At 32.3% G+C, this 59,723-nt stretch overlaps 3 protein-coding genes across 3 annotated transcripts in view; 1 reads left to right on the top strand and 2 right to left on the bottom strand.

Annotated features, from left to right (window-relative positions):
- The first annotated feature begins 24,113 nt into the window (after positions 1–24,113).
- On the top strand, positions 24,114–38,892 carry LOC133189611 (uncharacterized). The gene is made up of 3 exons (XM_061325003.1): positions 24,114–24,286; positions 37,183–37,521; positions 37,688–38,892. Exons 1-3 carry the CDS (start codon positions 24,223–24,225, stop codon positions 37,888–37,890), a joined length of 606 nt encoding a protein of 201 aa, XP_061180987.1. The 5' UTR covers positions 24,114–24,222; the 3' UTR covers positions 37,891–38,892.
- Positions 38,893–40,178: 1,286 nt separating this feature from the next.
- On the bottom strand, positions 40,179–48,658 carry LOC133189610 (trypsin-1-like). Its single transcript, XM_061325002.1, has 7 exons — positions 48,579–48,658; positions 47,119–47,243; positions 44,226–44,326; positions 43,498–43,757; positions 42,295–42,437; positions 41,481–41,535; positions 40,179–40,332 (listed from the first exon to the last, which is right to left on the bottom strand). The coding sequence occupies exons 1-7, from the start codon at positions 48,619–48,621 to the stop codon at positions 40,229–40,231; spliced, it is 831 nt and encodes a 276-aa protein (XP_061180986.1). The 5' UTR covers positions 48,622–48,658; the 3' UTR covers positions 40,179–40,228.
- Positions 48,659–56,158: 7,500 nt separating this feature from the next.
- The window catches only part of LOC133189691 (transmembrane protease serine 9-like), a 9,814-nt gene continuing 6,249 nt past the window's right edge, over positions 56,159–59,723 (bottom strand). The window contains exons 9-15 of the mRNA XM_061325090.1: positions 59,586–59,631; positions 58,809–58,930; positions 57,855–57,955; positions 57,281–57,552; positions 56,716–56,858; positions 56,389–56,443; positions 56,159–56,280 (exon numbers count right to left, since the gene is read on the bottom strand). Coding sequence (XP_061181074.1) covers positions 56,171–56,280; positions 56,389–56,443; positions 56,716–56,858; positions 57,281–57,552; positions 57,855–57,955; positions 58,809–58,930; positions 59,586–59,631 — 849 coding nt within the window. The 3' untranslated portion in view covers positions 56,159–56,170. The remainder of the gene's footprint in view (positions 56,281–56,388; positions 56,444–56,715; positions 56,859–57,280; positions 57,553–57,854; positions 57,956–58,808; positions 58,931–59,585; positions 59,632–59,723) is intronic.

Raw genomic sequence — 59,723 nt, 5'->3', positions numbered from 1 at the left:
AAATTAAATTCTTTGCTAGTGTTGCACACATCTCAGTCATATTAGTCGTGACGAAATATTTCTGAATTCCATTTATAATCAAAATATTAAATTTCTTAAGTGTGATGAATTCAATAGTGATTTTTTTAATGCAGTTATTTTAAAACCCTGCTCTCTGACATTGCTAAGTTGCCCGAATAAAAGATATTTGAATGATTACACCGATTATCTCCACTGGTTAGGCGATTTTAAAAAAAAAATCTTTAGAGTGCAATTGATTTTTTAATTTAAAAATTGGGGAACATTTTTGAAATGTCATAATAGCTGATGAATTATTCACCTACCCTCTAAGCTATGCACTCATTGCTAGCGCACTAGAGTTAGCCTTTTTTATTTACTGGAATACTCATGCTTGAATTCACAAAAGGGTATTCTAGGAAAATATGCCATGTCAGTTTCGTATCATCATTTAAAAATACATTTTACCTGATATTTTGGGGTTTTGACATCTAGCCTAAACAAAAAGTACCAGTGACTTAGGCCTTATAATGCCAAGACCTCTAAGATCAGTTATTTCTAGAAAAAAATAAACATTCGTTTTAGTGAATATTTTTATCCATGGGATGCGACTCCATTATATACAAAACTTTAACACCTGATGATGTAAAGTTTTTTCAAAGTTGGCTGACAATGCCCAAAAAGATGCATTTGCTACAAAAATTATTTTTTACTAGGTCCTCATTAATGTGTTACTGATCTCTTTAAATTGTCGTGTTTTCCACCTCAATATTGAAATTACAGTACAGTGATGCCATTGCCGACGTGAAGCCCACTCAACTTTGAGACCCCCCCCCCCCCGTGCATTACTGTCTTCCAATTAATAATTAATCAATTAAAAAAAATAAATAAACCAATGGTTCAGAAATCTTTTGTGGTTTATTATGGCTAAGCATTAGCCCGCGTATCTTTTTAAAAGACGGTGGGAAATATTAGTATTTCCTGGGAAATACCGGGAAATAAGAAATAGCTACATATTTCATAATTTTAATTATATTTGTGGGGGTATAGACATGTAGTGCACCTTATTGCCTAAGATATCTACCTGGTATCACTGTCCCTGATTTAAAAATTTCTGGTGTCCAAGTAATTCATTTTTAGCCGGGCTCATTGCTCGAAGAGCAATGGCCGGCTTTTGTTACGGTGTTCAACCGGGAATGCTGCTTCCTCACCGCCAAATCAAATACGAGTAAGAATACAGTACGTATGTTCAACCACCTTTGAGGCAATACAAACACTAAATTAAACAAATTTAACTTAACTATAATAAAGAATTTCTCTAAACAAAACAAAACAAAACTTTAATGATAATATACTTTCTCCATTTTTCTTCGATTAATTATTTGTTAGAAATATGCGGAAGGTTTTCACTAGATCTCCTTGTCTGGGTCACATTCTATAAATAAAGGTTGTGTTACCAGTCTTAACACTAATGCGGGGAGCACGTGACCCGATGCACACCTTAATGCACAACTCCCCGCTGAGGACTCCTCTGTACATAAACGTTTGACCTTCTGCATCAAAGTTCATTTACTTATGTAAGTGGTATAAGACCCGAAACAATAAAAAACGTTAAATTCAAACTACGTTTTATTATTTTTTTTTAACATTTTATATTTATACTATATGCAATATATTTATTTGTGTTACATGTTCTTCCAGTATCTGAACTTGTTCTTATCTATTTGTTATTACAATGTACATGTATGTTTCATGTAAAACGGTCTTTGTTCACTACTCTGTAAGTGAGCCCGGCTCTCTGTACTTCTGAGTACTTTGATATATATATGTAATCATAACACAGTTCATTCATTTACCAGTTATGAGTGTCATTTGTTTCATGTTCGAGTCAGATGTCTATAAAGTTCCATGAAATGAACCCAAAGATCCCTATTGGGTTTTTATGTAACTAAAGAAGGATCTAAGAAAAATGTTAAATGTAGAGTGTGGTGTAAATATCAAACCTAAGAGGAGGTTTTTCAGTTCTACTCAAGGTAATTATATCTCAAAACAGGAGCACAAAACTGTCCAGAGCAATTTGTTAAAACAACATGATAATCATTGATTATAATAACAAGAGTGTTTATAAAAGGATTAATAAACTTAATAATTTTACAAAACTGAAAAGAAATTTGAATCGGAAAACTTCTGTTTTGTTTTTTAATAAACAGCCAAGGAAATGTGTACTGCCTCAGAATGCTTATTGGCGGGGGCCTGGAGTAATTATGTTAAATTTCAGTTTGAGACATATTCAATATTATTCATTTTCTGTTTTTATATTTGTAAATTTCTGAATTTTGTATAAGATTGAATGAATGAAAGAAATAAAAAAAAAAACTTGAACAACTTTGTACTTCCCAGTATTTCCCAATATTTCCCAGTTTAGAGAAAATTTAAAGTATTCCCCGGGACGGGAAATACCGGTATTTACCACTGGTAATTCCCACCTCTGGTACTTCCCGGCCAACCCTTTGTTCTTCAGACCCGTGTTTCCTCTGCTCCTAATTTGTGTTGTTTAAATGGACTTTTGAACTTGAATACTGTTCGTTATCTCTATATATTTCATTGATGGAATATGTTTGTTCAGAATATTTTTCTTTCTCAGAAAACTTCAAGGTACTGTACAACGATATAATTTTATCCGAGAAGTGGTGTTAAGCAGAAGTTGATGCGTAAAAAGATCAAGGATCTTTTAGAAAACTTGAAATAACAAAATTTTACCAAAATCAATAGAATCAAAACGTACGATTTTTCAAAACACTCAACAAAATATTTTTTAAAACATTTTGATTGAACAAACAAGTCCTCAGAAGTTAATATTAAAATGATGGGTTTCCGATTGACCATATCTATGTAGTTTTTGTAGATCAAGTCTTCCAACAATATATTTGAATTTCCATGGATACTAATTGCACCCCGTTATAAGCAGACCTATATTTATATTCATATGAAACAGAATTAATTCAAGAACTTTTACATGAAAAGAAATAAATCTCTTGCTGTGGCGTTCAATTTTACATTTAGATATATTGACGACGTTTTATCGATAACATTCATTTACAATTTCCTACACTGATGCGATTTATCCCTTTCAACTTAAAATATGATACACGTACAGCAGAGTCTGACATATCTGTTTCATGTTTGGATATTTTTCTGGATATTTTACCAGAAGAAGACATTAATGGCAAACTAAAGAGAAAACTTTATGATATACTGATGACTTCAACTTTTCTATTATCAACTCTAGAACATACTATACGTACGAACAAATTCTAAAATGAGGTGAACTATTGACAAATAAGTTGATGATACAATAATATCAATTTTCCCATTTAAAATCACATTTCGCAAAAGCTATGGTCGATACATGAAATTGTCAGTAAACAAAACCTATCGTTAAATTAAATGGTGACTTACTTTTTTCATACAAACTGTTAGGACATTATGTAAGCACTGAGTTTTTCAGGGATTTTTCAGTTTACCCGATCATGACAATGAGCACAAGGCGGATACGACCGGCCGACAGGGGATGCCTACTCCCCCCACAACACCTAATCCCATCTCTGATGTTTTTAGACGCTCTTGTTTGCTTCGCACCCAATATTATTCCAATGGTGTTTTGACCTTGATTACTGTTCTTTATCATCATATTTTACAAGACCCCAGTAAAAATGGAATAAATAACTATAGCCTAAAGAAAACTGTTATTTTTTTCGCGGTTTTATAATTTTTAATACAAAAAATTATGTGGATAATTCCTGTTAAAAGAATAAGTTGAATGTAAGTTGCACAAGGCGTTTTTCATCTATCATCGCCCTTCCTGGGATTAATATGTGAGCTTTAACGACATCAGAGGTTGTAAAAGGATGTCCGTTTATATTTTTGTTATGATGATCATTTATAGTCATCTTTCTTCCTAGTTGTTCTATCTTTGGTTATTATCAAGTCTGTTAGTTTGTTCGCGATCTGTGATGTACAAATTTCCCGTAGAAATATGAACACACACACATACAAACACACATTAATATTAAACATATTGTTAGGGTACTGGGTATTGAATTGATAACATTTGTAAGGTCTAGATATCAGTATAACTTTAGAATATTTTGAGATTGCAGTAGACTCTTCAGAATATTTTAATAATACTCGCTCTAAATTGTAGCAGCAATAATTTCAGAATATGTTCATAGTATTTATAGAGTATTTATTACATTGGTGAGCTGATTGATTTGTTTGTTTGTTGTTTAACATCCCAATCAAGAATTTTTCACTCATTTGGAGACGTTACCACTTACCGGTGGAGGGCTGCAAATTTAGGCCTATACTCGGCACCTAGGGCCATTGAGCATAGAGGGATCTTTTTCGTGCCAGCACCTACTGCGACATGGGACCTCTGTTTATACTGTCTCATCCAAAAGACCTGTAAACTGTAATTTGCACCAGTTAAATACTCTGATCACTCTCGTAATTTGCATTTAATAATGATGATCGAAGGATAGTTATTTGCTTTAAAAAAACTTAAAATTGTTTGAAAACATTTAAGCCGTAGTGCCTAGTAGTAACATACTGAAATCGAGGAAACAAGAAGAAATTTCTTCAGTATGGAAGCTTTCGATAGACTCGCTTTGGTCTTGAAATTTGCCTAAGAGAGTCTCTCCAGAAACTCAGCCTGCTGTCTTTTACCAAATTAAGATTTTTTGTTTCAATTTAAATTTGAATGAAAAATAATCTGAATTAGGTAGAGGACTGCCTCGGATTAGAAATTGATCGTACACAGAGCATGCTCTAGCGTACAGATTCAGTTGGGAGACATAAGCACAATATACAGGTGTTAATGGTATATTGTTAAAGAAGTAAGGGATGTTGACGATAGAAACGTTGAAGTCATCCTGATTATCAGAAATTTTAATGCCAGCGTTAAAGTTTTTTAACCTTGATCTTGCCCTACTTTGCAAAATTACTCCATATTATTAATTTAACCAATGTCTTTTGAGTTTTGAGGGTAAGAATTTTGATAATTAGCATTTATAGCATTTATAGCACATGCTCATGAGTTCATGACAATGGACTTTGATACTATATGATATACAAATACCACAGAAACTGAAATTAAAAATATTATGAAAATTCATTGGGATCATTGTAGACTTACAATTGCTGTTAACAGACTGGAATATCTTTTGGCGGATTGTTGGAAATAGATGATTCTATCGCAGTCTTATTATCTATGGATTTTTTTTCTTGCAGACAAACGCATGAGCAATTAATAGCTGACCACTTTTAGATTTATTTATATATCTAAAAATGCTACATGTATAAAGCAGGCGACACATGCATTCCCTGGAACACTCTAGTTATTGAAAAGCGTTTAGCTATATTAGTGTCTTTTTTTCAAATGGTTGTATAAAGTGAGAAGTTATGATTGACTTCGATGATTTCGGTAGAGTGTTGTTGTTTCTAGTTTGGTTACAGTTATTTAGAGTTTCAGTATCCACATTCAATTAACACCACTTCTTGAATATGTGGTAGCACAATACTTCTGAAGTTTCTCCTTCAGCTATTAATATTTTCGTCACTAGTAAATATAGAGGCTTGTTAAAACCCACCATGTAACTTCGTTTGTAGGGATTTATTTAAATGAATTCTAGGAATATTGTGTCAGTATGACAACTCAAGTTCAATTGGGTTATTTGGTACATTGAAGATATATTACAACTGTATTATGATTTGAGTAATCTCATCCTTTTAAAAGGGAACTTATACGTGGATTATTAGTTGTAAAATTTAAGCCAAGTTCCTCTAAAATACAATTGTAATAACCAGCCTTACAAACAAAGACTATGTTGTAAATGACGTTTCAGATGATCTTGTATTATTTTTCACTGAATTCCCATCTCTGTAATGACGCGTCCAGACAGACTAATAATTCAAAAGAGAAGAAACATATGAATACATAAGAGGATTTTGTTTTTGATATTCGATATCTAATACCTGTAGTTTTTCTGTGTGTTTGGAATTCAGTGGAAGAATATTTCTAATAAATCAGTACAGGATAAGGACTTCAACTTGAAATATGGCGGAGTGCAGGACTGGACTTTTAATTAAGAAAACTTTAGCTATGCTTCCAGTGTTAATTTTTTTTTGTTGGCAAGTTTTGGCTATAGGAAATAAAATGTTAATTAGAACTACTCTCTACCGAAACAGCTTGTGATGGGTGACATCCATAATTCACAGATTTTAAACTGTATTTATGTGTTGAAGAATCTAAGTTAAAAACTCTATGTTTTTTTTTTTTATTTCAATGAACTTTCTAAGCTTTATTTTCTATGGAAGCCGGTATGTGCCAGGTGAAAAAAATATTTGGCGGCCACCAAATAAATTTCATAAATATCTGGCGGTCGCAAGATAAGTTCTTAGTGTCCGTCACTGAAATATCTGGTGGTCACCAGATAAAATTTTGGTTATTCATAGACGTGCAGTCGATTAACTGCTACACATACCCTCAGTTTTTTGTACATTAACCAAATTACATGTTGTTAGGCATACATTTATCATTGTATACTGATTTTTTAAAAAAAAATAATTTTGAATTTTATGTCCTATCAGTATGAAAAATTGTTGCCCTTTTCCCTTTGAACATAACAGAAGGTGAATTTTAACTAAAACAGAGTAATTGTTGGCGGAGAAAATTGTTAATTCGCATCAGTGCAGCTGTTTGTAGTCAAATCTTGATGTTCATGAGATAAAATCATATCTACACTGTAAAAAATAAGTGTTTTAAAAATAAACACCAAATTGCCACAGATAATAAACACTTTAACACGTTTAAAATTTAAACACTTCGTGAAGTGTTTAAGAAATAAACACGTTAGAATGTTTAAATTCTAAACACATGAGGTTTAATATTTAAATACTTCTTTCTCATTCTGTTTAAATACTAAACACTTCAAAAACACAAAACGTTTAAAGATTAAACACTGAATAAACACAAAGAGTTTAATAAATAAACACCGTACGTGTTTAAAATTTAAACATTTCATGTTTTATTAATAAACACGTTCAACCTAAACACTTAAACACTTAAACATGTTTATTCGATGCAACAGATAATAATCACTTAAACATGTTTATACGCCATTTTTTAAACACTTCAACGTGTTTAATTTACAAAGTAAATAAACACTTAAAGGTGTTTATAAGTTTTCTACATTTTTATTTGAAACAAACATAAAACAGTACAAAACACACTGTTCTTGATGACGAACATGTACATAAAGCTTAATTAATAAATGATTTAATGTTGAATAGAGATTCAAACTTTATAAACATTTATAACATTTATCAAAACATTTGCTAACACACACTTGTAGATACATAATTCAATTCAAGTTGAAAGATATAACTATCAAAAAAAAAAAAAAAAAAAAAAAAAAAAAAAAAAAAAGCATGAACATGTAAAACCTGCATGTGAACTAAAATTCAATAAAATTGGTGGCCGGGGGGGGGGGGGGGGGGGGTGAAATAGGAAAATCGCTTAATAAAATGAAATATTATTTTTCAGGAATAAAATTTTGAAACTTTATTTTTAAAAAGGGACAGGGCGTCCATTACATCTTTTTTAATAAAACAAACAAATTCATAATTAAATATAATGCACAAAGACTGAAAATGTTATTTATTGCCTGGGTACGGGATATATACATTGTGTATGTATTGCAGTTAATAAATCCAGTTGTTGTACCTGTATAATTTTACTCTCACTGATATTCAGAGTTTTAACCAAATGAAGAAAATTTCCAGTTTTTACCTGTAAACGACTTATTCATTAAATATTCTTGCAACTTCACAAGAGCTGCCGGGGTATCACTCACTAAATTTCATATTCTAACCGAGTTAAACAGTCTCCTCTGCTTGTGTGTAAAATTCAGGTTCTTCTGCCACGAATGATGATCTCCAGTTTTCCATTCTCCAAAATTTTATTCAACCTTAGTATTTCTAATTCCTTCTTCTTATAAGAAATATCCTGAAAAATAGATAGATAAAAAATATTCACTATGCAAATTCATAAAATTATCTGTAAAAGAATACATTGAGATAAAAAAGATAATTTTTTATCCTTCATGCCAATTTTAATTATATAATACATACTGAGAAACAAGTTTGAAATAAAAATCTGCAATACAAATAAATCATATATTAAGCATACAAACAGTGTATACACTAAAAAATTAGATATTAATGTACCTGCAGGAGCAGCCCAACAGCAACAATTAAGAGAAGGGAGGGGGGGGGGGCTACCAAAGGCATTTTCTATCAGGTAAACAACACTCCCAAAAAATGTAAAGTCTCCTTAAAGAATACATGCGCGGGGAGGGGATGAAAAGTGTTGTTGTTAACGCTTATGTGTTAAGTTATGTATGGTCAGCAAATAATCATAACAAGCTTTATGAGAGTATTGCATTAGCAATACTAGTCCCCTACCGGCAAGTGTAATCTGGTTCCGTTCCCGTTAAGAATTGAAAATGCCATAATTCCGTCAAAAATTAATGAAGCGGCACGAAATGCAAACTTGATCTATAACTAATCAAGGTAAAGCCACATACCAAAAATCAGCTCAATATCTACAAGCGTTTAGAAGAAAATTGCGGAAAACCCGTAAAAATTGAAAAGGCCGTAATTCCGTCAAAAATCAATGAAGCAGAACGAAATGTTTCACCGGTAGGGGACTAATAATGCGTGATGAGGAGCATAAATTTTATCAAGGGCAGGTAATTGGATTACATTTACTTAAATTTCATGTTACTGGGAGACCCAAAACTAGTGTAGGCTAGGAAACAATGATGTTTGTGTGTGTGTGAGGGTGTGTGTATGTAAGGGGGGGGGGGTGACACTTCTTCTTTGAAATGCCCTTTAAACTCACCTCTCAAGGTTAAGTGTGATCTTCGTTTAAAATCACTTTCCTTTATCAAGTAATGTATTCTTCTCAGGATTCACAATAAGAGATGAACGTCCCTGCAAATTTATTAGATATCGCAATATACTTAAAGACTACAAATATTTTATGCCGATCGCTGCACTTGGCCGCATTTGCACTCAGACGATAGGCCTAACGATCCTGCATTTCATAAATGAAAAGCAGTATAAATCTCTAATGTATTAAGCATTCAATTTTTTTTTCAGATTTTATATAAAGAAATGTATAAATACCTCCTGTTTTCTTGTTAGATATGGTGTTTTTGCCAGTATATGCGTGATTCTGCATCTTCTGCGTTCAAATGGCATGTTATGACATAATCGATTGCGTCATTTTCTATCATAACGCATTAAACACAGGTGTTTAATTTGCAATTTCATTATATATACCATGTGTTTAATTTATAAATATATTATGGTTAAGAAATGAACACTCGTGTTAAACACCGGTGATTAAAATATTGATAAAATTATAAAAGTCATCATAATATATGTTTCTCTTTCTCCTTTTACAGTTTATGAAATTTATGAATTTTTGGCACAAAATTACCATAAATTAATGTAAATTGTAATTGCTTTTGGTATGATCTAAACTGAACGTATTGCCTGGCTATTCGTATTTTTTCTGTGTCGAAAAATATCTACTAGTATGTTCGGAATTACTTCATAAATTAAAGAAATTGTACAAATGGCAAATGCACACAGCAATATACTTAGAAGCAACACCTAATTTAATTTTTTGATTTGATGCATATGAACATTGCGTGTTTAAGATGGATGATTAAACACCATACTTATTGAACACCAATTTAAATAGTCGTGTTTATATGTTAAAGGCTAATGTTTTGTATTTAAACCCACCATGTTTAATTGTAAAACACGACTGTTTAAAAATTAAACACAAGTTAAACATCATTATTTACAGTGTATACAAATATACAATGACAATGACGATAGTTTATTCTCATAAAAAACTAAACTGTAAAAATAAACTGTAACTGCCTTTTAATTAGGATATGATACTCATCATTTTTGCTCCTTTAGATTACATAATATCTATACCGGAAACATAATTATTTGACGGTCGGGGCAAATTATGAGGTTTCATGCAGCCGCCAGTAATTTTGTGGCGGCCGTCAGAAATATTTATTTCGCGGCCGCCAAGTAAAATATTTTTCTCACCTGGCACTTACCATCTTCCGTAATTTTCAGAGTTTTCAAAGAAAATTATCTGATAAAAACATGATCTAAAGTTCGATTATTTCACCTACATCTCCCCTACCCTCCTTATAACAGAACAGTGTCGTAGATTATATCAATAAACCTCATATCGACCCCCAAAAAATCAAATTATTCTATTAAAGACCCTAAATAAATTTTCTTGAAAATTTGATTCCTGTAAATCCATGGATGATGAAATAAAAACATTTATCGGTGAAACAATAAATTTATGTACTGATGAAAAGAGAAATAAAATTTACCGTTTTTCTTGAGGTTTTTCAGATGTTTATTAATGAAATTAAGTTCTTCTAATATTAGTTGAGATTTTGTTGCCATGCATTCTTCTGTTTTTATGTACAGAATTTATCATAAATTTATTTACAATTAACTACTCTAGTAGTTTTTATATTAGTAGCCATTATCGGTTTTCAATAAAATTTTACGTTTTCATCATCATGTTTTTCATTTTGCATTTCAAATAATTATTTCATTTAATGTAGTACAAGGCTTTATCACCCCTAACCCCCCAAATACCCCCCCCCAAAAAAAAATCATCATAATCTGGCAAAAGTTTAGAATTCAGAGCTTACATACAGTTTCTGATCTCATATAAATTCAGTCCCGTCTATTGCAGAAATGCCCCAATTTAAAAGGAAGGTTCAGGAATTATTTTGCGTCGACCATGTTTTGACATGAACCTAAAAACTAAATGCTCAACTCAACAATAATGATGGGAATGAAGAACATGATGAATCAGGTTATTGAAATGAGTCACATAGGATCTCACTCGAAGCACCGGTCTTTTCATCCCACTATGGGATTCGAAGCCGACATGTAAAGATTAACTCCTCACTCCGAGATTTTAAAACGAAGAGGGGCATTATACCTGTTAACATTGCATCACACAGCGACGCTTCTTCTTCTTCTTATTTTTCCCAAAAGAAGTTTGATAATAAACCGGTATTGTTTTTACCCTGTTTCTTCTTCTCCTTCTTCCTGGGTACTTTTTTGTCCCCGTTGTTCTCGGAGCAATCCATCCGATTGTGAGGAAAACCTACTTAGGATTCTAAGACAAAATGTGTAGATGTGATATAAAAAAATTGTAAGTCTAAAATATGATAGTTTTCCCTAATTTAATGAAACTTGCAAGGAATGGAGCACAAGGGGGAGTTGGGGAACGTCTGGGGAATATCAGTATCGGTGTCTCCTCAATTAGATCTAGTTACCATTGTTATTATACACATTTGCATCTTGAATGAATTCAACATGTTAAAAAGTTAAAGACTGGGATTGTGAAAAAAATAATTTTAAAGCACTGTAATAAATGGAAAACTAGATTTATAACGTAATAACACCAACGCATGCTGAAATAAAATAAGTACAGATTAAACACAGTCATTTCCGACATCTGGACATTTTTACCCGTCGGCAATATTTCTTTCAGAAATAGAGATAAAAGAATTATTCAAATGATACGCTTAATTAGTGGTTTCCTCTAATATTACTTTATTGTTGAGGCTATATGCATTCCACAATAATAACAGAAAGCAAAGAATGTACTATAACTGATGTTTTCCTTTCCGCTACGGAAACGCTTAGAAAATTTCTAGGTGATACAATGACAAGGGCAATGTTTTCATAATAATAATTAATCTTCTATGCACTGCTACCCAGTTTATTGTATTGTTTAATCATGTATTCAATGTAGTTCTTAGCTGCTTTCTGTCACAGACAATTTTTCAGGGGCGTTTCAACTCTAGTAGTTAATCACATTAACCTAAATTGTCTCAAGGATAGAAAGGATGTAAAATTTAAAAAAATCCATGTAAGGTAAAACAAGAGGAAACCATTCAATAATCGTTTCATTTGAACATATCAACTTCGAGGGTCACAACTGGGAGAAATGACAGTAGTGGTTATTGACCATACGCCAACATGGACCAATGCTCAGAGAAAATGTAAAAAAAAAATTATGCACAGACTGATTACGTCAGTCCACCCGAATGGAATTAAATTAAATGGTTTCCCCTGGATGAACAGGAACTATACCTAATATCTTTTATTGTCAAACAAGACTATTCTCTCTAAGTACTGTTTACTATTTAAATAAGTCACCTTATTCCTTTTCCATAACACTATTTATAACTATCTTCATTTGTATTTGTATTTTTGTTTTTTCTTTTCTTCTTTTGAGGTTTCTTATTCTTTTATCCGACATTTTTATAACATTTAAAAATTTAAAGGAACTCATCATTATTATTTTTCTTCTTAATTCTGTGATAAATTTCTCTTCATTATTGTTTTATTTCATGATCCATATATATAGTGACACTATGTTTGAAAGAATACAACGTTGTACGATTTACTACTTTGAAGTAATAAATTAGCAGTAATTATTTCTGTTGTCAATGTAATTCACAATTCAAGGTAATTTGTGAACCATTTAGCCTTTCGTTTTCACTAAACCGGAGGTGATAAAAGAATTGGAAAGACTATATGAACAATACATGTATGTTATTGTTCTAGCAAACAAGGCTTGTAACAATACCATCTTTGTTCGTGAGGCTCATTATTATAACTATTTTAGAAGAACTTGGTTTGAATTCTACGTTTGGAAATCCAACTTATACTCAAAGTTCAGTTTCTAATAATGAAATTCTTCAAAATCACATTTCAGTTTTTAATACTTTTAACATTCCAGTCAACCAAGGTGAGTTCGATCTACACTACCTATACTGGATTTTTAAACTTCATAAAAACCCTTACATACAGAGATACATTGCTGGATTCAGCAAATGCTCTACCAAGCCCCTATCTTTACTCCTTACAAAAATATAAACTGCTGTGGATGAGAAACAGCAGACGTGCTGTGCTACAGCATATTCTAGAAGTGGTGTGAATCAGATGTGGATCCTCAAAAACTCCTAAGAACTTTTAAAAAAATAAAAATCACAAACTTTTTCTTAAGTCAATAAACGACTTGTAAATTTGAAGGTCGTTATAATGACCTTATTAACATATATAATTATCATTGGGTCGTATTTCGGCTGACGTGTTCTATACCAATTGTTAGGCCTTTGTTGTTATACTAAATTTCCGTCTTCCTGATCAATACATAGGTCTGAGGGCTGGTGTAACCGACCGACAGGGGATGCTTACTCCTCCTAGGTATCGGATCCGACCTCTATTGTAGATTTTCTTCAGATCGATCACTTTTTTTTATCCTAATCTTTTTCATTCACCAGAGTACTTCAGAGTGACCGAACGTCTATCAGAGTTCAAATTCGTTGGCTTTCAATATCCGAATTCAAAATGTAAACCTGTAAATAAATAGGGTAAAGAAGTTAAGTTGTCTTGCTATATCTTTTATTACATGTACCTGACTTTAACCAAATAGGAGTAAATCAATATATTTTGCGGGTTCCCTGAAAATCACCGTGAAAAGGCTGATTACCTGCAAAAAGGTGCATCCGTTTGATAAACTGATACACATCTATTCAGAACACCTCGCAATTTCATTTCATCATATGAAAAAATCCTATTTGTTCCAAAATAGACTTCCAGTTGAAATATGTGGAGATAACGTACAGTATTCGATCATGAATATTCATAACGCTGCTCAGTTAAAGTTACATATAAGGAGGCGGGGCCTATTAAAAAGAATATTGCTTGCAGCTTGATGTATTTTATAGACTATCACTTTAAATGCAATGTCTTTCTATTGAATTTATTCGTTTATTTTACCTATATTCTGAATAACCGATATTTTCATTGTGCACCTTACAAAAACACTGCGTATAAAATAGAACTGCAGAACTTAATGCGATAACTGGTATGATTTTTGTATCGGTATAATAAAACAGTTAAGGATTCAGCAAGCAGCTCCCTTCGAGCAAGCCTATTTCCTTCGGCATCGCCTTGGGAAATAGACTTGATCTTGGGAAACTGAAATTTTGCTGACTTTCTCAATAGTATATTTTAACTGTAAGTTGATTTTCATATCCTTTATTTCTGAATTTCTAACTTTTTCTTTATCCCGAGGAAGGGACAGGGTTTCCAAAAATTTGACAATATCTTTTGTTCGTGTCATTGGTCGTTATCACATGTAGTGCATTCGTGACTTTGTATCTGACACAATATACGAAGACTTTTTATTTTTAGTATACACAGTTATAAGACATCATACCATTCTGATATATTGGCACCGCTGATTGAAAGAAACTTGGACGTCTAAGATTTCTAGTTTTTTTTTTTTTTTCAAAACTTCAACACATGATTTGATTTTGATAAGAAGCACGAGGACAGATCAGGGCCGGGATCCATAAGACTTCTTGAATGGAATTGAACATATTTTATATATATTTTAAATTGCCAAAATACAAATACAATTAATTGGTCTGTAACAAATACATCAGTAGTGTCAAAAACTGAAAATTCTTAAAATGCAAAATATAAATCTTTATGATTTTCTTTTTTTAAGAAAGTCTACCTCATTCGTTTAAAATAGTTTGAATAACTTTGAAAAGTTATAGTTTATGTTGATCAGAGAATGAATCAACCCCTCTCAGCATCAAATGCACAGCTACAGTCTATATTGTACACATTATTGAATGATAATAACTTGCTCATTAGATAATGTCTTGAAGTTGCATATTTTAACAAACAAAAAACAAATGGTATGAATCTTCTAATAGATCACAGGAACAATTTGGACTGACTATTAAGTTGCAACGAAATAAGTCAGAGTTTAAAATACAATTATGTCTCAACCTTGTGTGAATTCTTTTCAGAAAACTATTTCCATATGAAAATTATTTTTGTAGATTTTGCAATATTGCTTGACAGCATTTTTTAAAAAGGTTTTAATGGATGTTGTCTCCCTTGTATTAAGATTAATGCATTCCTCCTTCTAACAGTATCAGAAATAAAGCATTTATTGAATAATTCTAATCTGTATTTTGGCAAGGAATAGTTGGACGAATTTCGAGTAGAATGTTGTGAAAATGCCTCTTATATCTGGTACTATATTTTTGTATGTGCGCAGGCACTAAATTATTGTGTATTTTATATACTGTTACTAGATTAATTTGATTTCTTCTTTTTTCAAGGTTCCCAAACAGTTTCCAAGTATAGTGAATTTTTGGTAGTAACTATTCTATCTGCAAATAATTGAACCTTCTCAAGCTTTTCAATGTCTGCCTTTGTGCATCTAGACCACACTTTATCAGCGTATTCTAATTAATTGTATAATAAAAAATATACATCTTGGACAAAATACTCCTTGACACAGTGAATTTTAGCTTTTAAAGTTTTGGAATCCTTTCTTTACAAAGTTATTAATGTGATCAGACCACCATCCCAAATTTGAAGACAGTAGTATTTCAAGATGAATTTTTAGAAAAATAAATTTGGAAATTGTTGAACACGTTTTAAATGAAAAAAAAAACAACTATGGTTTTCAGTGGGTTAATTTTCAGCAACATCAATTACATACAAAAAATATCAGAGGACCAAGTACTGAACACTGGGGGACTCCAACTTTTACATGTCCTACAGAAAAAAGCAAATTTTTTACATGACTTGTGTTCTGTTGCTTAAATAACTTTCATTTTATCATATAACCGTTAATTACATACATTTCAAGTTTATAATTTAAGACTTTATTCCAGACTCTATCAAATACTTTGTAGAAATGTCAAAACTATGAAAACACCATACAGCAGATTTTACTTTCATCAATACTTTTCACAATAGAGTGGTATATGAAAAGATGATACACTGTAGAATGGCCAGGTAAAAACTGATTGATATTTATAAAAAAAAAAAAAGATTACCTGAAAATAGGTAATAGTACACATAGTTAGAGATAATTCGTTCAAATAAATTACTTATACAACTCAGCCTAGAGACTGTTCTATAATTTGATTGATTGTATGTTGTTTTACGTCTCGTTCGAGAACTTTTCACTCATAGAGACGTCACCATATACCGGTGAAGGGCTTCAAATTTAGACCTTTACTCGGCACTCAGGGTGATTGAGCAATGAAGGATCTGGTGGTGGATATCTAAAACATGTGATATGCATAGAGGTATAAGACAGGGATGTCCTGTTTCTGCTAATTTATTCCTATTTGTAGTAGAAATATTAGCCATTGCTATTAGATCAAATCCTAACATAATGGGTTTTCAAAAACCTGGAATGACTGATATCATAAAGATAATACAACATGCAGATGACTGCACACTTCCTTTAAATGATGAGAAGTCCCTTAAACATTCTTTGGAGGTTATAAAAAAATTCAGTAATTTATCTGGCATGAAACTTAACATGACCAAAACAGAGTGTCTTTTAACAGGTCAGTGGAAAAATTTGTACCAGCAAATGGAAAATGTTTACGTCAATAATACCTGCATAAAAGCTCTAGGGATTTACATAGGACATAACAAAGAAATATGTTACAATAAAAACTGGACAAAAATTGTAGATGATTTAGAAAAACTTTTTGAGTCTTGGAAAAAAAGAAAATTAACAATTTTTGGCAAAGTCTGTGTAATTAATACTCTAGCAATATCAAAGATTATATATGTTGGGTCAATTTTAAGTTTTCCAAATGAATATATAGTTAAGAAATTACAAAGTCTATTTTTCAATTTTGTATGGAATAAAAAAGACAGAATTAAAAGGAACACGCAGATTGGAAGTGTCCAAGATGGAGGAATTGGTATTGTTGATGTACCTTTAAAACTAAAATCCATAAAAGTATCTTGGATTAAGAACATATTAAGTAAAAAAAATTCCTTATTCCTTTTTGTAGATAGTTTGTGTAAGGAAAGAAATTTTGATTTTGAATATCTATGTAAAACAAATATTATTGATACAAAAGATTATCGAATTATGGAAAACTTTCCTTTGTTTTACAAAGAAATGCTTGTATTTTTTTAATGAATGTAAAAGAAACAAAAGAGAACTGAGTCTGAACTCTTTATTAAAGGAACCATTGTGGTGTAATAATAAAATTAAGTACAAAAACAAGCCGCTGTTTTTTGTAAATTGGCTGAAAAGTGGATTTAAATATATTGGTGATATTGTAGACAAAAATGGTATGCAACCTATAGAATGGTTTTATGATAAACTTGTATGTAAGAGAAACTGGATTTGTGAATATGTGATAATGAAAAATGTAGTTTTTAAAGTTTTTGTAGATCATGAATTTACAAATATACAGTATGAAAACATCATGTATGAGAATACTTCATATGAATTACTTTATTAACATCAAGTTAAATTGTATGATATTACTTCAAAATTGATCTATAACATTCTATGTCATGATAAATTTAAACCTCCATTACATCAATATTATTATGAAAAAATGTTTGAAATTCCAAAAACTGCTTGGAAATCTATATATGAACAAAAAATATTAGCTATTGCAGATAGAGGAATATCAGACTTCAATTATAGATTATTAAATAACTTACTATGTAATAGAGAAATGTTGAAGAAATGGAAAATTGTTGAAAATGAAATGTGTGTTTTTTGTAAAGATGTAAAAGAAAACAATGAACATCTTATTCTAAAATGTCAGAATGTTTCTCATATATGGAATATTGTCCAGCAAGTTTTGAAATTTGATATATCATGGAAAAATATTGTTATTGGATTTTATAATGAAAAAAAATGAAAAGATATTATTTTTGAATAGCATAATATCCCTGATTGCTTGTAAAATTTACAAATACAAAATGTACTGTAGACTAGAAAACAAACAAGAAAAGCCTCAAGAAATATGTTATCATATTAAGAGTATATTGAATATTTTTTCTGAAATATATAAGAAAATTCACCACAAAAAATATTTTAATGTCATAAAATGTATTAAAGACAAATTATGAATCATTAACCCAGTGTAGAATAAGCCTGTTATTCTACAAATCTTATCTGGGAGACAATTAATAGACTGTATCTGTGCTGGAGGTGTGGTCTCCCAGATATAACATGGTACCTATATACAATATTATACATATAATATTTAGCTGGGTTTCTTTGTCTGTTTTTTTTTTCATTCTCATTTTGATAATTTGTGATAAATTTTTCTATATGACTCTATAAATGGTAATGTTTCAAAAAATCAAATCAATGCATTGTAACATGTATGTGATGTTTTGTTTTCAAATAAATGATTAAAATTAAAAAAAAAAAATGAAGGATCTTTATTGCGCAAATTCCTGCCGTGACACGGGGACTCGGTTTTTAAGGTCTCATCCGATGGACCTTCAACTTTCACTTCAACGTGCCGAGCGCTTGGCGAATAAGCAATTGCTACCTATATTTTATTGACTTAGGTCGGCTGAGATTCGAACTCACGACCTACTGATCACGGAGCGAGCTCTCTACCGACTGAGCTACCGTGACGGTTCTATAATTAGAAGTGATAGTGATAAATAGTGGAAGAACTTGTGCGAATTTCCAGCAGTAAGGAAATGTTTTGATGATAATGATTTGCTTAATAATATGCATAGTGGTTTTGATATAGTGTCCTTATAAGACTTTAGCATTTTTTTGACTAATGCAATCTAGCACAACTTTTTTTGACAGGAATTACAGAGATATAATGTCTTTCTTGTAATTTTTGTCTGGAAAATTATCATTACTTCTTAATTCTGTATTTGGATATTCCTGGTTACTATCATCTAGAAATGTGATGGATGTTTAAGAGTTTAACCTTGTCAGTGTTCTAGTATTGTAAAACTATCTTTGTTGTTGTCATTGGTATTCCAGGCCCGTAGGAAGCAATTTCAGATTGGGGGGGGGGGGGGGCACAGCCATACATTTTCAGTTGAGGGGACTACGAAAAATTCCTTGACAAGCAAAAAAAAAAGCATCAGACGTTTCTATTGAGGGGGCACAAGCATATAATAGCTATGTTTTCTATAGTAATCTATATATCGACAAAATTATTGGAGGGGCACCCCCCCGTGCCCCCCCCCCCCCAGGTTCCTACGGCCATGTATACTGAATAGGTGAAATTTCACTAGTCGGATCAGTGTGAAAAAAGTCTCTCAATAATTTCCAGAATAGTTTTTGATTATTCTTGCTAGCATCCTTTAGATGAGAATCAATATCATCATGGTAATTAGTGATGGCATGTTCATTCATATTGCATTGTACATGTATTATCCTTGTTCCTTATTTTGCGAAAAAAGTCCAATCAGATTCTCTTTTAGTTTTTTGTGCTTTTTTCCCTTAGCCTATTGCGAATATGCAAGTTTTTTTTTAAGAAGAGAATCCATCTATGGTTTATCTTTTGGCCTTATAGTTTTTTTTTTTCTGGTATCCATTGGTGAATGATAGATTAAAACTTTTCTTTGAATTTTTTTGTAGCAGTTTCTATGATTCACCAAAAATTCTATCCCAGTCACTTTGTAGGATGAGTTTATTTGGGAGTTTGAATTCTGTATCCTTGCAGTCCCTTTTTTTGCGTTTGTATGCCATATTAACGCTGCTGTTCTGATGAATATATATATATATAAGTAGCTCTATAATCACTGAGTATATGGATAAGATTCAAGATACCGGAATTATCATTAGCAAACCTATTTTTGTATTCATATGAAACAGAGTTTATTCAAAAACTTCTACACGATAAGAAGAAAACGATTACTGTGGCCTTCAACTCGAGAATTTGATATATCGACGATTTATTGCAGATTCCCTATTAATCAAACAAACAACAGATATTATTTTGCTTGTTTAATTTGGCGCTTCTGGCCGCGGTGATCAATTTGCAGGGGCTACCACAGGGCTGCCCAACAATCAACAATACAACAAATGTGACGACCCAAATCGGGCAGATCATGCACTTGGTAGGTCACAAGTGCATGAACGTCAACAATTCAATTATCAATCAATTTCAATCAATCAGTCAATCAAATTCAATCAATCAATCAATTCAATATCAATCAAGTCAACTGCTTGTCAATTACAAGCCAATGCACAAATTCAAATCCTGAATTTCAATTTACATGATGTGCAATAGGATAAACAATGAAATGAGCGTAAGAATATGTGTTGCACTCCTCCAGTTGCGTTGAGGTGCGATGGAATACGCAAACACACAGAATTACCACCGCGACATCGGTTGAAGTGGACGCTGTACCCAGCAGGCAGTCGTCACGGAATACGCAAACACACAGAATTTACCACCTTCACATAGGCTGATGTGGACGCTGGATCAATCAGGTTGTATTTACGGAATATGCAAACACACAAAATTCACCATCGTCACATAGGCTGATTTAGGTGCTGGACCAAGCAAGCTGTCCTTAAGGAATATGCGAACACACATAATCCACCACCGCGACATAGGCTGTTGTGGAAGCTGGACGAAGCAGGCAGTCTCCAGCTACAATGACATTACAAAAAGCAGCAGTATTTGTTCTAAAAACAAGAGGAGGGTGGGTGGGTAAAATTTAAAACATTGCCACAATTTAACTCCCAAAAATTTTCCATGACCTTACCGTTTAATCGATTCTTCGAGAAAGGAGGTAGAAGAGAACTTATTATTAGAATATATACGAATGGACCTAAATTATCCGGAATGATAGCTTGTGACTAAGGGTGGAAAGGAGAAGGGCGAACATAGCGTGCAGAAAGCCTATAGCTTCAGATATATAAAAATCATGTTCAGTTTGTGAATTTAGTATTTAAATTAAAGTTCTCATTATTGAAATTTATGAAATTATGATAAACAAAACTTTTCTGGGGAAAATTTTCTCGGCAAAATTTATTCTTTTATTAAAAAAATTAATGTAGTATTCGTGGGTTCGAACCCTAGCAATAAAAATCCTGAGTATTATTTTCTTTCGAGACTAGCACGCTAACCACTAGACTACACAAGTCCTGATGAATAGTGGCATTTAAATCATGTTTGTGATATGACCCTTGACTTAATGGACTTCAAGTATTTCTCGAAAAGATGCGAATGTTATGGTATAAAAGTATATGTTTAAGGTATAGTGGGTCATTGCTCCATATTTTTGGTAACCAAAAAATGTATATTTTTATGCAAACTTTGAGGATTAACTTTCAAAAAGGTGGGGCGAAGACCCACTCATATCGAAAAATAGTGTTATAGTATGAGAAAATGACTCTTTTTGCCCGCTTTAGTGTGTGTCTAATATTTCACAGTCAAATAATTTCAATCTTTGAGGGATTTTTGCAAATTATAGAGGTTTTACATAAAGTATAATTTAATGTTACACGAGAGCAAGGAAAATTTTGATATAATTGAAATTTAATTTTTCATCTTCATGTTTGTCACACTATAGGCTTATCGCTCGTCATGTTCACCCATCTCCTTTATATTTATCCGAATGTACGTAACTTATCCGGAATAGATAAATATTATTAGGGTTACTGAAATAAACTCACTTATCCGAGACCAGGCTAGTATAAGTGGTAGTATTATCAATTAACAACAGTTACTTCCATTCATATGCCGACACGACATATCCCAGATAGCTTGAAATAAAAGATGATAATTTATAATGTTGCAAATATGAGCATGGTTCTGTAAAACGGGAAAAGAACCGGTTAATAACAGGCAACAAGGTAAATATTTGAACTTTTTTGTAGAGAACCGAGTTTATTTAAAACTGGACATGTAATTTTGATTTTACTGCTGAATTTACATTGTAGAGATTAATTTTATGATAGGTTGAAAGACAGTGATTTGTCTACGGATTTTTCCGTTTTTCCCGATCATGACAAGGAGTACACAGCGGGTTTGACCGGTTGGAAGGGGATGCTCACTCCTCCATGGCACTCCCACTTCTGATGTTTTAATCGCCGACATATGCCTGATATATTGCCTACTCGACGTAAAACAATAATAATCAATCAATCATCTAATGTTTAAGAGGTCCGTGTTTGCTCTGCTCCTGATTAATATTGTTTAAATTTTGTTGAACATTACAGCGGGTTTATTAAGAAACATGCTATTATAATAACATCTACCCCGAAACACTTTTTTGGAGATATTTAACAACTAGTAAGATTTAAATATTCAATGATGATGATACAGCTGTACACTTCGAACTTATATGAATAGGACAAGAGATTTTTTCTTAAATAAGAATCTATTTTCCATTTAAGTGTTATTCTAAGCACAAATCTTAAGCATGTCTATGAATCCCAGCCCTGTACTTTTTGACGTAATCGAAATTCATAGCTGGCATGTAATTACTTTTTTTTTATTTGAAAGAGTTAGTACAAGCCTCTAACAAAACTAGTCTGGAATTAATATAGGGAGATAAACTCCTTGAAAAAAAGAGTCAAGTTATTGCGTGCTTGGCTGTCGAAAATTCTTACTTTTTCTTGGTGCTAGTCAATTAACACCACAGGTGGAATGCTTTATTAGGTTATGACAGCATCTGTAACATGAATATCATTTCTAAGAGATATTAAATCTATTTCAAAAATAAAATGAAACATTCATTTGCCCAGCATTAATATTTCCTGCAGAGCCTCTAGATATTATTACAAGGAAACCATGCCTTATTTATTAACTATTACGATCATTTTTTTTCACTCCTCGAAATCGTGGACCGTCAGTTCATTGGCTTATAATCCAATTGTGATATCATGTTATTCCAGGAGAACTAAAAGGCTATTATTTAAGACCGTTATTCAGCTGAACATTGACTTTCATGACTAAAAAAAAAATGTTTCCATGTGTGAATGTCTAATCTAGCTTTGCTCAATAATTTGTAAGTTAATCAAAAACAAACAAACAAACAAAGAAAACCTTCATGATAAACGTGATGACTTCAATTATATATCATCACCTTCCCTTATTTAAGTAGCAATATATAAATATCATCTGCATATGGAGTTTATCTCTCCGAATTGATTTGAGACTGAAGAACATGCTTAACGTACGAACAATTTCTACTACAAAACAAGCTATTGACAAACAAGTGGATAATACAAAGATATCAACTGTCCTGTTTAAAGTCAAAACTTTGCAAATTCTATATTCTATATCTCTTATTCAGGTGTTTAAATGAAATGAATATTAATTGAAGCAGTTGTGTATTGTTTTTATGGAAGAGATGTTCAAATGTTCCTTCCGAATAAATTCACTTTCTTTTCTGGATTACTAGTATATAAAAAAAACAAACAAAGATAGTGTATCTTCAAATTCTTGTTTTAGTATTTCACTGATTTATTTACTTTCTTTTAGATTTATGTTTATCTTTCCTATGTCTACCTTTAGACCTGTCCTTGGCACTTATGGCCACATACCAACACAGAAACTCGGTTTGTACGATCTCATCCAAAGGACCAGTCTCCCTGTCCCACAGTTGGATTCGAACCCTTAATATAAAGACCAACTCTTTACCCCTCTACTCTAGAAGAAGCGAAACCTTTGCTCTAACCTCTAACACAAGCCAGCGGTAGTGTGTATTTCTGTGTTTGTGTGCGCATGTGTATTTGCAGAGTAAGATTCAGCATATTTTTCTTCAGGAATTTCAAAACATGAAAAATTCAATTAGGCCTACATGTAGCATTACAAAGAAAGACGAGATTTAATAGAGGGCAATTATCGTCTTGAATACAAAGCATTAACTTGTTTAATATATTTAAGAAGTCAATTCATCTGACATCAAAGCGATGACAAATACAATATTTTGAGTAGAATGAGGAGAGCGTATTAAATTTTCAGATTGTATTGATTTCATAATATAGAGAGGCGCTGATCAATGTCAATCACGTGAGTAGTATCCCGCGACTGCAGATTGTTCTGTATATCAATAGATAAAGTGAGAAATCTGTAGCAAAAGCGGCCTATAACATCTGCTGTCTCCCGTGGCCGACAAAAACACGATACGGTCCTGGGACTGTGGTGACCAGGACAAGCAGCTTTTGGGATCTCTTCATGCTGCACGTTAACGGAAGTCCTTGTACATGTTGCTTTTTTTGAAATGATGGGACAGAGTGCCAAAGTTTTCGCCAAGTGGTTTTCGTTGACGTCCTCTGCTGTTCAAGGTAGGTACCCCTTTATTTTTCAAAATGAAACACCTTCATTTTGGCACATGAAGAATTTTAAAACAATAATTTTTCTTTACTTGTGATTTGTTTAAGTTATTAAACTACTATTATTGACACCCATCTTTGATTGTGTTGTATTGTTTGTGTCTGTTGTGATTATTTATTGGTGGTTATGTTCTTTTTTCCCCTTACAACTCTGTCAGTTAATGCTTTGAAAATAAAAGACCTCAAATAACAACAGGACGGAACAAAGTAATATATTCTCTACAGGATTTTTTTTCTTCAAATAAGTAAAATATAATTCCTTTCTCTAAAAATATTAATACATTTAAATTGCACCTTTTCCGTCAGAATAAAAATTTATCATTGTTTCTCGTAATACGTATTTATAAATCAGAAAGACATCTTGTATTTTTGAAATTCTTGATTTGGAAATATTTGTAGATATCGTACAATGACTGATAAGTATCGATATATAGATATTGACGTGTCCATGTTTTAATGAATTTTTAATTAAGATATATTTAGACATTTGTAAAATAATAGTAATAATAATAATGATATTAATTAGATATCCGCGTTCATCTTTATTTCAGAAACAGAAAAAGTAAAGTACATATATATAAAAATCCTTCTCTAGATAGTGTATATCTCAAAAGACAAATACGGGTAAAAATTTTCTCCGTTTTATTTTTTAGCTCACCTGAGCTGAAAGCTCATGTGAGCTTTTCTGATCACCCGTTGTCCGTCCGTCCGTCTGTCTGCAAACTTTTCACATTTTCAACTTCTTCTCAAGAACCAATTAGCCAATTTTAACCAAACATGGTACAAAGCATCCTTGGGTAAAGAGGAGTTTAAAGTTTTAAAATGAAGGGCCAAATCCTCTTCAAAAGGGAGATAATCACGAAAAGACAAAAATTGGGTGGGGTCATCAAAAAATCTTCTTCTCAAGAACCACTGGGCCAGAAAAGCTGAAACTCATGTGGAAGCATCCTGGGGTAGTGTAGATTCTACATTGTTCAAATCATGACCCCCAGGGGTAGGGCGGGGCCACAATAGGGAATCCAAGTTTTACATTGAATTATGTAGTAAAAATCTTTAAAAATCTTCTTCTCAAGAACCACTGGGCCAGAAGGGCTGAAACTTATGTGGAAGCATCCTGGGGTAGTGTAGATTCTAAATTGTACAAATCATGACCCCCGTTGTAGGGCGGGGCCACAATAGGGAATCCAAGTTTTACATTGAAATATGTAGTAAAAATCTTCTTCTCAAGAACCACTGGGCCATTAAAGCTGAAACTTATGTGGAATCACTCTGGGGTAGTGTAGATTCTAAATTATTCAAATCATGATCCCCGGGGGTAGGGCAGGGCCACAATAGGGAATTCAAGTTTTACATTGAAATATGCAGAAAATATTTTAAAAATCTTCTTCTAAAGAACCACTGGGCCAGAAAGTCTGAAACTTATGTGAGAGTATCCTGGGGTAGTGTAGATTCTAACTGTTTAAATAATGACCCCTGGGGGTAGGGCAGGGACACAATAAGTACTACAAGGGGGTGGGGGTGGGGGGGGGGATCAGGTGAAAATACTCAAGGCCATAGTTACTCAGGTGAGCGTTGTGGCCCATGGGTTTCTTGTCTAATTTCCTTGGAAAGTCTATGAAAATATTTTTTAAAAATAACGTTTTGGAAGTGTGTTTATGAAGATCATTGTGTTACATATTGTGCTTAATCTTACGACTTCAACATCCTCCGAATATAAAAGGAAAGAAAACTAGATATAATTCCTCAATGAATAATTTACATATACTAACACGTACTTTGAATGTCATAATATGAAATAAAGAAGCAATAAATTGATACTGGAATCATGATCTAATCCGCTGTGGATTCATAAAAAAGCTTCAGTCAGCTCACGGAAGTTGGTCTCTATTGTTTATCTCGAAAGCTTTCAAAATGCCCGGAAGACAAGTGATTAATTCTTGACTATAAATCGACAAAATTTCAATGTTTTGAAGAAAATCAATCGCTGGTAAGGATGGTGTTGCTTTTTCGTGAAACACGGGATTCCTTTTTTAGCTGCAGGTTAAATATCGCTCATTAACTCCTGCTTTATTTCGATAAAATTGTAGTTAAAAAAGTACATTATGTAATTCATACCTTCTGCATCTATTTGCTCTCAGACAACAAAAAAGAAAATCTGAAATATGCATTCTTAAACAATTAGCTTGGATTCATGTAATGATGGAATAATCTATGGCGATTTAAACTCATTTATTCTGCAAAGTCTTTAAAATATTTGTAAATATAATGAAATAATTTTTGTGATGGAAATCGTAATCTTTTAAAAGCCTGACTCTATATAGTCTAACAATTTAGTGTGTATTAAATTATTTAGATAGACCCTATAATGAACATTAATCGTTTTTATTATCGGATGAATATTAAAGGGCATGGAAAATACTCGACGTATGATTTAATGCATTGTGTTTGGACGAATAGTCTATTTACAGCAGCTGTTGCAATATAATAGGAAGGGGCTTTATTTCCTTTTTCGGAATCTTTCAATCATTTTCAGTCCTTTAATTCGTGACAGCCAGAAGTTTTGCAGCAACATACAATCTGCTGATGGGATCATAGACTTTTAACCTTTGCAACACAATTTAAACTCCTTTGAGTCACGACAGTACATTACTGTAAAAACCTTCAGGAATGGTAAATAATGTTTTATAGTACTGCTGATAGTTAGTACTTTATCGGAGTTTGACAGACCATTCACCTTTGCAGTGGTAAACATCGATGTTGTAGTTTTGGTAATGATAGGTTGCTGCTCCAACAGATAACCACTCTTGAAGCAAGTCTCGTAAATTACCTCAGAATATGTTTAAACAATAGGAAATATGATGAATAAGATAGACACTTTCTTAATTGTTTAATTTTCATGACATTATATGTTGTCAAACTTTGTGAATGAAAAAAGTATCATAACTTTTTGACATTAATCTTGATTATACATTACAACTTGTACATGGCCCATTCTTGAACTTTCAGTGCAAATTTCCACTTCAGGTATCATTTACTTTACTATTATAATTTCTTCTCTAACCCTAAAATATCTGATTAAAAATTAAATATTTGACAGCTTTAATCAATTGATTTAGAAATAAGATTTGGTCAGCCATGAACCAATGTTTACACAACATCAAAAAAGATGATTCGAAAGCGTGAAATCTGGACCCCCAAAAATGGAAATAATTTTCCGGTAAGAACAAAAGATATACAGGAAGATGATATGTATTTATCAGGCTTTTAGTATTTGCTTTGTGTGAGCGTAGAATTATTGCATATACCTGGATTCTCTTCTCAACATAGTGAGTGATACATCTGAAAGTGGCAAAATCATGCTTGAACATGAGTAAAGATCTGCTTAAATGATTTATTATAGATTTCCCATCAATATCATTGGATGTCCATAGGCTTGTCTCCGTTTTTAATTGGAATATTTGCGAAGACCAAACTAATTTTCTGATATTGCCTCCTTTGCATTAAATCAAGTTTTATGTCGTTAAATCAATTTTATCGACCTCCTTGTGCAGCCCTAAGCTTCCTGTAGAGACATGTCTGTTTCTCAGGAGATGAGACGCATATTTACGATTTTACAATTTGTGCAAGAAAATTGGTCAAGTAATTAGGCTTAAATAACCATCAAACTGGATAGACATTCCTTCAGTATTTTCTTGAATTACCTAGTATGTAGCTTCAACACTCGCTTTTCAGCTCTATATTTCAAGGTACAGAAGAGCTTATGAGATGGGAAAGTGCCCAACGCTCGTCTCTTTGTCTGTTTAGCTGTTCGTCTATTTGTCTTCAAATTTTTTTTCACTACTCCCATAGTTTTTGTCCAATTTCAATAAAAATGTGTACAAAAAAAAAAAAAAAAAAAAAAAAAAAAAAAAAAAAAAAAAAAAAAAACTAAGACACATAATGCTGTTTATCGGTTTCATATTTTGACGAACGATATCAAACTCTTTCAAAACGCTATTTCTTCTACAGTTTCAGACCGATTTCAATTAAACATTGTACTCATTAGTAGACAACACTAAGATATGTATAATTCCCTTTATCGGTTTTTAAAGATAGTGATGTTGCCATGGTTATTAAAAATGAAATTTCAATACAATCTTCCTACAGTTTTCATTCACTTCAATAAAAATTGGTACACAACAAGACTAGACTAAATTGAATAATTTTATTTCTCAATTTTTGAATTAAACAAACGATGATGCCATGGCTTCTAAAAGTACATATCTCTATGAGGCTTCTCCTCCGATAGTTACACTCTGATTTCAATAAAACCTAATACACAGGTAGACTTTTCTTAGATACATTATTCTATTCATCGATGTTTCATTTAGACGAAAAGTTTTGCCCTCGTTACTAAAAATGTCTTTGTTTCCAAGTTTTTCTGTGACTACCGTTTCAAACTGACTTCAAGCAAACTTTATACACAAGTAAACTACACTAATATACATAATTCTCTTCATCGGTTTTTGATTTTGACAAATAGTGTTGCCATGATTACTAAAAAGATCTATTTGCTAAAGACACCTAAAACTGCACTGAGCCTACGAAAATACAAAAGTAATTGTCGCCCCCCTCCCCATCCCTTCTTGAAGTTGCCAAACATATCTTCCAGTGTAATAGACTTTTTAAAAACTCCATGCACTTGCTTATCAAAAAGACAAACTAGTACAATAATCGACGAAGTTAACCAACCCCCCACCCCCCACCCCTACAGTTTCACTTTACCACAAATAAAGAGAATAATCAAATGATCTTTATTCTGTTTATTGTTGTCTTCATAGTTTCAAGTCCTATTTGGTACTTTTTTCTGTTAGATAAGTACAAACCAGTAGAGCTTGTCAGACACTTCTGTTTTATGGGGCTAGCCAAGGACTACTGTTCATCGTAGAATAAACAGAATAAAACTAAAGCAATGAATTCTTAACAAGCGTTTTGGTCACCTATCCAGCGGAAATCGATCTTAGGAATATCCATGTTGTCAATCTCTTTAACTCCATGTCGCCCCAGACAGGACTAGAAGAATGGCTAGAATTTTGGACCACATTGATGGTATGAGTACAAGGTTCCCCCCAAGACGGAGGTAAATTTATTGAGCAGTCTTCTTTTTTTTCCCTTGCTTTATCGTGAATTTGACAGGAATCATTATACAGTTTTTTAACAGTTGTATTTGAAATGTAGAAAAGCAATTATGGTTCAGTGCTTTAAGAAAAGGGCCCTTGTGCTTTAAATCATCAGGATAAGGAAGATGTCTTTAAGATATTTTTCCATCATGAAATTCCGATAAAAAACTCTGTATAATCTGATTTACAGAGAATTTTCATGCAGGCATCTAAGCGATTTCCTAACTTGGAGAATCAGTTATTAGATTAATGCCTTTGTGCAGAGAAAGACAGAAAATCATTCCCTCTACGAACTGATGAATGCCCTTTTTCATGCCAATTAATAAATCTTCTCCTACAGTGACTGACTCTGCCATTTTGTCAATGCCAATATGCAAATAATGCTTAATCTTAGCTAATATTACACCATGTTACAAATCGAATGAAAATGAAAATACATCTGCTAGGCATGTTTGAAATGCAGTGATTAAGCAGGAAGTTTCCTTTTTGATATTTGTGAATTTTTAAAGATACATTTCATCTAAGAAGCAAATCTACTCTACTGAGTTCTGTTAAAATTGATTGCTATCACTTTTCACATGATATACATGACTGCATAGAAGATGCATAATCAAATTGAACAAATTTATGATAGTCTTACTTTTCCTATCGAAACATAAATCTAACTCTGTAATATCATAATTGATACAACTGAACCACAATAAGAATCCACATTTTGCAAATCAGCAATGTGATAGTCGAACACGTGGATTTTTTATTTAAAGTCACATGCATCTAAATAGTTTGTTTGTTATCAATGGTAAGGAATGTTAAGATAGAATTACTTTACTTTAGTTTGCATTTCCCTATGCAGAAATCTGTAAAGCAGGATGTTAAAACGAATCGATCTAAATCCAAATGAGCTACTTTTGAAGAAGATGGACTTACGGCTTCAAAAATCCGACTTCAGTATCAAATATCCAAGTACTATCAACTACACATATTCAAATGGTCAGTTTGTTTTATTATCAACAGCACATATTCAAATGGGCAGTTCGTTTTTTAATCAACAGCATACAATTAAAGGGTCAGTTCCTTTTTATGGCAACACAGATTAACAGGATAGAGTGATGATACAAATTAACTAGAAATTACCAAAATTTAATTCCTTAGTGGTTAGATTGATTGATTGAATGTTGTTTTACGTCCCGTTCGAGAAATTTATATAGAGACGTCTCCATATACCAGTGAAGGGCTTCAAATTTAGACCTTTACTCGGCACTCAGGGCCATTGAGCAGTCACGGATCTTTATCGTGCCAAAGCCTGCCGTGGCACAGGCATCGGTTTTTAAGGTCTCATTCGAAGGACCCGCAACTTTCACTTCCAAGTGCCGAGTGCTTGGCGAAGGAATAGTTGCTACCTATTTTTATCGACTTAGGTCAGTCGCGGCCGTGATTCGAACACACGACCTTCTGATCACGGATCGAGCTCTCTACCGACTGAGCTACCGTGACGGTCCTTAGTTGTTCGAGCAACTGCGGGAATATTCAATGCATTAATAAACGCTCCGTCTCTGACTTACTAAATAGATTACAAGCCATGGTTATTTGTCAGTAGTTCAGTAACGGTAGCACAGTTGTGAACACTAGCTATTTTTTTTTTTATTAAAATATTAATAATTCAAGAAGCGAATCTTCACTGAACATGATTCAGTATTAGAAAATTTACGCTTAAAACAGATCAGATCTAATAACGAAGATTTTCTCGGTTTGTAAGTTGTCAAATCCAATCAATCACCGATCAAAAGAACATATGCATACACGAAGTCAGGGATGGGGTAATTGATAAAAGTAATTGTAATTGAGTGTAATTAATTACATTTTTCAAAGTAATTAGATGTAATTTGTATTTGACCATTTTTTCAATTACTTGTAATTGAATATTATTAATAACAATGAAAAAAATACCCTGTAATTTCAATTACTTTTCAATTACATTTCAATTACTTTACATAATACATATTATGTGTATTTAATAGAAAAATATTTCCAACACAATCTCATTTTACAGTTATTTTAATTTATTCAAAGAAACACAATCTCATATCACAGTTATTTTAATTTATTCAAAGAAAACGTTCTGTTTTTTAAAATCTTAAACTCTTTTATATCTCAATAAATGAATTTGATATATTGGCTTGTTTATAAAAATTCTAGTTTTATAATTATAATGCACATAAAGAACTAGTTTAATGATTATCGAACATTTTGTTCTACCTCTCATTGGTATAGGCATGAAACATTTCAATTTTTGTTGCTTGATTATCAAAAAAAAAAAAAAAAAAAAAAAGAAAAGAAAATAATTTAATGTGTCATTAAGACCTGTCTTGTTGCCCTTCAACTCCCAGCTGTAAATTGCTATATCAAAACAACCCTCCAAAATTTTATATAATTTTTAACCATGCTTTGTTTAAATTCAAAGATATTACCATTAGAGGTGATTTATTAAATACTATTAAGAATGCTCTACTATTTATATACTTTAGAAAAGAAATAAATATTGAATCACTATTTTAACATTTGAACAGATCTTTATATACATGTATGCATTTGGTATTTGAAATAGTTATTACATAAAACAAGTATTACATGTATTTCTCAACATTTGCAATTTCAGGTGTTTAGCTTGCCTACCTGTAGCTGAAATAATTTGAGAGTATTCTATGGTTGATTCATAAACTCTTAAAACTCACTTTTAATCAAATTTCGTAAAGGCAGTCAATTAATTGATAAATGTACATGTAGGACTAGGTCTTATGTTGATGAAACACACAAACATGACAGGCATCTGACATTATTTATTTTAAATACTCTCCCTACCTTTAAATTACACGTATTTGTTCTTCGAGATTTTTGAAAGTGAAACAAAAGTAATTGAAATGTATTTAATTACATTCTTCAAAGTAATTGAGAGTAATTAATTACATTTGTAAAAATCAATGTAATTGTAATTTCAAGTATTTGACAAAATTTCCAATGTATTTGAAAGTATTTAATTATATTTCAATGTAACTGACCCCAACCCATTAGGACTTTTACCTGTTAGTTAAAAATAAAATGTTAAGGAGAGAGAAAGCAGTAATACAATGTAAGTAATCAGTACTATAATGTAAGTAATCAGTAATACAATGTAAGTAATCAGTAATACAATGTAAGTAATCAGTAATATAATGTAAGTAATCAGTAATATAATGTAAGTAATCAGTAATACAATGTAAGTAATCAGTACTATAATGTAAGTAATCAGTAATACAATGTAAGTAATCAGTAATACAATGTAAGTAATCAGTAATATAATAGAAGTAATCAGTACTATAATGTAAGTAATCAGTAATATAATGTAAGTAATCAGTAATACAATGTAAGTAATCAGTACTATAATGTAAGTAATCAGTACTATAATGTAAGTAATCAGTACTATAATGTAAGTTAGCCGTTCTATAATGTAAGTAATCAGTACTATAATGTAAGTAATCAGTACTATAATGTAAGTAATCAGTACTTTAATGTAAGTAATCAGTAATACAATGTAAGTAATCAGTAATACAATGTAAGTAATCAGTAATACAATGTAAGTAATCAGTAATGCAATGTAAGTAATCAGTAATACAATGTAAGTTATCAGTAATACAATGTAAGTAATCAGTAATACAATGTAAGTTATCAGTAATACAATGTAAGTAATCAGTAATACAATGTAAGTAATCAGTAATACAATGTAAGTAATCAGTAATACAATGTAAGTAATCAGTAACACAATGTAGGTAATCAGTAATACAATGTAAGTAATCAGTACTATAATGTAAGTAATCAGTACTATAATGTAAGTAATCAGTAATACAATGTAAGTAATCAGTAATACAATGTAAGTAATCAGTAATACAATGTAAGTAATCTGTAATACAATGTAAGTAATCAGTAATACAATGTAAGTAATCAGTAATACAATGTAAGTAATCAGTACTATAATGTAAGTAATCAGTACTATAATGTAAGTAATCAGTAATACAATGTAAGTAATCAGTAATACAATGGAAGTTATCAGTAATACAATGTAAGTAATCAGTAATACAATGTAAGTAAATAAATGACAAAGATGAAGATAATGAACAGCGATCGATCTCATAAAATCTACAAACAACAGGGCCTCTGGAGATCAGGTGGAAAATGAGCATTTTTGTCAATCTCTGTGAAAAGGTAATATTAAGATTACCAAATCAATGCTGTTTTTAACAAAGTATCTAAACATCTACAACATACCCTTACATTTGTGTTAGGAATTATCATTTGTATTCTCAATTACCTTTTTACCAGATTTGAATATGCAATTTGCAAAGATTGGTTATTAATGCTGGGATGTAGAAATCACAGAAATCACATACTAAAGCAACCTCACTAGATCACAACCATTCCCCCTTATGTGTTTGTAAGTTCTTATGTTTACCGATCCATATTCAATTTCTCCTATCGGGTATAGTTGGACGCGTTATCTTTGCAAAGTTGCCTAACATGTTTGAGTTCCATTACACTTTTATGCTGATAACCCTTGTGAATTGCCGATAGCGAATAGAACACACAAATTATACCTAAGATGAACCTGATATTTGATTTGCCGTGAAGGGCTTACGCTTTTGGGGTAAGAAAATGGCTCCATATCAGACATGGATCTAAAAGAGTACCTTATCTAGTACATATTTCAGGTTATGACATTTAAACAGTATTTCACATGGTATCCCAAAGTAGAAAAATGCAATCCCAGATCTCTTAATAAAAAGCTAAATTACTCTTTAAAATACATGCCAGATTAACTGCTACGACCCAAAAGACGTTGAATTGACCTTGATGCTCATCGCAACAGTGCAATGAATGATAACATATTTCTCTATAATGATGAAAAAATGACTGTTATTAACAGTTACAACCCAAAGGACATTGAATTGACCTCGACACTCATCGCAACAGTGCAATGAAATTATAAATTATAGCACATTTCGAAAGAATTGGCTGTTTTTTTTCCTTTTACTCTTGGCAGGATTGAAGAGATAATGATAAGTTATATTGTGTTGCAATATCTCTTAGTTATATTCCCAATACTTGGAAATATTATACAAATATTATGTAAAATGTATTACGAACTAATTATTCAAAGGACAAGTATAAATATCTCCAAGACAAAATTTGTCTCAATCATATTTAACCACAAGGGCCCATTAGGAGTCAAATTTCAACAGACAAATGTAAGATTTTTGGTAAAAAGAAATCTTCCTCTTATGAAATACAACGCTTCGAATCATAGGCATACATTAGGGAGAAAAAGAATCTTTTAAAAAATTCTTTCTAATAACAATTGTAAGTTCATTGAAATATTCTCTTGTAAATTCAAGATCGTTCAGGAATCACTACTCAAGTTGTGTTAAACTGTGTATTTTATTTTTAAAAATGCAAAGAATAAGAAAGCCACAATTTAGTGAATTATCATGCAATCAGCGGTGTGCTACCTAGATTATGATTTGCGGAACTATAACACAAATGTTTTAACTGTGGCGCTAAAGAATTTAAGTGTGGCGGGGCCGCCACGTTAAACGGTCCATGGAGAACCCTGATTTGTTCAAATAGTAGTATTTGGGTCCACAAAAATTTAGAAAAAAGCAAGAATTTTTTTTTTCTAAAAGGTGCTGCATTTTTTCTCGCCAACTTTCCCCCTTTCCATTCTTTTTGTTTGTAAGGCAAATAAAATTAAGACACAATACATGTACTGTTGTAGGATGAATTCAAAAATTACAAGATTGATTACTTTACTAATGAAATATAGAGATAACGAACAGTATTTCAGCTCAAAAGTCCATTCAACCAATACAAATTAGAAGCAGAGCAAACACGGACCTCTAAAACATCAGATGTGGGATTAGGTCCCATGGAGGAGTAAGCACCCCTGCCGACAGGTCACACCCGCTCCTCGTCATAATCGGGAAAAACGGAAAAATCTGTCGACAATTCAATGTGTAAATAATGGCCAAACAATTAGTATGAAAAACGTCAATCAATATTTGACTAAATGATAGATTGTATTTGCTAACAAGGTCATTATATCGACCATAGAACTTAGAAAATGATGACTTTAAACGAGACTGTTGATATTCTTGTTTCATCAATTTGTTTGTCTATAACTGACCTCGTTTTAGAAATTGTTCATACGTAGAGCATGCTCTTGCGTATCGAATCAACTGAGAGAGATATACCCCATATGTAGGTGATTATGGTATATTGCTGCATAAGTAAGGGAAGTTGACGATTGAAATGTTAGTCATCACGTTTATCGTAAAGTTTTGTTGTTAGATTACCATTTACGTCTTAAAATATCCAGATATGAAACAGATGTGTCAGACTCTGTGGTATTTTTTATTTCAAGCTAACTGGGATATATATCTAGTCGACATATGAATGAAAATGACTATTGTTAATTGATAATACGTCGTCGATATATTTAAATTTCGAGTTGAAGGTCACAGCAAGAGATTTCTTTTTCTCATATATAAGATTTTGAATAAATTCTGCTTCATATGAATACAAATGCATGATCAGAATGCTTTTTAACAAAATAATTTTGCAAATGACCAATGAGAAGGTATGGATAGTTATGAGTTTTTATATTGAAAAGCAGTTGTCTATGATGCCTGAACTTTAATTAATGGAAGGGAATGGTTGTATAAATTGTTGAAAAGTCGTACGTTTTGATGTTATTGATTTTCTTAAATTTTCGTGATTCAAAGGAGTGAAGATAGAGGCTTGGTAGAATATATACTCGAACCCGCTATGTGTCTTTGTTTGTAAGGATTTTTACGGAGTTTTGGAATCCAGTATAGGTATGGTAATTCAAATTCATTTTGATTGTTGGGAATATTAAATTTTTGTGGGAAAATAAATCTTGTTCAAGCAGCAATTCTTCAAATAAAAAATCCTAGGAAAATTATCTATCATTGATGGACGTGTCGTCTGACCTTAAAACTTACCTGTTTAGGGAAACATTTACACATTAAAGCTTAGACTGTGTATCTCTAAGACATTATATTTGTATAATGGGGATATTTGGGGATTTTTCACATTGATTTGACTAAAAAAAAGTCTTGATTTTGTAGATGCCCTTTCAAACATTCCATAAAGTGATTTCAGCCTATCATAACAAAACTTAGTATGATGTATCTAAAACACCGTGTGCCTTGATTATAAATTGAATGCAATCACAGCCTTGCTGTATTTTCTTCCAAACTTTCCCACATAATCTTCTATGAAATTTGAAACCCTTTTGTTGGACCATCCTAGTTCTAGGCATGATCTCTTTAAAACAATGGTAATTGGGATTTCTAAGCTTAGATGAGGACAGAGTAGGGATGTTTTCTAAATATACTTCAATCATATCCTACAAAAAGAAATTCTGTAATTGTAATTAGTCAAAGTGATACACAAGTAGTCCCTGTATTCAGATTTACTTTGTGCAGAGTTTGGCTAAAATTGGCTGCAGGTTCAGGAGAAGAAAATGGAATATGAAGCGTTTATAGACAATAGACTACGGATTACAGACTGACAAAGAACAAACTTTGGTTAAACTACATATTTTTATTTTAATTGCATAATCATTATTATATATTGTAGGAAAAAGCCTTAATCAGGAGAGAGGACAAGACAAAGAGAACATCAGAAAAACTCACGAACAACTGTGTATGGAACTGAACTCACTTCAGCGTGAATACAAGCATGTCAGACAAGTTGTGTACACTCTACAACAGGATTATGAAAGATCTAAAGATTTTGACCCCTTAAGGCGGTATGGTTTACTTAAAGGCATGATAAAAAGAACAATTCTCCATTTTAAACTAAATGAAGATAAAGTACCTGGATCTATATCGATGACTGGAATTCGAAGCCTTGCCAATGGTTATAAAGAATTATCCTATACTTTAGAACTAACTAGGAGAAAGGCAGACTTAGATGGTTGGTTTTGTTTGATTTCATAGAATCAAGTTATCATCACATAGTAAATTTTTTATCACACGCACTTATTTAATCAATTATTTTTACATACTTATAGAAGATAAAACATTAAGGTCTGCGGAAATATTTCATGTCATTTTCTTGAACACATTTTTCATTATTTCAGACATGTCATTAGAACAGATAGGATCGGAAGTTGAACAATTACGTCACCAGGTGAACGGATTGAAGGGGCGGTGCTCTCTAGTATCAGACACTGTCTCTCAGTTAGAAAACAAATACGAACAATCTAAAAACTTTGCTCCACCGAAACGGTACGAATTGATGAAGAAAATGGTCCAAAAAGTCGTAAACGACCAATTCATATGACATGCTTCATATTGACAGCAGGACAAAAGATTTCAGCAACACCGCCCAGATTTCACTTCAATCCAACAATTAATCGCCACCCAGATTAACATTATAATTTCAAAGAAAAACTTGACCAAACACACTAACTGAAGTAGGCCTAGTATCTATCTGTGCAAACCAGGAAAACACTAAACAGAAAATATCTTAAGTAGGTCATTGTTTCAAAAATCTTACATTTTTAAAAAAAAAATTTTATCATTTCGAATCTTTACTTTGATTACAATTGATTGTAATAATATTTCTATTTAATCAATTTAAAGTATGTCTTTTATTTAATCACTTCAAAGTATGTTCATTAATTCAAAAAAAACGCGTACTGAAAACGATTCCCAATTCCTAATTAGTCAAAATAAAATGTTTGATGTAAACAAACAGTTCTGTTCAAGTCCGATTTTGTAATATATAAAGTTGAAGATAGTGATCAATTTCTGTTTGTAAACAATAAAAATCAAGAGAGGGCAAAAACACGGACCCCTGAAAACACTAGATTTGGATCAGGTTATTAGGTGAGGAAGTATCCCGTCGATCAGTTGCACATGTCGTGAACCCTCTGCACTGATCAGGTTAACGGAGTAATCCGTATAACTAGTGTGAAAACAATGGCTTGCCTATTGATATGAAATATGTCAGTCAAAATCCAGACAAACGATAGGCTGTACATGTATTTTGCAAACAATGTTATTGTAATGACCATAGATTTGCAAAATGCTGACTTTTACAGGAGACTGTTTAAATCCCTGTAACATTTACTCATTTGTCAGTAGCCTCCCTTAGTTTAACACGTACACAGAACGTGCTCTTGCGTACATAATATTTTGAGAGACAAACGCACCATAACTTGATACCTGACTGTACTAGTATCAATTATTTGTGCATATGGGAGAGTCCATTCGAGGCAAAAAAAAAACATGGACGTAAAATTGTTTTATGTGTTAATAATTTTTTGTTTGTAGTAAATAAAGTGCAGACATTTACTTTAAACAACGTTTGTGTTGTTCAATTTAAATCTGGCAAATACATATTACTGTCTTCTATAATTATAATAGTATGAGGATAAGTTAACATATTCTGATGCTACGTTATGAGCAGGCAAAAAAGTTTAAGGTAGTCCGATCCTCAGGTTCTGAAAATCAGCTTCTAAGTAATTGAAAATGCTCACAAAAATGTCCCTGATTTCACATAGTAAAGTGAATTTACCCATGGAATTTCTTCAAAGTTCATCATTATAATTAATCATATTATATAGGAAAAATTATCAAATCTCAAATATATTTTCAGGAAATGCGAATAAAAACACCAGCTATGCATTTCCTAATTGAAAATTGATCAACAAATATAATTAAGGATAGAAAAATATAGGTATCCAGGCATTTTGAGGAAATTGCATCTTTTTTATGCTTGTACAGTATTTTAGTTCTTCTTTTTTTACTTCAATTGTCATATAATACATAATGTAAAAAGCTTGTGCTATCATTGTTATACATCACATATCACAACTAATTTCATATCACGCTAATAAGCAATAGTATCTAATGCTAGACTAAAGGAAATTCGATTTCTCTAATAATGAATTCATTTTTTTTCTTTTATGGGGTACAAATGTCAACTTTTTACAAGACCATTTCTAAGACTTCAAAGAACCTTGAATCATATTAAGATGCATAAAATGAAAATTGTTGCACGAAAAGATCTCAATTTCAAATTTCATTTTGAGACTTTTTAAATAGAATAACAAATTTAAGAGTTATCCTTCCTGGCTGAGGATCGGATATCCTTAAATTCTTGTTAAAGTAAGAATATTTTCTTTACATTATATAATGACTCTAAGAGTCGAGATACATGTACCTGATTTAGAGGATTTGAACGTTCAAATAAAAGGAACTGATTTTACTGGCTAATAGCCTTGAATATATGTAAATCATATATTGTATAGACAAAAATTGCTATCCAACTGACCAATTGATTTTCGGAGTTTTTTTTCAAAATATTTTTATAATTCCATTTTTTAATAAGTTCAAAACCAACTTAAGTATATTTCACTACAAACATTTTCTGGTACAATATTTACTGCAGAGATTTGTAGAAAGTATTTTAAGAAAACAATTCTAAACCAATTCTAAACAGAGAATATATATATATAGTCATATGTCACAATCATATGTCACAATACATATGAATTCTAATATTCACATTTGATAAGGTTAAGATTTAATAAACCCACATGAACATTTAAAACATAATAGCAATCAAGGTATATATATCACATTTATTCATTACTGGAATATTTCATATATGTTCACGTGCTCCAGTTGGCTTTAATCCAGTTTACAAAATTCCACACATCAGCATATACTCCTGGAAGTTCTGGTCTAGCGCACCCATATCCCCAGCTGACCACGCCTAAAACATATAAACACATTCAGAATTCATAGTATCTAATAGTTTAATCCACATTTTGCAAATGTTGTGTCCCTTTGTGGGGTCAACCAAAAGGTCAAAAGGGACAGAAACACATTTCTCCTTTTTATGCAACTAAATAATTGGGCATGCTCATATAAATCCACTGTGTTTGATTTTTTTTCTTTCAACATATGGTTAGCAATATCCGAGTCAACTACACGATGTAGTTATCGATGGATTATTTTTTTATAGTTAGCTGCAATATTTCTTTATAATTGTGTGTATATTAGAATACTTTCTGTTTTACGAAGTTTTCCTGACTGTCAATATTCACGATATCGTATCGATATTAACAAAGATTGTACTTGCCATCGATATCGACGATATCGTATCGATATCGTATTATTTTCATCATCACTCTTGTGGCTGTGTATTGCCTATGTACTTTTTGATTATTTAGTTTGCCCTACTGTCGATATCGTATCGATATCGAATCATGATTGCTAAAAACATACTGTTTTTACTAACTTTCACCCTAACCCAAAACCTTACTCCAACCCTAATCCCTGACAACAACAACCCCTAACCCTTTATTTGTCATCGTTTTGTTATTTATTTACATATTCATGCCACTCATGAATCAATATCGACATCGTTTGTGACCTTGTAAAATTATGTTATAAGTCAACTTTAAATTAAATTAAATTAAATTGTACAATACAAGATCGATATCGATACGATATCGGCAAGGTATTGTCGATATCGATGACATCGACATAGCACCTAGTCTTATATGTGGTATTCAGTATTTCCAAGTTCATAGTACTGATCAGGATCGATATCCACGTCGATACGATATCGACATATTGTCGATATCGACGTAGACTTCGTTCTTGGACATTTATGCCACATCCTGGAGCAATCAATATACAAGATGCAAAGATTTTTAAAGTCAAAAGACAAAATTAAAAAAACACAAAACTACAAAGGCTACTGTAAGGATTCTATGGGTTTTCCCCTAAAGATGGTGGCCAAGGGACATAACTTTTGAAAAGTGTGGATTCAACTATACAATTCATTTTTTTCCGTATGCTGTAAGCTGTGTATTCATTTTAATATATATTCACCGAATCAGAAATGAAACTTACCAGCCAGTTCCCAGGCACCATTTCTTTGAGCAACAAAAGGTCCACCGGAGTCTCCCTAAATAAAATGTGAATGAAATGAATACAAAACAGAGTTGCAGTTAGATGTGATTTATAGAATAACTTTACGCCTATTAGTTATGAAAATTTTACGTTTACATTATTTCAGCAAAAATGAAAGACTGTTCTCATAATCTCCTTTTAAAATTTTGATCATGTTGTGTCCTTATCCTATCACATCATCCGCGATATGAACAAATTCAAATTAACACTGTACAAAAAAAAAATTGTTTTTTTCTGTTTTTATGATTTTTCATAAGCTTTTACACGATCATACTTTGTTTTTCTGTAGTTCTGTCACCAAATTGCCTCTACTGTGTCGATGTTCTTGACAAAGCGAAACAATCTCATAAGGAAAAATACTTTAAAGAAATCATTTCCGTTATTCGTCTTCAGAGAAAGGGTTAAAATGACAAAAGTTGATTTAGACCACATCAACTTTGATCCCAATCCTGGAAAATCCCTATTTCCCACACTTAAGTTCTGCTTATTTGAACATATCTAAATAGCTTGATTTTAATGTACTGCTTATTTAAAATCTCTCATTTGCTGAGAAAGCAGATGAAATAGAGGTCTACTGGAAATATACTCCTGCATATACATTTATGTCATTTTATATTTTATGTATTTTTTCGTTTAATTTAAAACTGTTTTCCCCTTTAAGATATTGATTAAAGGTGATGCTAGTTTGACTTAGATTTGACAGAATTAAGGGTTTTTTTTCTTAAGATAGAACATTGTTATCTGAATCAAGTACCTGGCATGCATCAGCGCCACCAGCCTCATAACCTGCGCACAACATAGTTGCACTCTTGTAAGAACTGCCGAGGAAAGACGCGCAGGCGGAGTCAGACAGAATAGGCTTGGATACTTCCATCAGTCTGTCTGTCGTGGAACCACCTAAAAAGTAATTATCTCTTAAGATATATATATATATATATATAGAGAGAGAGAGAGAGAGAGCAAAAATAAATAAGACAACGAGTATATAAAATTTAATACAACTCTTCTGAGGACATTGAAAAAGACTGAATCAATAACTTCATACTATTTCATTTTCAAAATTGCACCCTTTTAAACACTTTTTATCATAAACATCTCTTATCTTAGGGTGTATATGATAAAAGATCAGAAATGATCTGCTTGCATAAAAAGATTTTTCATTGTTAAAGTTTCTGTAAAATTTTACTCGAATTACGAAATTTTGGACTTATTATTCATTTTAGTTCTATAATATGATGGTTAATATTCGCAAAGTCCTTAATTGCATATATCTCTCAGAATAATTCCATGAAAAGCAATATGTCAACACTATGTAAATTAACAAAAATCTTCTTAATAAGACAAAATAAATAAACAAGGGGACATGTATTCCACCAACCTTGTGTTATAGCTGTCCTCTTAGCTTATATACAATATTATTACAATGTTTATTCTTTCAAAACCTATGACCATAAGAATTATAGTTAATACCTAAATATTTTTACCTTTTTTTATCGTTTTTTCTTCATTAATTCAAAAAAGTTGTGGCATTCTAAGTATTTCGAAAAAAATTATTAATTTCAAAGAAAAAATATTTTTATTAAACGCCTTTTTTAAAGATTCAAACTTTAACTAATAAATCATATATCACAAAAATCTCTAACTAATTAACAAAGGGAAATTTGACATAGATTATGCAAAACATTTATATTTGATGTGCTATTAAGTTTGCAGATGAGATATGAAACCATGTTTTATTCGATTAATTATTAATGGATATTGCATAAAAACTATTTTTAAAGATTTCTTTAATCTTAATCTTAGTTTTAATTTGAACCGCTTTATTCGACACACCAGGAGCATCTTCGAAAAATCATATTCTCACCTTTTCACTATGTTATTCTCGAGGAAAAAAGTGTGTTGCTATGATGGTTTTTAACGGTGAAAACAAGTTGGCATCTCTTCGTAATATTCTTACCTTCAGAAGTAGTGCCCCAGCCAGTAACGTAAGCCAATTCGTTGACTCCATGATCTCTCGATGGCAAACAAGCTGGCATAACTGAACTGCTTTCAGTTGGCTGAGTGTTAAATGTTAATATGGCGATGTCATTGTTAATTGTTGCAGAGTTATAACTCCTGTGTTTTCTGACTTCTCGGACAGACATACGTTGTCCGAGATTTTGGCTCAACCTCATCTCTCCTACTTTTATTCTAAGGTTACTTGGATTTCCTAGAGATCTACAAAACATAAAATTGTCCAAGAACAACTCCTAAAAATTCATTTCATATTAATAGGCATTTAATTTCATACCATTGCCTATAAGGTACCTAGATGTAAACGTCTTATTCGAATGCCAAAAATAATGCCGTGTTTAGAATAGCAATATACAGTAACCTTCTGTATTCAATTCTTGTTCTGACCAGAATGGACCTTTTACTGATAATTGAAGTTTTGACATATCTACATCAAAATTTAACTTTTGTAGTACAATATATACTACCAACCCCAGAATCTCTCTCTCTCTCTCTCTCTCTCTCTCTCTCTCTCTCTCTGCAATACATGTAAATATATCGTCGATCTCCATAACCTACCATGTTCTCTATTAGAAAAGGTTTCACCAGCTAATACCAGATTTCTCCCGATTGACTTATTTGCAGATCTTAATAAAATTCGAAATGTTTTATAGTTTGGAACTACATTTTTACCCGTCAACACAATGGGCAGCAGTGACGACAACCAAATCTCCGGCGTCGTTCCTGACAAGGGTTCCACCGCATATGTGGCGACCATTGTACTCCAAACTAATCTATAAATATAGATAAAAACCTTACATGAACAGGGAAACTTAAAAAGAATAAGCTCCTCTAAGTTTTCTAAGTTGTAATTTTAGAATTTCTTTTCTTTTTTTGAAATTTTAATCACATTTCATCTCATTCAATTATCCTAAGAATATTTACGTGACTAAAACTGTATTCACTGAAGGAAAATTTTATTGCAACTTTTCACTAAGTACAATGTATATACAGGGCGTTTCATAGTATATACGAGGGGTTATCAAAAAGTTCGTGGACTAGCGCCATAAAATTAAAACCGCTTTAGGTACATCAATGAATTTTAATACATTTAGTTAGCATCATCTTTTCTATCGATAGAATAAACCATAAATCATAAGTTTTATTTTTTTATAAATTGTTATTGTTTTTGTAAGCACTGGTATGTCCAAGAGGCGCAACCTCAAATATGACGTTTTTTCTACCTGAGTGTAACTGAGAAAAACTCTCTTGATATGAGCATTTGTCGTCAAAAAATCCGGTTAATCCAGGCATGTGGTACAACACAATTGTTCCGTAAAATTTGTAATTTTTACCCCATTCTGTAAATTCTATGAAATTTTATCGTAAATTTATATGGAGTGTACAAACAATTAAGGGCTCAAAAATGACGTCAAAAAGGGGGGAGGGGTTTCTGTTTCCAAAATTCTTTAAAGTTTCGCACCTGGAAAAACTGGTAGAGACCTAGGGAATGTTTAAACGGGTTACAGAAAAATAAAACACATCCAGAATACTCGTTTTAAATAGCCAAAAAGATTCAGAGAGATTAAAGATGCACAGTTAAATTCAATTTGTAGTGAGGGTGTCAAAAATCAGTCACGTCGAAAAGTGACGTTGATCATGAGTGGTAGAAATTGAACTCCATCAAGCTAAGTATTCTGGTATAATCAAGTGAGGATCTTTCCTTATGTATAGATACATTTACAATATTATATGCATTGAAAGCAGCTGTTCATGACATTGTAAAGTCACATAAACAAGACGGACTCAAGTCCTTACTTAACTCCAGGTAATCACATCAAGATAAGTGTATAAGGTAGACGGAGTGGACATTGAGAAACAATGACGTTGTCGGACGTCATGAAACTAAACGGCGACAGCACCGAGTGATCATATAAAGTCTTTTTCATTTTAGAATAATTTGGCAAATTATCAACGTATCAAGTTAAAATTTTCAACATTTCTTAAACTTTTGTTGATTTATGTTTTTCATAAATGTTATAAGCACAGACTACATAGTATTAATTTTATCGCATCAGTCCACGAACTTTTTGATAACCCCTCGTATATTACATTTTTAATCTAATTATTTTTCTTACCTATCATAATTTTATTACAAACTATATATCATTTTAAACATCAAATCCTGCATTTTCATTCCATATGAAAAAGTCAAGGAAATCATGGTATCACAATGATTAATTGTGGCATAAACACCGATGTCAAAATTTCAATATTTTTCGAAATGGGCTTAACTTACCAACATATTGCTAAATTGTAAAGCTGTTTTTTTTCAATCCATGTCGCCAATATTCATTCAGAAGTTGATGAAGGAAATATCAAAAAAAAAGAATGGAAGCTTTTTAAAATGCTTATCATAAGGCTAATAACAAGGTTAAAGGACAGGGACGGGCAATATGCGATAAATGACACGGTACTCCAGAAAGCCTAAGGACTTCAATAATCGAAGATTTAATTGGTGAAGTGTAGACTCTTAGATAGTTTAACAAACTCCTGAAAAAAGTGTCAGATAGATGTTTTCAGAAATTGATGCTGGCAATATCAGCATTTCCAGCATATATTGAACTTTGAAATATGATATGAAGTTATCAGCGTACAAATTTTCAATAATGCAATACCCCAAGAAAAGAGTTTGATCTCTGCATTCGCCAATCTCAATCTTTTGGCCTTTTTCTGTAGGGGTTCTTTAGGAATAGGGTCTACAATCCTAGACCACAGATAGTGAATGAGCTCAGAAGAACCATAAACATTCAACTTAAGAGTGTCTAAGCAAAAAAAAAAATGTGTGACAAGGTTATACAAATTTCGAGAAACAACTCTCATTTGTAGTTGAGATAGTGGAGATCATTAAGAACATGTAATGTGGGCTTTTGATGTTGTGAAATTCAACGTTACAAAAATGACGTAATTTAGAAATTTCACTTATTTTCATTAATGTTTGAGATTTCGTCCAATGTGTAATATTTTAGTTGGTAATTGTACATAATGAATCTTATAGATACATGCATCAAGTTGATAAAAACACTTGTCTATGTCTTTTTCTTGTGTTTGTGAAATTGAAGATTCAAAATGTAACATATATTGTGAAACACCCTGTGCTTTGCAGTACAATATATCTGCTATTAGAGGAAAATTCAATAGATATCAAATCTTTATCAAGAAAGTGCTCCTAATAGGAAAATAAGCTTCTCATAGGGACAAACCATATAGTCTTTTGCACTGTTAATTGCACTTTCATGAACAAACCCATTTTCTTAAATATTCGGTGTTGAATGATAAAACAGAAGCGACATGACTTTTTTTTTAAACTGTATCGTCTACAGAATATAGAAAGAACAACAACAGGTCTATAGAACGGGCATTATAATGAATTAATATTTTATCAACCTTTTTCCACATACAGATAAAATAGACCCGGCATAGTATCAAGAATTTTTTTTCTTCTTCAGCAGTTACATGTATAAGCTCTTGGTTTCAAATCTGTCTTAAAATTATACTTTTTTCCAATTTGCCTATTTTGCTTTACCTGCCACGGCCACGCGTCTACGTTGGCTTCCACACCACCAACAATATACTGTGTCAGACCGTTAGGCGAACCACTCGGTGTTCCACATGGCGTGTTTTTCACGTTCAGTTTGGAATGTGGTTTACCTGAAATAAGACTGGAATCTTTATTATTTTTTTCGGAAACATAGAAGGTATACTGGAGGGAGGGGAATCGCTGTAGTTTGTCCTTGTGTATTACAACAAGGTAACTACTTTAACAAAAATTTACTATTACTTAACTATAGTTTACCATAGTAAACTATAGATTACTATAGTAAATTGTTCGATACTTTGTTTTACTATGGAATTTTACTCAAGACATTTTCTCGAGAGTTTAGGAGATTATATTTTCAAAATTCATTTCACATAATGTAAACTTTTGAAATTACATCTGAATATACAAGTAATATTTCCATTTAGTATAAAAAAAATCTTATTTTATGTTTAGAGATTATTAAAAATAGCAGTCTAAATTCAGAGTAAAAATATACTGATTTACTACAGTAAATACTTTGATTAGTGAAAACTTTAATACTATATATAGTAAACTATAGTTAACTATTGTAAACTATAGTTTACTGTAGTATTTTTTAGGGTATCCATGACTAAATATCAGTTGCACAGGCATAAATTCCAAAGCTAGATGTTACTTTTTGGAAATGCTATATGACTTTTGACTGAAAGTTTTGTTTTAATGGGACTTCTTTGCAATCGAGATGATCGGCAGGGGATGTTCACTCCTCCATGGCACCTGATCCCACCTCTAACATTTTAGAGGTCCGTGTTTGCTCTGCTCCTGATTTGCATTGTTTAATGGACATTTAAGCTTGAATACTGTTCGTTATCTCCATATATTTCATGATTTAAAACGTTACAAATATAATTCTTGAAAATGAAAAAAGGTGAAGAAAACGAACAGTACTCGACTTCATAAGTCCTTTAAACAATACAAACTGTTTACGGGGCAAAAATACGGACCCTTGAACGATCATTGGTGACATGATCAAGTGCCTTAGAAAAAACACGTATTAAAGCATTATAGCATGGGTTCTAAGAGTCAAGTCTCTACAAAATTGTTCAATGAATTACTAAGGCATAGTGCTGCTTCATCCTAAGTTTAAAAACAAACTTTAAAAAGAACTCCTCACACCATATTGAGACCAAGAGAATCCGAGAAGCAGAACTTGAATTTTTAAATATTTTCACTAAGTGAACTTTTTAAAATTAAAATCAAATTCTTAAATTAAGTAATTGGATGTTTCTGTAGCAAGTCTAAATAGTTACCAGTTACCATACTTCCAACAGAATTATTCTTCTAGCCTCAACTTATACTTTTTACAATATTCCTTTCATATCCTTCAGTTTCAGCAATTAATTGAGACGATTGCTGACATAGGTGATAACTGTAGTAACATATGAACTCTTGCAATGTTTACATACCCGAGGCAAAAGCAAGAGCGGAAGCCAATATCAATAGCCACATGTTGTTCACTCTATTTAGTCCGAACAGAGAAATTACGATTAGAAGGGAGATTTACTTATATTTCAACAAGTCACGTGCTTTTCAAGGATTTGTTATCCAAGGATTCGTTATCTTCTGACCGTATACCGATTTTGTCACGATTATAACATAAGAGGCCTAAGATTGTAGACAATTATGCTATGTTTTTCCTTGATTTAAGGTATTACAGAAAATACTGAAAAGATTCCAATAAACTAAGGAAAGAGGAAAAAGGCCATGAAGTTCAATTATCAACAAAACAAGTTCGATTTCTCACAAATAAGGTGCATATCTATCTGTAATTCTAAGAGAAGAGAGGTCTTTTAGTACTCACAGAAAAAAATCAGAATTTGATGGTTTTCTCTTTACAAATTAAAAGAGAAAGCTTTCTGGAGAAAAGAAATAGTATTTTCATAATCAATTGTATTATAAATTATTTGGCTCCAGAAAGGTCATTGATGATACACCCGTTTAACTAACCTCTAAAGACAACCGGGCACAACGAATTAAGACTGTTGTACACTCTACAACTGAACACAATGAAGACTTTTGTTTACTCTACAACTGAACACAATGAAGACTGTTGTACCCTCAATAGATTCTACAACTGAGCACAACGAAAACTGTTGTACACTCTACAACTGAACTCAATGAAGACTTTTGTTTACTCTACAACTGAGCACAATGAAGACTGTTGTACCCTCAATAGATTCTACAACTGAACACAACGAAAACTGTTGTACACTCTTCAACTGAGCACAGCGAAGACTTTTGTACATTCTACAACTGAACACAATTTAAACTGTTGTACCCTCAATAGATTTTACAACTGATACAACGAAGACTGTTGTAGAATCTACAACTTAGCACAACGAAGACTATTGTACCTGAAGTAGATTCTACAACTGAATACAGTGAAAACTGTTGTTCACTCTACAACTGAACACGACGAAGACTGATGTACCTACAATAGATTCTACAACTGAACACAATGAAGACTGTTGTACACTCTACAACTGAACAGAATGAAAACTGTTGTATCATCAATAGATTCTACAACTGACACAATTTAACACAATGAAGACTGTTGTTCACTCTACAACTTAAACAAAATGAAGTCTGTTGTCTCAATTGATTCTACAACTGATAAAACGAAGACATTTGTACACTCTACAACTGAGCACAACGAAAACTGTTGTACCTACAATAGATTCTACAACTAACATAACGAGGACTGTTGTACCCTCAATAGATTCTAAAACTGAACACAATGAAGACTGTTGTTCACTCTTCAACTGACGTAATGAAGACTGTTGTTCACTTTACAACTGACGCAATGAAGACTGTTGTTCACTCTACAACTGATACAATGAAGACTGTTGTTCACTCTACAACTGATACAATGAAGACTGTTGTACACTCTACAACTGATACAATGAAGACTGTTGTACACTCTACAACTGACGCAATGAAGACTGTTGTTCACTCTACAACTGATACAATGAAGACTGTTGTACACTCTACAACTGATACAATGAAGACTGTTGTACACTCTACAACTGATACAATGAAGACTGTTGTTCACTCTACAACTGATACAATGAAGACTGTTGTACACTCTACAACTGATACAATGAAGACTGTTGTACACTCTTCAACTGATACAATGAAGACTGTTGTACACTCTACAACTGATACAATGAAGACTGTTGTTCACTCTACAACTGATACAATGTAGACTGTTGTACACTCTACAACTGATACAATGAAGACTGTTGTACACTCTACAACTGATACAATGAAGACTGTTGTACACTCTACAACTGATACAATGAAGACTGTTGTACACTCTACAACTGTCGCAATGAAGACTGTTGTACACACTACAACTGATACAATGAAGACTGTTGTACACTCTACAACTGATACAATGAAGACTGTTGTACACTCTACAACTGATACAATGAAGACTGTTGTACACTCTACAACTGATACAATGAAGACTGTTGTTCACTCTACAACTGAGCTCAACGAAGACTACTGTATCCTCAGTAGACTCTACACCTGAGCTCAAAAAATACTTTTGTACCCTCAAAAGACTCTTCAAGAGAAGTCTGTGTGCGAGTCAATAGTCATGATCAAAAACAGATATCTTTATCATTGTTGGTTGGATTTGTGCACATCTATTGTCGTAAATTTCGTAACTTAAATGACTTTCAAACATACGGATGCTATATTTTGGAAGAAGGCCTACAATTGTGTTAGTATAATTTATAGTAGAATTCTGTCACCTTTATCATAAATACCAGTACATTTAGCATGTTTATGATCAAGTTATATTTTAAGTTATAAACATACTCTCAAATGTCATTGCTCTCCTTTAGAAATCATTTTTAAGAAAACACCGTTTCTAATTTGTTGATTCTTATATATTTTGACATCAGTACATACACATGAATGAATTGTATGAGAATTGTTAACAAAAGTATCTTTCATATAGAACTGTTCCAATGAACTTTCGCCCTTCATATCTTTACCGAATATTTCTTTGCCCTTGTCGTCCTTTACTTTAAACAGTGTTGAATGACGTGTGCAGATCTATTTATAATACCTAAGTTCTTTTTATGCATCATTGTTTTCAGCGATCATTGGGATTAAAAGTTATTACTCGGAAACAAGACATATCTAGAAATTTAATTCATACACACACAAACGTACATAGAGATATTCCATGTATATAAAACGTAAATATTATTCTCTTAGGTTTGAAATCGATGGATGTTATATGGAACAACAATTCAATATTTCAGAATTCCTCATCACGTGACGAGGACATGTCGTTACACCATTTATGTCGTCACATGTAGTGAAATATGACGATAATGAACAGTAATCATGCTCAAAAGTCCAAATAATCAACACAGATAAAGAGAAGGGTAATAACAGACCCCTAAAATCTTCAGAGTGGGATCAGATGCCATGGATGAGAAAGTATCCCCTGTCGACTGGTCACACAGGAATTGAGGCCTTTGTCTTGATTGGGGTAACGGATAAATCCGTGGTCAGTTTATAATGATGTCAAAAAAGCCTGGTTTTTAATATTTCAGGAATATTTATATAAAGTGTTGACAAGTCATATGTTTTGGTATTATTAATTTTAGCAAAATTCTGCGATTTCAAATTTTCTAAAATTTCTTTTTTTTTTTAGTATCCATACTTGATTAACACCACCTCTGAAATATATATGCTGAGGTCCATCCTGCATTGCAGTTTATAATTTCGTGAGGAGTAACTAAAAAGACTTGGAAGAACATTTGCTAAATCTAAAATCCTTTGTAAGGATTTTTATGAAGTTTTAGACAAAAAGTCATGGTGTAACCTTACATTTTCATCCTCATTGTCTCATTTGTGTTTTTAACAATCAACTCCTGGGCAAGTACGAGGGGTTATCAAAAAAGTCGTGGACTATCGCAATAAAATTAAAACCGCTTATGGTACATCAATGATTTTTTTGCATATTTAGTAAGCATCTTTTCTATTTATAGAATAATGTTTAAATCATAATTTCATTTTTTAAATAAATTGTTAACGTTTTTGTAAGCAATGGTATGATCAGACGGCGCAACCTCAATATACGACGTATTTCCTACATTTCATCCAAAATCACGTTAATGCACTCATGTAGTACGAAACAATTGTTCTGTAAAATTTTTGAATTTTTACCTCATTCTGAAAGCTCTATCAAATCTTATAATAAATTTCATATGAAAAGGCCAAACAATTAAGGGGTTAAAAATGACGTCAGAAAGCATGCTTTTCCCCACATTATGTAAAGTTTCATCTCTGGAAAAACTGACATAGACGTAGAAAAAGTTCAGGCTATAGAGAAAAAAATACATTCAGAGTACCTGTTTTTAAAACGCCGAAAAACATTCAGAGAGATGATGAATGCACACTTAATGTGAGGAACTTTTCCTTTCGTAGAGATCCATTTGCAATATTTGCATTGAAATCAGCTGTTCATGACATTTTAAAGTCATATAAACAAGACGGGTTCCAGTCTTTACTTAACTCCGGGGAAGCTCATCAAGAAGAGTGTATTGAGAAAGAGCATGCCCGTACAACGCAGGGGGGGGGGGGCAGGGGGCCCGCCCCCACACTTTTTTTTCTGAGTGTAGTATTTTGCTATAGTAAATTTTCCTCTAGATGGTGGTTGCCCCCCACCTTTTGATTTGTACAATAAATTAGATTTTTTTCCTTGTCAGATTATTTTGGGAAGTTGGTCCCCCCAATTTTGGTCAGTTTAGGTTTTTTTTCGCTTGTCAGATATTTTGGGAAGTCCCCCCCCCTCCCGTTCCTACGGGCCTGCAGAGGGAGCGGAGAGAAACAATGACGTTGTCGGACGTCATGAAACTCAACGACAACAGCGCCGGGTTATCATATAATATCTTCTTCATTTAATGATAATTTGACAAATTAATAACGTATCAAGCTAAAATTTTCAACACTTCTTTAGCTTTTGTTGTTTTATGACCTTAATAAATTTCGTGAGCACTGACTACATAGTTTTAATTTTATCGCATCAGTCCACGAACCTTTTTATAACCCCTCGTAAATTACATCATCATAACCCATTAAAGCAGAGAGAGAGAGAGAGAGAGAGAGAGAGAGAGAGAGAGAGAGAGAATTTGTTTGAAAATATACTAGGATATGTGTTTTGATTTCTTGGCAAACGTGTATTTCAAAAGTTTTTAGAGTTGTACATGTGTATATAAAAGAAAACTTTTCACGTAATGTTCAAACTACTATGCTATCACTAGTTAAATCACAAGAAAAATTATCACCCAAACAACTAGTATTATATTTTTTTCTCTCAAAACATGACAAAGTTATGAATTGTTTCAAACTGAAATGATCGTTAAAAGCTGAACACGACTCGTAAAAGAGCTGTATCTTTGTCCGCCATATTTTTCTTCGTTGTTTTTTTTTTTTTCTTGACCCCCTATACAAGTCTTTCTCTTGGTATCTTTTTAGAGCAATATGTTTTTCAAATTTCAGCAATGTATGCGTATCTAAATTAGGAATGTAAGGAGTTAATTAGAGGTCAGTAAGATGTAAATGCTAAACTGGGACCTTGCAATCATAAAAAATGAAATGGAGGAAAACACTAAAAATTATCTAAAAGTTATATAAGAAACAGGATATGAGACAAAACGATGTACATTTAAAAACTGACGCAACATTTACAAAATACAGGAAACAGGGATACGTTGGAGAACTATAATAAAGATCTTGTAACTGAATTGTAAAAACAGAATTTTAAAAATCAAAAATAGTCCTGGCTTTGTTAACACAAAAAATACTTCGTGAAAACTTTTTATCTTCTTTTCATTCAGTTAGTAAAGTAGATTTTTTAAGTATTATGACAAGTAATAGAATAATTCTAAAACAAGTAATTCTAGAACAATTAATTGCGGAATAGTCTTTCCAGAATTTAACAAGTTTTCCAAAGGACAATGCAGTTACTTTTTTTTCAAATAAGTATTGATTTTAATTAGGGATGGCCATCGATTACAGAATTGCTAATCGGTTAACCGTAAGACGTTCCGACCGATTAACCGGTTAATCGTATCAAAATACACATTTTCTTGACATTTCTTTTCATTTCTTTATTCATAGTAAGATGTTAGAAACAATCTGTTTATCTTGATCAGGAAACTACATGTACATATATTTTATTTCAATTTCAATAGGTAAAAAAAAAATTATGAAAACCATGAAACATGCCTGAGAAATCAGACATAGATAATTTTTTTTAGAGCAGATGTTACACATTATGTATTGTCGCCATAATCAAAACTAAGTCTGAACTTTTACTTAATTTACAATGTTTGTCTCATAATATAATTTGAAAGATAACTGCAAAAGATAGACATAACAATTCACAATGCTCAACGGTGATTTATTTAACATAATATAACTTGAAAGATAACTGCAAAAGATAGACATAACAATTCACAATGCTCAACGGTGATTTATTTAACATCATTAAAGAATAACAGGACAGTCGGGGCAACATGTTGTTTGTACAGTTATTAACACTTCACAACTGACCAATTACCCCGCGATCTCAATTGGGAGAACAATAATTACCTCCAAATCAGCTTAAATACATATGTGAAAACGCTAAATTATCAATGTTTATGTAGAAGTTTCCTTTTTTAAATGAAATGTAAGAAAATTGCGTTCAAATTTACATATATTTTATTTTTTTCCGACTAACCGATTACCATCGTTCCGACCGAGTAATCGGTTAACCGGTTGCAAATTGCCATCCCTAGTTTTAATGAATACGATATACATATTGAATGTAGGTATCCGGCTTATATTAGAGTTTATTGTATAAAATATTTATAAATTTATTTATTCTTACTGTTCTTTGAAGAATCATTCTTAAAATTTACTAAACCAGAGACAAATTTAACATCCCTAAATAGTTTTTAGACCTTTACCTTAATTTGAGGGTTCGGTCAACCAAAACATAGTTGAATCTAAAAAGGCACCAACATGTTAGAATAAGCACTATGCTAATAATTTCTATAGTACTTATCTTAAAATATTAATTTAAAAAAAATTGGAATCGATTGGTGCAAAATAGATACAAGATAGAAATATTTTGAATAAATGCGAATTGATACTGTTACCAAAGTGCACTTTTGTGTATTTATGCTTTTGAAGGAACACGTTCCACAACAGAATTAAGTGTTGGAAATATTTGGAGAAGGCATGAATGTTTGCTTCCTGACATCCATAAGTGGAAATGTGAAAATGCTGTTCATCAATTAGCCAGAAAAGTCTTTACATGTATTTGTATTGATTTTGGGTTATCGATCTTGTCATCTACCAAGGAAATCGAACTGAAAATTCTTTGACATACCACACTGGATAAACGAAGATACTGGTAAACATAACAAGGGCAAACAATACCCAAAACAATTCTCCCAAAAGTCCTGTTATTTCAATACTAGAATAATTCTTTTGAATATATATATATATATATATATATATATATATATATATATATATATATATATATATATATATATATATATATATATATATATATATAAATTATATATCTGTGTGTGAGGGTGTGTTTCATGAACCCTATTTCTGTTATTCGACATGTCTGCAGTATACATATATATATATATATATATATGCAATACTTTATACTTACTTGTATAAGTGATACATATCTCAAGTTTACAATAAAAAAATATTCTTGTTACTTTGGAAAACATCATTTAATAATTTTCATTTTACAATAGAAAAACAATTCAGAAAGCTGACTTATTTTTCAACTTATCCAATGAGGAACAATTTTCTTAGCATTGCATTTTCTGAACCCTCTTTTCCTTCCAATTTCAATGCATAATAAAACATTGTAAACATTTTGTATAGACTGTCTTCTAAAAACGGAATAAAAGAACAAAAAAATCAGAGTTTTTTATATTGCTTTTATTATACTTTAGATGTCCCCTTCAGTTTTAAGCCACCCGGATGTGACATATTCGAACACGTGAGTATACACGGGTGGTAATCCTGCAGTTCCGCAGCCAAAACCCCAACTGACGATGCCTGAAAGCAAAAATAGTTCAAAAGTAAGTAAGATCTCAGTTATGATTCCTAATGGATATTATGAACTTTATCACATGTTCATACTGTTGTTATTCTGAATTATCTTACCAGTCAGGTACCATACATCATTTCTTTTACAAAGAAGGGGACCGCCTGTGTCTCTCTGTTGATAAAAAAAATCTTCCGATTAAATTTTTAATCCAGCGACTAATTCTTTTTTTTTTTTTTTTTTTTTTTTTTTACAAATTGTGAAAACCGTTTAGGTGACCAAAATGCAAGATACCGAGTGACAGGCAAGCCCAAGTGCTGCCTCTTTTTGTAATTCAGTGTATGGGATAAATAAACCTTATTTTTTTTCTTGAGATCAGAAAAAGCGAAGTTTGTTGAGACAAATGAGGTGAGAAAGAGAGATAAGAGAATAAAGATTTTTCTTACAGTGCAAGCACCTGCTCCTCCTTCGTCTCTCCCGGCACAGAGCATTGTTACTCTGTTAAACAGGTTACTAAGTTGCTGGAGACAGGTATCAGCGCCAAGAATTGGTTTGAATACCTGCTGAAGTCTATCTGTTGTTTCTCCACCTGAAAAAGTCAATTAATAATTAATAAGCACACTTAAATGAAAACATCGATGTCCCATTTTGCAAAATTTGAAACATGTGCAGGCTTACTTGAAGAATTTTGCTTTAAAAGTCGATATAGTTTGGCAAAATTAAATTGTCAAGTATTATTAATTATTTTGTTTTTGTGATATAGTTAATGATTCAAATTACATTCAGTACAGAAAAATTGGCAAGATTTTTTTTTCAAAGCAAACAAAATGAATTTTCATAATGGAATATGATTCATATATACCTAATATTTTAGTAGTAGTATTATTATTCATGCATTTATTTATTTATTTATTTTGGTTTTTGGTTTTTGTTTTAACATAAATGTTCTCTCATCTTAAACAACTGGTATCTAGGAATCTCTTAATTTAGTCGATTTAGAAAGTATGATACCTTGACTAGTGACTCCCCAGCCAAGTGTAACACAGTTTTCTCCGGGTGAGTACATTTCTCTCGTTACACAAGCTGGACTGACTCCCTCCGTCTCTTGGATGACACCGTCGACGAACATGAGTGCGATATCATTAGAGAACGTGCTCGGTTGGTAATCGGGGTGCTGTACGATTTTCTTTACTCTGAACTCTTGATAGTATGGCTCAAAGATTGCCGAGGCCCTACTGAACACACCCAGTCGAACTTGCCATCTTGTTTCATCGGCCAATGTTCTGAATTACGATGTAATATTTGATGAAAAATATAAATACAAGATTTTTGATAATAAGAAACGGATTCTCATTATTAAGAGCGGATTTTGTGTTTCTGAATTTGTAAAACGGTTTTACTTTATTTTATCACTCTTCTCTCATTATTAAAAAAAAATTAAAATAAAAGAAAGACATATTTAGTATTTAATGATTGAACAGATAGAAAATGGCTTCTCGGCAGACACTTAATACGTTGGGAGAAATCCATTTTACTTTTCTATTTTGAGAGACATTCAATATATAGCAACATTAGGAGGAGATACCCATCTACACAAGCCGCTGAGGTGATGATGACCAATGTGTTGTTGTCATTCCTGACCACTGTTCCACCACACGTCAAATGACCATCAAACTTAAGCAACGCCTGAAAATACCATAAGAAAACCTTATCATTCAAATAGTGCAATAATTTGGAGTATAAGTCCACAACCATATCAGTATTAATACTAGTATGCATTTGAACTAGAGATAATCTTTTCTTTCAATGAGCTTCACCGAAATCATTGTGAGTTCAAGGGACAAACACCAACTGTATTTTAATATTAATTAATACTAATTACTGACCACAAATACTAATTAAGTGATCAAAGATATTTCTCCAAACTCGTCTTCCTATTATCTTAAAAAGAACTTATGTTTCAGTAGAATTTTTTATCTTCATTACATGTCATGTTATTGTCACAGAGCGCCTTAGACCCTGTAAAATTGATAGAAATCCGGAAAAAGTAACCCCTCCTCCACTTTTATCACATGTTTATAATACGTTCTGGTCAGTAAAGATCCGGATTTATTTTTACATTAAGGGAATATTCTCTATGTGTAGAGAGGATACTACCAAGTATTCTCATTTTCACTTGTAAGGTCCTCATCAAGCATACCAGTAAATTTAGTAAAAAAAAATTTGGTAAGAGAAATAGTCTAAAACTTGCTGACGAATTTTTTTGCAAAATTTACAAATTTTTTGATGGGGGTGGGTGGGGGTGGAGTATGGGCTTGGTGGAAAGTAAATGTATCACAAAAAAATATTCAAAATTTGAATGCCATAAAGACTTCGAATAAGTTAGAGATCAGGCAACAAGCGCAGTCTGCAATTTTGATAGGACCATTCCTGCAGGGTATATAGTAAAGAAAATAAAAAAGGATGGTGTTGTTGGACCTTAGTTTCAATTGTTGTTATTTATTCATGAAAATAAAGCAGCATTAAGTTTTAAATTTACCATCCAGGGCCAGCTGTTTGGGGCCACCTGCTCCCCTCCAACAACCCTTTTCACGGGTGAGTTAGGTTTGTAGTGTGGTACCCCACATCCTGTGTTGTTAGGAAGCGATCCCAAAGCTGGATCTGAAAATGATTATTTATCAAACAGATATTCACCGTAGTGCTTCTTTTCTTCATATCAAAACTAATCGTATCGCAGTGGTTAGAGCGTTTGCTCCAGAGTCGCGGTGTAAGGAATTGATCCTTATGTCGGGGGTTCGAATCCCACTGTGGGACGTGGAGACCGGTCATTCGGATGAGACCGTATAAACCGAGGTCCCGTGTCACAGTAGGTGCTGGCACGAAAAAAATCCCTCACTGCTCAGTGGCCCTAATTATAAGTGCCGAGTATAGGTCAAAATTTGCAGCCCTCCACCGGCAAGTAATGGCGTCTCCATATGAGTAAAAAATTCTCGAAAGGGACGTTAAACAACAAACAAACAAAACTAATTTCTTGCATGACACATGTATTTAACATTTCTCCGCATGTAATTAATCATCATGTAAACGTATACGCTGTAAAGGTACGATTTTTTCCCTCTAAAATATAGCAAAGTTTCAGTTGTCATTTTCTTTCACGTTAAGTTGTTGACATTACATTGTTGTAAGAATTTTCGTACAGGTAAACTTTTGATATTAAATATTGATCCAAATGGTTCTTTCTTCCCTTTAAAAAGAGGAAAATAAGTCTACATTTGATAAATCTTTGCTAAAGTGATTGGTAAGTAAAGAAACATACCGAAGGCTACGAAGGCCAAAATCGCCAAAAATAGCATAATGCAGCACTAGTCCAGTTATCTTGTCTGATTTGAGCAATTATTTGTTATCTACAAATCGTGTCATTAGAACTGAATTATATTTCTTATCAGAGGTCTAT

The sequence above is a fragment of the Saccostrea echinata genome, unplaced genomic scaffold, assembly GCF_033153115.1.
Source record: "Saccostrea echinata isolate AGI-Se365-2 ecotype Australia unplaced genomic scaffold, CSIRO_AGI_Sech_v1 ptg000019l, whole genome shotgun sequence".
Lineage (NCBI taxonomy): Eukaryota > Metazoa > Mollusca > Bivalvia > Ostreida > Ostreidae > Saccostrea > Saccostrea echinata.
Note: the sequence above shows the minus strand (reverse complement) of the source record. Positions and strands in the feature narration are given on the sequence as shown.

Coding starts and splice junctions, on each gene's coding strand:
- LOC133189611 (XM_061325003.1), top strand. CDS start 24,223: ATGATGGGACAGAGTGCCAAAGTTTTCGCCAAGTGGTTTTCGTTGACG. Junction 24,287..37,182: donor GACGTCCTCTGCTGTTCAAG/GTAGGTACCCCT, acceptor TATATATTGTAG/GAAAAAGCCTTAATCAGGAG. Junction 37,522..37,687: donor GAGAAAGGCAGACTTAGATG/GTTGGTTTTGTT, acceptor TCATTATTTCAG/ACATGTCATTAGAACAGATA.
- LOC133189610 (XM_061325002.1), bottom strand. CDS start 48,621: ATGTGGCTATTGATATTGGCTTCCGCTCTTGCTTTTGCCTCGG. Junction 43,758..44,225: donor GCTGCCCATTGTGTTGACGG/GTAAAAATGTAG, acceptor TATGTTTTGTAG/ATCTCTAGGAAATCCAAGTA. Junction 41,536..42,294: donor GTGGCGCTGATGCATGCCAG/GTACTTGATTCA, acceptor CATTTTATTTAG/GGAGACTCCGGTGGACCTTT.